The following is a 60,948-nucleotide window of genomic DNA, read 5'->3' as shown; positions in this document are numbered from 1 at the left end:
TTGAGCGAGGGCTGGGCACAGAAGCCAGGCCTGCCCCGGGTCACGGGGGCTCCCCAGAGCCAGAAGGCGGCCGGCTGAAACAGCGAACCGGCCCCCAGGGCTTTCCGCCTTCCCGCCGGATCCATGCCCCACCCTCTGTCCCCGGCCAGCCGGGCTGGATATAAGCAGCCTGCGGCCCCGCCGGAGGCTCAGACGCTCGGCTCTCCAGCCTGCCCCAGCAGCAGCGAAAGCAGCAGGTAAGGCCGAGGAAGGCGGGTGAAATCCAGGGCGGGGGGCTGGTCCGTAGAGTCGGGGGGCGGGAATGCAGGCGAGCAGAGAGACACCGGCCCAGAGGGACAGACGCCCGCAGAGACGGACTGACGGCGTCCAGCAAGACGCTCACACACGCAGACGGCCAGGCCAGGTTTAGACTCGTTCGAAAAACACCAATTAGTTGTTCATGGGGAACTTCGCATTTACCTTTTTTATCCCCAGGAAAATGCGGCCGGACGGTTCTCTGGGTCCTGAGGGCAGCTGGGCTCCATCCCGAGCTGGGAGGGGAGCGGGGTCCAGTGGTTAGAGCAGGGCGTGTGTGCGCTGGGAGCCAGGACTCCTGGGTTCTCTGCCCGGCTCTGGGAGGGCAGTGGGATCTAGCGGTTAGAGCAGGGCGTTCTGGGAGCCAGGACTCCTGGGTTCTATCCCCGGCTCTGGGAAGGGAGTGGGGTGTAGCGGTTGGAGCAGGGCGGCTGGAAGCCAGGACTCCTGGGTTCTCTGCCCGGCTCTGGGAGGGCAGTGGGGTGTAGCGGAAGCTTTAGCAATCTCAGGCTTTCCGTGCCTCAGTTTCCCGTCTGCTCTATGGCCACATGGCTCCTTCCCCCGCTTGCAGGGTCAACCCGGGGGGGGGGGGGGCTTGCGACTCGCGGCCGTGGTGGGGGGGGGGGCGGCTGGCCCGTCCCCAGCCCGACGGCCCTGCGTGCTGTTGCAGGTGGCGATGGGCGCTCTGACGGGCAGCGGCTCCCTCTTCCTGGCGCTGCTGGCGGCCTGCCTGCTGCCGGGCGCCTCGCCCCACGGCCCGCGCTACCAGAAGTTCCTGCGGCAGCACCACGACAACCCGCGGACCCCGGCCGGGCGGGATTACTGCGGGGCCATGATGCAGCGCCGGGGCCTGGCCCGGCCCTGCAAAGACATCAACACCTTCATCCACGCCTCCCGGGCCCAGCTGCGGGCCGTCTGTGGGGCCGGGGGCACGCCCTACCAGGGCATGCGGCGCAGCCGGCGCCCGCTGGCCGTCACCACCTGCGAGCTGAGGCGGACCCAGGGGGCCCGCTGCATCTACCGCAGCCACGCGGCCTCCCGCTACATCGTCATCGGCTGCGACCACGGCACGTGGCCGGCCCAGTACAACGAGAAAGCCTGAGCCGTCCGGGGGGGCGCCCCGCTGAGCCGAGCCGGCCCCACCTGCGGGGGTGGGAATAAAACACGTTGAACCGGAAGGGACGTGGCTGAGACTCCGTGCGAGGGTCTGCACAGGGGGAATCGGGAAGGAGGGGGGCGCTCTCCCCCGGCAGTCCCTGCCAGCCCCATTGCGGCGCTACGGGGGGCTGTGGGCCTCACTCAGTGCTGGCCCCGTTGCGGCGCAGGGGGGCGTGCAGTGGGGCTGGGAGTGGAGTGGGGGACTCGGTCAGTGCTGGCCCCAGTGTAGCACGAGGGGGCGCAGTGGGGCTGGCCCTGAAACCCGGCGAGGGGGTGGGGGGGAGGATTCAGGGGTCGGCGCCTCCGTCGCTCTGGGGCAGCTGGGGCCCGGCTGTGTCTGCGTTTCCCGAGGTCGGAGGACGCGGCCTCCCGGACGTGAAAAGAGCCGCCTGCCGGTGCCACGGAGATTTCTCGCGGGTGGATTAGCTTTGCCCGTCGAGGTGTGCAGCCCTCCCAGGAGAGCGGCCCCGGGTCTAACCCCTTGGAAAGTTCACCTGCCTCTTTCTAATAAACGAGGCGCGCCTCACACGCACCCTTCTCCTGCGAGCGGGTCGGGTACCGTATTCCCGCCCTCCCACTCTGCCACGCGCCCCGTGGGGCCAGCTAGCCACTCCGTCCCCAGCCTGCCACTCCGCCCCCGCTTCAGAACCACGCACCTCACGTCCGAAAAATAACCCCAGAGCCCTGATTCGCTCGTCTGCAGCCCCACCAGGGCTGGCCTCGGTTCACTTGGCCCTGCCGTGTTAGTAAAGCTCTTCAGGAAGGGGGGGCGGGGAAGAGACGAAATGTTTAAATCAGCAGAGGTAGAGAAGATGCACCCAAGAGTTTTAAAAGAGCTGGCCAAGGAGCTCACTAATGAAGTGTTTCAATCACTGATGGTGCAGTGTGGATGGTCCAGAAGAAAACTAATGGGGTGACAATTTTTAAAAAGGGTAAATGGGGTGATGTTGCTAATTATAGATCTGTCAGCCTGACATCGATCCCGGGCAAGACCATGGAGCAGCCGATACGAGACTTGATTAATAACTAACGAAAACGACTCTAATTAATAGAAATCAATATGGGGTTACAGAAACTAGTTCCTGCTAGATGAACGTGAGAGCTTTGTTTTTTGCTGAGATGACAGGTTTGGCTGATAAAGGTAATGGCGTCGACGTGACACACTTGGCGTCCTGCACGGTGTTTGACTTGGCACCGCACGACATTCTGATTAAGAGCAGCCCCCGGGCGGGATCTGAAGCTAGACAAATTCACCCCGGCAGCACAATGTACATTTTTCACGGTGCGAGTTATTAACCATTGGAAACACTGAGCAAGGGTCGTGGTGCCTTTTCCATCACGGGCATTTTAAAATTGAGACTGGCTGGGGGGTTTTTCTAAAGCATCGGCTCCGGGTATTATTTTGGGGATGTCCTCTGGGCTGGGTGACACCGGAGTTCAGACGGGGTGGTCACCACGGGCCTTCCGGTCTCAGAATCTGTGAAATGGCCTCTATCGATCCCAGTTTGACTTCGGGCTAAGTAGGGGTCACAGAGCTGCTATTTTGGGGGAGAAAATGAGACGGGGAGTGAGCCCTGCGCACCACCCCGTGTCCCGCTCGCCTGCAGGCGTCCCGCGCAGCCCGCCTCTCGCCAGCTACCACTTAAGGAAACAAAAGCAAGAGGGACCAAGGCTGACAGCCTCGATGCTACTTAGGGGATTTAGGCGCACGCCTGCCGCTAAAATGAATGGACGATCTAGCTGAGAGTATCACAGTCTCCTAGGGGATTTGGACGCTGAAGTCCGGCTAATTTTAAACAGGGTCTGGAGCAGCCAAATGCTGTAGCTGGCTGGGGAAAATCTCAGCCGTCCGAAGTCCTGCCGCTGCCTTTCCACTACAAGCGTTTACCGGCTGCTCTGAATTTGCACCCGCTGAGACTCTGGCCTCTCTGCATTCGGCCAGGAAGCTTGGGTCAGATTCCCCCCGAGACCCACAAGGTCACTCCAGGGAAAGGACCCTGTGGCATTTCCACCCCTCCATGCGATGAAGCCCAGAGATTCACCCCGGCCCCCGGCCCATCTCAGCGGGGTCCCAGTAGAAAGCCCTTCATGGGGGATTTTTCAAAGGGGCCTAAGGGAATGAGGATCCCGGTTCGAGCCTGGCTTCCTTTGGAAATTCCCGCACCAGGGGCCGGATGCTTAGCGGGGTCTTCTGTCGCTCTCCAGGTCTCCCTGTTGCTCTGCTCCGCTTCCCCCCCCCTGCTCAGATCAAGACCGAGATGCCTCCGTTTAAACCCTCCCATCCACCCGCCCCCGACTTAATTCTTGCTTAAAGATAAAACCCGCTTAGACCAGTCTTTGCAAAAAGTCCCCAGGTAAACTGCAGGGCCACGGGGGCCAGCAGGCCCGGGGGGGGGGGGGGGGCAGCTGCCCCCCGACTTTCCAAGGGTCCATAGCCCCCCTCCCCCCGCCAGCTGTTGCAGAATGTAATATACGCCCAGGCAGCTTTCGGACACGAAACCCCTGCTACACTAGTGCCGGCCAGGAACAGGGCCCCCTCCCCGCATGGTGCAAACCGGTTCCGCCACCTCCTTGTGCAATGGAAACGGAGCCGGAGCCGGAGCCAGCCCGTGTCCACCAGGGCCCAGGGGCTCGCCCCGGTTTGCAAAGCCGGTGCGCAGGGAACAGCCCCGCTGAACAGGCTGCACACGCACGCCGCCCCCTTGTCTGGAGTTAATCCGGATTAACCCGCCCGGCGCGTGCCCCGACACCAGATGCCGCGCCCCCCCCACCGCGGGGGGGGGGAACGGAGGGAGCGGGCCACCGTGGTGTCCAATGGTGGGCCAGTATGCAAATGAGCCGTGGAACGCCAGGGCAGCGGCGGCGGCGGCGAGCGCGCGTCTCGGGCGCCCACCTACGTGGGGCGGGTCCAATCGCCGTATTTACATAGCCGCCCGCCATTGGTCCCGGCGCGGCCCGCGCGCCTGATTTAAGTTCTGATTGGCTAACCGCTCCGTTGAAGGGGGCGGGGCGTTTTTCCAAGATGGCGGCCCCCGTGGCAGCAGCGGCCCGGCGCTGGCGGAGGTTTTGGGGACCTCGCGGGGGCCCGTCCCCGCTCCGGGTGAGTGACCCCGCCCCCCTCCTCGCGGCCCGAGCCCTCATGCATAGTTCTGAGGGGACTGCGTCATCGGCGCGTGCAGCCTCTCTCTGGGGCGGCCTGGGAGAGCAGAGCACGTGACCAGCTCCGAGCGAGCGCCTGCCCGCCCCGCCCCCCGGGCCATATAGCCCCATATGTGCCCCCCCCCACCCGCCTGGGGCCCATGACAGAGCCCTGTGTGCGCTAGACCCCCCCAGCCATGTGAGCCAGTAAGGGCTGCACCCCCCTCCCCCCGGGCCATACAGCCTTGTATGGACCAGCTCGCCAGGCCTTATATCTCCCCCCACTGTCATAGAACCCTGTACAGACCGGCCACCCCGTGCCATATAACCCCATATGGACCACCTTCCACTCTGCCATATAACCCTGTCTGGACCAACCCCCTCCTGGGCCATACAGCCTTGTATGGACTAGCTCGCCAGGCCTTATACCTCCCCCCACTGTCATATAACCCTGTACAGACCCGACACCCCAGGCCATATAACCCCATATGGACCAATCCCCTCGGGCCATGTAACTGCCCATGTCTGCCAGAAGCTGGGAGTGAGTGACCGGGGATGGGTCTCTTGATCGAGTGCCCAGGTCTGTCCATCCCCTCTGAAAGCCACCGGTGCTGGCCCCTGTCGGACAGACGGGATACGGGCCCGGGGTGGTGGGGGACCATTGATCTGACTCAGTACGGCTGCTTGGCCATTACCGTGGCAATGTAGCCAGGCGTGGACCGGCCCTCTCCCAGCCGTAACCTCCCGAGGCCATATAGCCCCATGTGGACCAGACGCCCCGGTTGCATTAAGTCGTATGGACCAGACTCTTTTTTTGCTTTGGGCTGCGTTAACCCTGTATGGACCAGCTTCCCCGCCCCTAACCGCGTATTCCCTGGCAGAACAAAAGCAACGCGGGGTGGCCAGGGAGGGATGGACCCCGGGCAGGTTATTTCCGTGGGCCGACTCTCCGGTTCCAGCGGGCGTTGGGGAGCCGCTCAGCATGGGCGGGATTAAAACCCGGAGCGGGCCGGAAGTGCCGGAGGCTGCTTCGAAGGCAGAGCCAGCTTCCGCCGGGGGTTTGGGGGCTGGAGGCGGGCAAGCAGACGGGCGGGCGGCCCTGGCCTCGCCCTTTGGCGGCGGGTGAAAGGATGAGCGTGACCATGGACTTGGGAATCAGCCGCCCCGCGGGGACCAGAAACGGGGAGCGGGGCAGGCCTGGCTTGGCGTGGGCGATTAGACGGGGCGCCCGGGTGGACGTTGGCCTCATTTGGAGCGGTCCGGCGGCTGGGAGCAGAGTCTGGGAGCTGGCGGAGATAAGGGGGGAGCGCCGGTTAGTGCCGGTAAGATAAGATAAGCCCGGGACGTCACCCGAGGTGAGGAGTAAGCGGTGCGTGGACAGCGCCGGCCGGGCAGGGGTCGCTGGGTCCCTCCAGCGTGCCCCGCTGACCACTGCCGGTCCCCAGACCCTCCCTTCCCCACCTGGGCAGCACCGCCTTATATGGACCAGCGTCTCTCCACCCAGCCATGCAGCAGCCCCATGGGCCCTGTGACCCTGTCGACTGGCTCCGCGCCCCACGGCCTCGTGTGGACGAGCACCGCTCTAATACGGACCATACGGGCGCTTTGCCTGTTCGACTGTGTCGCCTCTTGGGCTTTATAACCCGGTTAGGACCTGATCAGATCACTCACCCGTTTGGGCTTCGGCCGTGTAACTCTGATCAGGCCTGTCCCGGACCGTGCTGTCCTGTGTAGATGAGGCAGCAGAACCCCCTCTGCTCCCCTTCCGCACCCCCGCCACGTAACCCTGTATGTCCCATCCCACACCGTGCCATATGCCTCGATAAAGACTGGTCTTCTTCCTTTATCTCCCCACTCGAAATGTGACTATCACTGTGTAAAACCATTACAGACCGTGCCACTGACCCAGACGCATTAGAGCCTGACCCTGGTCCTGCCTGGGCCATATAACTCCATATGGACTGTCCTGCTAGGCTATAACCATCTAGAGTCTGTTGCTGTGCATCCGGCCTAGGCAATGTGCACTGCCACCCTTGCTGACCGCTGCCTGGGTCGTATAGTCCCATACGGACCATCACAGGCAGGCCATATAGGGCTGCGTGGACTGGTCCTTTCTGCCCTGTGCGACTGACGGGTTTCTCCTCACGCAGGCCTTCGTCACCGTCATCCCCAAGGTCTCCCAGGTGGACAACTCCTCCGACTTCCTGGGCCACGTGCCCCACCGCCGTCACCCGGGGGTGCTGCATCTCAAGAGCGTACAGCTCCCGGCCGAGCTGGTGAAGGCTGCCCAACTGCTGGTGCAGCGTAAGTAGCCGCTGGGCGCTACGGGGGGCTGTGCTGTAGGGAGCAGGCTGAGGGGCTCTCCCCTGGCAGTACAGTTATTCAGCTGCACTGCCCCAGAGCTGGCTGCATGTCCGCTCCAGGCAAGCCATCTTCATATGGTGTTATGTGCGGCTGTTACCCAGCTGCCGTGCCCCAGAGCTGGCTGCATCCCCACTCGGGGTGAGCCATCCCCATGTGACATTATGTGCGGCTGTTACCCAGCTGCTGTGCTCCAGAGCTGGCTGCATCTCCGCTCGGGGTGAGCCATCCCCATGTGGCATTATGTGCGGCTGTTACCCAGTTGCTGCGCCCCAGAGCTGGCTGCATCTCCGCTCCAGATGATCCCTGCTCTACGCAGCCTGACAAGCTTCTCCCTGGGCCCATCACATCTCATGTCCCCCTCCCCGCCAGAGTCCATGGTGCCTGGGCTGAAAGAGCAGGTGGTGGCCCTGACCAACTACCTCTGGAGCCGGAAGCGCCCCCCGGAGGCCAGTGAGCTGCAGAGGCAAGGGCAGGAGCTGATGTCTGAGCTGCGGGAGAGAGTCCAGCCCCGCACGGCGGGTGAGCGCAGACCGCGGGGACGGGGGGGCAGTTGGTGCTGGCAGGGAGTGGGGCGGGGACCCGGCGGGGGGCACTCTCTGCCCTGCTCACCCCCCAGCCTAGCAGCTGACCCTGTTTCTCTCGGTCAGACGCGCCCAACGTCCTGACCAACGCCGAGGAGGAGAAGCTGCAGACCAGGGTGTTGACCAGGCTCCGAAAAACCACCTACCACTGGGAGGCGCTGAGGTGAGTCTCTCGGGAGATGCAGCCAGCTCTGGGGTGGGGTGGAGCAGCTGTTTACCCGCCCTGGATTTTGGCAGGCGGTGAAGGAGGTCACACGGCAGTGCCTCGCCTGGCGTTGAGATGCAGCCAGCTCTGGGGTGGGGCAGCTGGGTCACAGCCGCACCGCGACGCCACGCGGAGATGACTCAGCGGAGCCAAAGTGCAGCCAGCTCTGGGGTGGGGCGAGGCAGCCCCGGGTTCTTGGCAGGCAGTAAAGCAGGTCAGTGCTGGCCCCGGGGGGGTGTGAGCGCCCCCGACTGACGCGCTGCGTGTGTGCTTCCCGCCCCAGGTACACCGACGAGCTGGGTCTGGTGTACGTGGCCGCTCGGCTGGACGGGGGCTTCGCGGCCGTGTCCAGAGCCTTCCACGAGGTGAGACGCTGTGCCAAGCACTACACCCCCCACCCCCCAAGCTACACAGGGAACCCAGGAGTCCTGGCTCCCAGCCCCCCCTGCTCTAACCACTAGACCCCACTCTCCGAAGGGCAGAAGCCCCGCCCCCCCCATGGTCTGTGGGGCCGGGCTGATGGGGTTTTCTCTTCGCTCTGCCCCATAGATCCGGAAGCGGGTTCCGGCCTTCGCCCCGTGCACCCTGCTGGATTTCGGCTCCGGGACGGGCTCCGTGAGCTGGTGAGCCTCCGCCCCGGGGGGGACGGTTCCCTCTGGCGCTGGGGGCGCCGCTGGGGGCTGCGTGGCTCAGGCTCTCCCCTCTCTCGGCAGGGCGGCCCACGGCTTCTGGGGCGAGACCCTGCGCGAGTACCTGTGTGTGGACAGCGCGGCCCCCATGCTGGCCCTCGCCGAGCGACTGCTGCGCGGTGAGGCCCCCAGCCCTGCCCGCCACACCCCTGTGCTAGCCCGCAGCGGGGAGGGAACCCGGGCGTCCTGACTGCCAGCCTCCCCCCGCTCCAACCACTAGTCCCCGCTGCCCTCCCAGAGCCGGGGAGAGAACCCAGGCGTCCTAGCTCCCCCCCCTCCCTCCCCCCCGCTCCAACCACTAGACCCCACTGCCCTCCCAGAGCCGGGGAGGGAACCCAGGAGTCCTGTCTGCCAGCCACTCTGCTTCAACCACTAGCCCCCGCTGCCCTCCCAGGGGAGTTTCCCCCTTGCGGAAGCCCGCCCTGACGTCTGTCTGTCTGTCCATCCCTGCCCGCGCCAGGTGGCTCGGAGTCCCAGGCCCCGCTCTTCCCGGGCGTCTATTTCCGGCAGTTCCTCCCCGTCTCGCCCAAGGTAACAGACCGTCTCCGCGGCTGGGTCGAGCGGGTGGTGCTGTGGGGGGGGGGGGGTCCGGTGCTTTGCTTGGCAGCCTGGGGGGCGGGGAGCTTTGCAGCTGGCTCTGGGGAGGGGGACGGCAGCGGCCGGACGCCGGGGTTCTCTGCCCCCCTGAGCAGCCTCCCGCGGGGGAGGGAGGCCCCCAGGGATTCTGCCCCACCCGAGCCAGGGGGGCCCTTGTCTGACGCCTCCCACCCCCGCAGGTGAAGTTTGACCTGGTGGTCTCGGCCTACTCCCTGAACGAGCTGCCCAGCCTGGCCGAGCGCAGGGAGACCGTACGGACGCTGTGGAGAAAGACGGACGGCTTCCTGGTGAGTGACCTCCCCCCCTTCGGCCCCAGGCCCCCCCTCAGCCTTCCCCACCTCGGCCCGTCTCACCCTCTCTCCCCCCAGGTGCTGGTGGAGAACGGGACCAAAGAGGGGCACCAGATGCTGATGGAAGCGCGAGACACCGTCCTCGGGGTGAGGGGACCCTGTGTCTCCCTTGGGCCAGGGCCGGGGCCCCCCTGCTCCTCCGCACCCCCCGCAGCTTTGGGAGGGCTCCCAGCCCCCGAGGGAGGGGAGAACGGGGAGACAATGGGACCCAGGTGTCCGGGGCAGTCACACAAGGCGCTGGAAGGGCCCTGGGGAAGGAGCAGGAGGGGAATTGGGACCCAGGCGTCCGGGCCAGCGGTGCAGAGCTCTGACCCCCAGCGGGAGGGAATGGGACCCAGGCGTCCGGGCCGGCGGAGCAGGCGGGGGCAGCCAGCTGCCTTTGGACTCTAACCCTGCTCCCCTCGGCCCCCAGGGGTGCGACAAGGTGACTCACGACCCACGGGAGGCTCACGTCTTCGCCCCAGTGAGTATCGGGGGGGGGGGCTGGCAGGGGGGGGCGGGCCGTGGGCCGCTCTAACACCCGTCTCTGTCCCCCCAGTGCCCGCATCACCTGCCCTGCCCGCGGCTGAGCCCCGAGCGGCCCCTGCCCTGCAATTTCCCGCAGACCTACCACCCCCTGCCCTTCCCCTGGGTGAGTGTCCCTCCCACCGGGCAGCGGGGCGTATGGGGACTGGCTGGGGGGGAATGGGACAGGGGGCCAGCCCCAGGGCGGAGGACCTGGGGGAGGTGGGCGTGGGGGGGGCTTTGTGTGGGACCCCCTCCCCCCCGGCTCAGCCCCTGCCCGCGTCTCCTTGCAGAACCCACCGCAGAAGGAGGAGAAATTCTCGTACCTGATCCTGCGCCGGGGGCCGGGGGCGGGCGAGGAGCCCTGGCCCCGCATCACCCAGCCCGTCCTGGGCCGCCCCCGCCACGTCCACTGCCACCTGTGCTGTGCCGACGGGAGCCTGCAGCACGCCGTCGTCAGCCCGCGCCGGCACGGCAGGTACCGCCCTGCTCTGCCGCCGGGCCGGGCAATGGGGCCGGGGAGTGGGGCGTGGGGCCCTAGTGGGGAGGGGACACCGGCCATGGGGCCTTAGGGGGGCCAGGAAATGGGACACGGGGTTTTAATTGGGCCTGGGGCCTTAGGGGGGCCGGGCAATGGGACACAGGGCCTTAGCAGGTATGGGGCCTTAGCGGGCGGGGGGGCTGGAGCTTGGGGGCTTAGCGGGGCTGGGGAGCGGGGCCTGGGGCCCATCCTGTCCCAGGCTGGCTGGGTTCGGGGCTGGCCCGCTCACCATGCCCTCTCCCCGCAGGGATCTGTATCGCTGCGCCCGGCTGAGCCACTGGGGAGACCGGCTGCCCGTGAGGACGCCCCCCGGCGAGGCCCCCCCGGGGGACGACGGAGAGGCCCCCGCTGGGATCGGGGCCGAGTCAGCGGTCCCGGAGCGATGATCCCCCGGCCCGGCCTGGGGGGGGAGGGCGAACGCTGAGCCCCCGAGGTCCTGTGGCCGTCCATCGCCCGGCCCTCCTGGGCATTGACGTGGGGCCGGCGGCTGGGACAGCCCGAGTGGGATGGGGGCGGGGGTTGTCTGATTGGCTCCCCCACGCCTGCGGCACTGCGGGGGGGTAGGGGGAGCCAGCCGGACGCCTGGGTTCCCTTCTGCAGCTCGTGGCTCCCCACGCGGGGGGCTGCGTCCAATAAAGAGCCTGAAAAGTCCACCAGCACCAGTGTCAATCACCGGGCAGCCAGGACGCCTGGGTTCTCTGCCGGGGAGGGCTGGGACCCAGGATGGGGGGTTCTCTCCCTGGCTGTGGGAGGAGAGTGGGGGCTAGTGGTTAGAGCGGGGGGGCTGGGAGCCAGGACTCCTGGGTTCTGTTTGGTCTGTGTCCCTTCCCTGCCTGTGCCTCGGTTTCCCCCTGCAGGCGCCTGGCCAGCCCTCCCTCTCCCCAGCGTGCCCACGCTCGCCTTGCAATCGCTGAGCTGGGGGAACGGGCTGGGCTGGTTCCGGGGAGCCCCGGGCCTGCTTGTGCGCCTGATCTGCGTGGGCCCTGCCGCCTGCGGGCCCCCCACCCCTCCCCGCCCAGCCCAGCGCCCTCCAGATCCCATTGGGTTTAGCTCTGGCCTAGCTGGCGCCAGGCCGCCCGCTTGCTTCTCCACCTGCCCTGCCCTGGACCCGACCCTGGATTCACTGAGGGGTGCCTAGATCCGGGGCGGGGGCTGCTGCGGAAACGCTCCAAGGAGGGTGGGCGGCTGCCCCGGTTTCCTAGGGACCGTCCTGATATTCGGGGCTTTGTCTTACACACCCCGTCCCCGTTTTTCACCCTCGCACCCGGCCAGCCGAGGGGCAGAGAGGCAGCCAGCCCGCCCGCCGCACGCTCGGCTCTTCCCCACTGACCTCAGCCCGGGTCGCGGGCGAGTAACGGACGGCGGCTGCCGGTCCCCGAGGCGGGACAGGCTCTGCCCAGGGCCCCGCCGGCGGGGGAGAAACCGGTGCTGGAGTCCGGCCAGCTGCCCTGGGCGCGTAAGGAGAGGAGCGTGGCCCGAGGGGCGGCGTGGCACCCCTGTAAGCTCGCCCTCGCTCGGGGCCAAGGAGAGGCCGGTCTGGTACCGTCCTGCTCGGCAGCTGGGACATCCGCCCTCTCTCCGGGCGCTGGGCCGGGGCGCTGCATGCCAGCTTATCAGCGCGGCGAGGCGAGGCGTGCGGGGAGCGCGGCGGGCGGGGAAAGGAATGCCTGGGCAATTAGCTAATGGCGCTGCGATTAAGGGGGAAGGCAAGGGGCAGGGACGCGCAGAGGGCGAGGGCGTGGAGCTCGGGTGCCTGGGCGGCTCGGCTTCATTACAGGGCTGGGAGGTGCCGGAGCAGGAGGGAGCCATGGCCTGACAGCTGGCGGGCAGGGAGAAGGGGTTTAGGCACCGAGGGGCAGGTGGAGTGAGGCTGAGGAGAGGACAGGGATGGCCGGGGAAGCAAGGACGGATTGAGCCGGCTGGGGCTACCTAGGGTTAGGGTCCTCCGGGGCTGGGGTCTCCCTCGCCCGCTCTTGGCCAGGACAGGAGAAGGCAGGGCCTCTGGGGCTCAGGGGGGCAGCCCCGGAGCAGGACACCCGCGCAGATGGAGCCGCTCCTGGCGGTGAAGGTCGGCTGCCTGGTGTCTCTGCTCTTCCTCACCCTCGTCTGCGGCCTCGTCCCGGCCCAGGTCCAGTGGTTCCAGATCAAAGCAGCCACAGGTGATGGGGGGAGGAGGTGGACTCTCGGTCTGTCTGTCTGTCTGTCCATCCCTCTGGACTCTCGGTCTGTCTGTCCATCCCCGTACACACCCACCATCTATCTAATCTGCCCGTCTGTTTCCCGGTTTCTCCACTCCTGCCTCTCAGCCCCTCACTCTCTGCCCTGCCCCAGCCCCATCAGTGCCTCCCTGTGGGCCAAAGGACACAGCCCCACGCCGAGGGGACCGTGGCAGGGAAACTGAGGCTGTAATCTGTCCAGCTCCGTCCCCGCTGCTCATCTTCGTTGCCTCCTTCCTTTTTCCTTTCCTTGCTTTCACCTCGGTTGTCTTTTCCAGCAGCGTGTCTATGGAAAACGGTCCTGCTGCACGGGGAAATGCCATTCTGACGCGATGGAAACTCCCCGCGGGGGTTGGTGTCCAAACTGGGGTCTGATTTTCTTTTCTTTTTTCAGTGGAATGGAAGCGTTTTGTCCGGAGTGGAGCGTTTTTTGCTTTTTCATTTCAAAGCGACTTTTCCTTTCAAAGGGGCGGGGTTCTTTGGTTTCGAAAATGCTCTGTTCTCGTAGGAAAGGAAATTGAAATCGAAGCCAAAGCGTTGGAGTCTCTAGAACTGCTTTAAAAAACAAACCTGTTGCGTGAGAAGTTTTGGGAATAAAAACAGATTGGGAAACAGCCGAGTTTCCCATGCAACAGAAGTTCCGGTGTGCACAGCTTGACTTTTCTTTCTTCTCATCCGTTCCGTCGCCTCCTTTTTCCTTCCTGTCTTTCCCCAGCTGTTCATCCCCGTGGAGCTGTCCCCCTTTCGCTCCCTGCTCTTGTCAGTTCATTCACCGGCCTCCCTAGATCTTTCTACCAGTCGATCTCAAAGCACATTACTGAGGTGGTGGGTGTCATTAGCCCCATTGTACAGATGGGAAAACTGAGGCGCGGGGGGACGGCAAAGCGACTTACCAGCTCACCCAGCAGGCCAGTGACTGGGTCAGATTTGGAGCCCAGCTGCCAGTCCAGGGTTCTCTGCCCCCTGCCTCTGCTCTGTGCAGTTCTCCCATCCCAGCCCCACTGGCCAGGCCGGGACCCCTGGCGCCACCCTGCCCCTGGCCTCACTCAGGCCCTCTTGTCCCGCAGGGCGGCACCGGCGCATCCTGAGCTTCATCAGCTGCTTCGCGGCGGGGGTTTTCCTGGGCGCCTGCCTCATGCACATGGTGGCTGACGCGCTGACGGACATCCAGGGGGAGCTGGGCAAGCAGCTGCGGCAGGTGAGATGGGGCCGGGAGGGCGGCGCTGGGGCGGCGCCCGCCCCCAGGGCAGTGTCTAACTTCCCTTGCCTCCCCGCAGGCTGGCGCTGGGTGGAACCTGACGGGCAGCCACAATGACTCGTCCGGGGCTGGTGCCTGTGGGGCTGAGGTGAGCACCTGCCACTTCCCAACACCCCTCCCCTCCGCGGAGAGCCAGGGAGAGGGCAGCTGTGGGCGTGACTCGCCCTTGTCGAACCTCCCCTCCCTGAGCCGGGGATCGAACCCAGGAGTCCGGGCTGCCGGTTCCCCCTGCTCTGACCACTAGCCCCCTCTGTCCTTTGGTATCCGTTCCCTCGGCTGGGGGTGGAGGTGGGGAAGGTCCTGTCTTGACGGGGGTGCGTGGAAGGGTGTGAGTCCCTCTGTGACAAACGCCGTCTCTCTGTCTCTCCCCAGCTGGATTACCCCTTCGCCGAGCTCATCATCTCCTGCGGCTTCTTCCTCGTCTTCCTCACCGAGAGCCTGGTGCTGCACTGCTGCCGCTCGGCCTCCCCTTCCCACGGGGACCCGGCCGCCGGCAAGGAACCCGGCGCCCCCTCCGTCCTGCACTCCCACGGGGCCCCAGGGCCCGGCGGCCCCTCGCCCGGCTCCTTCCGGGCCCTGGTGCTCTTCGTCTCGCTGTCCCTGCACTCGGTCTTCGAGGGGCTGGCGGTGGGGGTGCAGCAGGGCGAGGCGGGGGCCCTGCAGCTCTGCCTGGCCGTGCTGGCCCACAAGGGCGTGATCGCCTTCAGCCTGGGCCTGCAGCTGGTGCAGGGCGGCACCCCGCCCCGCTGGAGGCTGCTCTACCTGGGCCTCTTCGCCCTCATGTCCCCCGCCGGCATGGCCATGGGCATCGGGCTCTCGCTCTCGGGGGGAGCGGCCGGCGGGCTGGCCATGGCCCTGCTGGAGGGGGTGGCGGCCGGCACCTTCCTCTACATCACCTTCCTGGAGATCCTGCCCCAGGAGCTCAGCTCCCCCGAGCCGCCCCTGGCCAAGTTCTCCTTCGTCGCCCTGGGCTTCGCCCTCATGGCCGTCATCGCCGTCTGGGCCTGAGGGGAGAGGGGCCGGCTCCTGGGGGGGGTGCAGGAGCCTTTCCCCTCCAGGGAGCGCTGGCCCCAGGGCGGGCACCGCCCGGCTCCGGGAAGGGGCTACCTCCCGGCTGCTTGGGGGCGTGTGTGCAAACGAGCGGGCAGGGCCTCGGTGTCACCCGCCCAAGCCAGCCGGTTCCCTGGAGGGCCAGGAGCAAAGGAAGCTGCCCCGCCCCGGGCTGGGCTCTGCCCCTCTCTCCTGGTGTCTGGGCCAGGCTGGGGATCCTGCCATTGGCTGGGATGCTGGAGCAGGGGCCTTGAGCTCAGATTGGGAGTTTCCTGCGTCAGTTCCCCGGCACTCGCCGTGGAGCGGGTTGTGCGCAAAGCTGGACTCCTTTCCCCTCTCCAGGGCTACGGCTCGCTGGGGGCGCCCCTCCGCTCACCCCCTTCCTCCAAAGCTGCCTTGGGGTGCTGGGTGTCTGCGCCTTCTTCCTGTCAATGGGTATCCAAATCCCTTCGGCCGCTTGCAAAGGTCCAGCCGGGGTGTTCCCAGCAGCACAGAGGCTGGCGAGGGCCGGGCGCCGGTGAGACGAAGCCCCGATCTCTGCGTGGTGGGGGACCCTGAGTTCCTCGTCTCTTGCAGAGAGTCCCGGGACCCACCGAGAACCCACATTAAAACTGGGACCGAGGCTGTCTATGTTCATAATGACTAACCCAAATAACAAACCAACGTGATTTCCCCAGCCCTGCCTGTCACCCTACCCCGGCGCAGCCCTGCCGGGAAGATGCTTCAACTAAGCCAACGTTCCCGGGCTCGGTGCAGCGGGAACTGGGGGGAATTTAAGGACCTGGGCCGGACAGGAGGTCAGAGCACATGATCGGATCTGCCGTCCGACGAGCGCCCGGCTCGGGGGTGCCTGTGTCTCTGAGCTCGGCGGGGGAATGGGCGTTGCCTCTGCAATAAATCATGGTGCTTGTTTTGCGTGCGGGTGTTTGCTTGTGGTTCCTTCATGTCCCTCTGAGTGGCACTGTGGCCTCGGACAAGGGAGCCATACCCCCCCTTGCAGGGACGTTGCAGCCGAGACCCGACCCCGCTAAGTGCTGGGAAAGCCTTGAGCGGCTTTCATAGAATCACAGAAGATGAGGGATGGAAGGGACGTCAAGAGGTCATTTAGTCCAGCCCCCTGCTCAAAGCAGAACCAACCCCACCTAAACCATCCCAACCAGGGCTTTGTCAAGCCGGGCCTTAAAAACCTCTAAGGATGGAGATTCCACCACCTCCCCAGGTAACTCATTCCAGTGCTTCACCACCCACCTAGGGGAAAACTTTTTCCTAATGTCCAACCTAGACCTCCCCAACTGCAACTTGAGACCGTTGTTCCTTGTTCTGTCATCTGCCACCACCGAGAACATCCTAGCTCCTTCCTCCCTGGAACCCCCTTTCAGTTGTGAGATGTCATGGGGTGGGAAGCGGAGCAGGGCCAGAGCTTCGCCGGCCCACCACGGGAGGACACAGCACACCCGTTACCCTAGGCAGTTATGGGGCAGTGCACCGGCCCGCCTGGGTTGGCAACGCTGCTCGGGGCAGGATCTGGCTTTTCTCGCCCGCGGTAGCCGGCTGGTTCTAGCCTGAAGGTCCGCACGTGTTGACTTTGTGGGAGGTGGGACCCTCCTGTTCCCAGGGGCCTTGTCACGCTGGCTGGATTGGTGGGGGGGGAAATGGTGTTTAGTATATGGTTAAAATATATGGGGTCAGATGATAATCCTTGTGTTCATGTGTGATGGATATATTTAATATACCTGTATTTCGAATGGTGCTGCCTGGGACACACCCTGGACAGGAGGCAGCAGGATGAGAGCCTGCTTAATGGCCCATGAAGACTCTCACAGACGCCAGGAGCCCAGGGGCAGAAACCAGAGATATGCCTGATAAGCCACCAGAACTGGCTCATGTGACTCTGGACTCCAGTTTGGTTCAGGTAAAACCCCACTAACTGCATGGCTGGTGCCACAGGGTTTATAAGGCGGAGGCCTGGGAAACCAGGTTGTCTTCAGTCGTCAAACCTGTTTAGCTTTCAGCACCTATCTACCTCTGGATCAAGCCATCTGCAGCTGAAGCTGTGAACAAAGGGCTGAGACCCATCCAGGTACTGGATACTTTCCAGAGGGACTGTACAAACCTGCAAACCCCACACTTCTTCCAGAAACCTGCTGTACCTGGACTTCCAATCACTTGTATGTGTCTGATTTGCTTTGACCCTGTAACATTTCTCTCGTGGTTTATTTCTTTCCTTTTACAATAAACCTTCAGTGTCAGTTACTGAAGGATTGGCTGGCAGCGTGGGATTCTGGGTAAGATCCAAACTCACATTGCTCTGGTGCTGTGGCTGACCCCGTGGGGTCAGAGGGAACCTTTGTAGTAAAGAGCAGAGAGTTTAAAGAACTGGTCTCTCTACTGGACCTGGTGCTGATTTGGGAGCCTGGAGCTGGAATGCAGTGAAGGGGCTGTGTGTGTTTGTGGACTGGCTTCTGTGGGGATTCAGAAGCCCTATTTGTGGCTGGTTGGGAAGTCTGGCTGCGAGAATCTGCTCTCCTTTTGCGACAGCGGCCGGGGTTCGGGCTCCCCCACATGCCTGCTGGGTCAGTGTCTCCAGCCGGCGCTGTCCCGGCTCGCTTCATTCACTCACTGTGGATTGGCTGGAAAGACGGACCGCAGCCTGGTGGTGAGGGCACCAAATCAGAGCGAGGAGAACCTGGAACGTGGGGTCCCGTCTCCTCCGTCCGAGCCCTGGCCGCCAGGGCGGTGGGCAGTTCTCAGGCGGGTGCTTCTCTTTCACGGAGGAGCGCGCAAGGTCTTGGTTCTCGGCCAGCCCCGGGCAGCTTTGGGAGCCCTCAGCTGGCTTGTTTGGTTCGGCGGGGCAGGTGTCTCTAACCAGAGCTGATGTGGCGCTGGGGGGAACCGTCCTCGGGAGGCTCACTCCCAGGAGCGGGTGGCTGTGTCTGAAAAGCACCAGACATTCATTGCCGGGGTTAATAAAGGAGGGGTTGAGTCTTCTCCACCGAGGCTGGAGTCATTCCACTGCAGTGAAGCTTTTAGCCAGGGAGATACGCCAGCGGGACTCTCTGTTCTGCCCATAGGTTCTCGGACAGAAATCTTGGGTCCCGGTCCTTTAGGTGAGGATCCTTTCAGTAGTGCTATCCATCTGTCTATCTGTCCATCCATCCATCCCCATACACCCCTTCTATCTATCTATCTATCTATCTATCTATCTATCTATCCCCATACACACCCACCATCTATCTATCTATCTATCTACCTATCTATCTAACTATCCCACCAATCTCTGAAGCTTCTGCTCACCATCTGGGGGGGTTTAGCTGGTGCAGGTTTTCGATAGAGCAAAGCTGCGGTTTGCTTTCGAGGCGAGAAGGGCTGGCCTGGCAGCCCTGAAGACCAAATCCATCGAGTTAGCTTCCCGCCGCACACGCTGCCCCTCCGGGTGCATCCGAGGCCTGCCCCAGCGAGCCGGTCGTTTGTGGTGCACTTGCAGCTGAATGGAGACCCATCCGCTCAGAAAATAACACGGTTCAGAGACACGGAGGCTGATCCGAGGTGCCGAGCTGATGGGTGGACAGATAGATCCAACATACATGCAGGCGGCAGTGGATTGTCCCAGCTGTGACCAGCACTTGCTGTCTGCCTGGAAGATCCTGACAGCCATGTCCTGCCTCAGAGTTTTTCTATCCCGCTGAGCTGCCGCGCTGTAAGTAACCCCTGCATTGCAGTTTTCTGTCTCGCTTCTGAGCCCCGGGTGTGTTGCAGATAAACGTAGGACCCAGCAATCGTGTTGAACCCCGGCTGACTTCCGCAGGATTTCTCTGCACCGAGCAGCTGCAGGATCCGGCCCTCGGGGTTTATTTTCAGTGAGTTGAAATGAAAGTGCTAGAAAAGAAATTCCCATCCCAGTAACTGATTGGACTGGGAGGACGGGCGACTCTGTGGCCAGAAGGGCTAATGAAATCCTTGGGGGTATAAACAGGGGACACTCGAGTCGGAGTGGGGAAGTTATTTTATCTCAGTATTTGGCACTGCTGAGACCGCTGTGGAAATACGGTGTCCGCAATTTAAGGATGCTGATAAATTGGGGAGCGTTCAGAGAAAAGCCATGAGAAAGGCTTAGAAAACCTGCCTTACAGTGATAGACTCAAGAAGCTCAATATATGTAGCTTCATGAAGAGAAGGTAAAGGGCTAACGTGATCACAGTCTATGAATTCCTTCGTGGGGAACAAATATTTAATCACACACTCTTCGATTTAGCATAGAAAGGTCCAACACGATCCAATGGCTGGAAGTTAAAGATAGATAGATAGATAGATAGATAGATAGATAGTGGGTGTGTATGGGGATAGATAGATACATGGATACATAGATAGATAGATAGATATAGATTTTTGTTTCGTCAGAATATTTCTATAAAGAATTTCAGGTTTTCATCAGTATTTTGATGTCCCCACAGCCCCTCCAAAACAAATTGACCATAATTTTCTTTTTCATTTTGTCAAAATCTGGCATAGGAAATGTTCAGATTCCGTAGCCAAAACCAGAACACAATCAGGTTAGTTGTTTCTTGAAAATAAACAGAAAATTTTGACATGTATTTCCTGGTTTTGTAAAAGTTTTACTCTTGGAAAATTTTCAGATTTTAATTTAAATTTGTTTGTCTTTTTACAAACCCTCCCCCCCCCCAAACTTGACGAAAACAGAATTTTTCCCCCAAAATTTCCATTTAATTTAAAAATCCATTTTCCAGCAAAAGTCATATCAACAGAATATGTTCAGCCACCTCTGATCATTGCCTTCAGTTTTTGAACCAGAAGGTAATCTTGGGGATAAGAAAAGCTCAGGTATTAATGGCTGTTCTTGCAGATTTTTGGGCAGGGTTTTCAAGGGAGACTAAGACAATTAAATGCCCAACTTCCATTGACTTTCGATGGGATTTAGGTGCATTCTGGAAACCCAAGCCAAAATCCTTAGATGACTAGAAAGAAAGAAAGAAAGAAAGTCCACAAATCTCTAAGCTTGCCCCGCAAAATAACTGAGGATTACACAGCCAAGTTCAGAGTTAAGGTTAAATTTACAAGAAATCTCAAACTTTTAAAACTGTGCTCAGCTGTGTGTCATAGGCTCTGTACTGCCAATAGCTAATGAAGAGTCTTCTATAGTTCAAATGTCACGGGCACTGGTGCTCAGATACTACAGTGATGGGGGCAGTAGAAGAACCTAAATAGAATTGAATAGAATATCGCCGAGCACCTGCTTGAAGAACAGACTTGCTGGGTAGGACAACTGTGCTGGCACCTTACGTCTAAAGAAAATGTCTGTGGGTGGATGTGTTCACATCCAGGGGGAACTTTGCATTATTAACGACACAGGGTTACTGGCAACTGCACAAGGGCTGGTCACACAGCGCTGTTCATCATCCAGGGTGAGCGTCGAAGAGGAGACCTGGCCGGGTGTATTACGCCAACCCAGGGTAGCATGAAAAATGCAGGTTCGAGTGAGGGACAATGAAGGTGGTTGCTGTGGATTTCTCTCCACATTTCACCCAGTAACCCCTCTGTTTACCCAGATAACTTATATTTGGCTAAAGCACTTTCCACAAATGCACCCAGTCCGGCTGGACAGCACAAAAAGGAGCATCCATCACTTCCCTTTGGAGTTTGTTTCGGAGGTGAAAGCTGTGTGCTTTATTTCCAAGGTGAATTTGTCTGGCTTTAACCCAGCCACTGGTTCTTCTTATTCCTTTCTCAGCTAGATTAGGAGCCCTTTGGAACCCATTTATTTCTCCCCATAAAGGAATTTATACATCTTAATCAAGTCACCTTTCAATCTTATTTTGGATAAACTCAGCAGATTGAGTTCTTTAAGTTTCTCACTGAAATGCATCTTTTGCCTCCCGTGAGCCATTTTTGGGGCCCTTTCCTGCACCCTCTCCTGTGTCCTGTCATCCCTTCTGAATTTCCCACCTTCCGAGTTCATTGAATGTCCCGTGGAGCGCGGGTTTGTTGCTGGGAAGTCCGTTGTCTACGTTTGGGTTGTCGTTTTTCGTTGATGGGAGAGGCACCGGGCTGGGCAGGTGCTTATAGATGTATTTAAAATTTGAATAAATAAGTAAATAATACCCCAAATTTACCAATGGAACTGATCAATGACAAACACAAATCTGTGCTGGAAGCGAAATCACTTTTGTTGGTTTGTTTTGTCACCAAAATATATGGGGGAAAAAGAAAAGAAAAGACGGCAAACTGCCAATCAATCCCCCTTCCTGGGAAACAAAGAGAAAACAAAACTGAAATGTTGTTGCAAACATTTCTTTACAAGAAGAAAAAGAAGAAAGGCCGATTCTGGCTACAATATTTTCACCAGCTGACGTCAACACTGTAAGACTGGGACCTGCAGCCCCAGAGAACGAGATTAAGGGAAGAAGGTGCCAAATCCCCTTGAATTTCTTGCTCCTGAGGTTGTAGGTTTCAGCGGGGGTAGGCCCATGGGACATAGGACTGGTCCCGGAGACCAGCCTCCGGCTATCACTGGCAACCCCAGCTTTTATTCCAGGTCAGACATTTCTCAAGCTCCATCTTCAAACGCGTTAGGGTGTTTGCCCTGCACTGCTCCTGTTGGAGGCTGTTCCTGAAACCATCTCATACCAGCCTAAGCTGATCCACGGCCAGTTTATCCTCCCCTATGCTGGTGCCAGCCTTCCCCTTTAGCTCAGTAGTATTGGAAAATCCCAGTCAGTCCCTTTGATAATGTGTCCCGGAGGTACGTGCTTGGCTGATCCAGGGCCTGATTTATAGGCAGTTTGCCAAAGCTCTCACCCAAGCGGTAATAAGGAAGTGACCCGTCCAAGGTCGTAGGGTAAATTAACATCGGGGCAGAAGGAGCCCCTAAGACAGGAAGAATGGTCGTGTGGTTAGTGGGGGAGCTGGGGTCAAGGGCTCCCGACCATCTGCGAAAGATGGCAAAGGTGAAACACAAACATCAGGGGAAGAAAAATCAGAAAGTCAAATGAGCAAGGTCCATAGCATTTAACGGACCGCCTTCAGTGGCAAACAAAGAAACGGGGGAAAAAAGCAGGGAGAAGGGGGGGGGGGAAAGAACCGCAATTCTGGAATTTCTGCGTTTAACAAAAAGGCAGATAACGTTGGGGGGGTAGGGAAAGACGTTTTTAGTTTTGAAAAATGATTAATGCCCCCCTGTCCCGGCTCCGTGGTGTGGATTCAAACCCCCCACGCAGCAGCCGTGTAGCGTGCGGACTGCCGCTCGGCCCGCTGATTTCCCTCCCGGAGGAGTGACTGCCAGTCCTTTGCTTCTCACTTCCAGGCTGAATGGACTCCGCTCGGAGGACCCCAGGGAATCAGTCGTCAGCTGCCATCACCGAAGTGGTCCTGCTTGGTTTCTCCAGCCTCGGCCGGGGGCAGCTGCCTCTCTTCCTCCTCTTCCTCGTGATGTACGTGCTGACCCTGGTGGGGAACTTCCTGGTCGTCTTCATGGTCCGGCTGGACCGCCGCCTCCACACGCCCATGTACTACTTCCTCGGCCACCTCTCGCTGCTGGAGCTGCTCATCACCACCACCGTCACGCCCAGGATGCTCCTTCTCCTCCTTTCCCAGCGCAAGACCATCTCCTTCCCGGCCTGCGCCCTCCAGGGCTACGTCTACTTCGTGGCGGGCTCGGCCGAGGTCCTGCTGCTGGCAGCCATGTCCGTGGACCGCTACGTGGCCATCTGCAACCCGCTGCAGGGTCTGCCTGGCCATGGTGCTGTCCTGCTGGGCCGGCAGCTTCCTCTCCATCTCGACCGCCACGGTGCTCAAGGCCGGGCTGCCCTTCTGCGGGCCCAACGTCCTCGACCACTTCTTCTGCGACAGCGGCCCCTTGCTCCAGCTGGTCTGCGCCAACACTCGCCTCCTCCGGGCCCTGGACTTGGCCCTCTCCTCCTTCCTCCTCCTGAGCTCCGTCTCCGTGACGACCGTGTCCTACCTTCGCATTGTCGCCACGGTGATGAGGATGCCCTCGGCCCGGGGCAGGCGGAAGGCCTTCAGCACCTGCGCCTCCCACGTCACGGTGGCCTGGCTCTACTACGGCAGCTCCATCTTCATCTATGTCAAGCCGACCGGCAGCTCCTCCGGGGGCTTCAACAAGGCGGCCACGGTGCTAAACACGGTGGTGACGCCCCTCCTCAACCCCATCATCTACAGCTTCAGGAACAAGACGGTGAAGGAGGTGCTGAGGGATGGGATGGGCCGGATGGGCGCTGCCCTGCCGACGAGCGCTTGAAAGCCCGGCTCCCCCACTCAGTGCAACGGGACGGACTCATTCCCAGCCCCCCTCATGCAGGACACACAGGAAAGAGGGTGGAGAGGAAGCCAGAGGGCGATAAAGGAGTTGCTTGAGAATGCAAGAGCGTTGAGAAGGAGAAGTGAAGTGAAGTGAAGCGAAGTGAAGTGAAGAGAACTGTCTAGCGTTTTCTAGTGGCCTAGGGCCCGGGGGACTAGGAGTTTTTGAAGGACTCTAAGGCAATTAGGTGCTCAAATCCCATTGAAGGCCAATGGGAGTTGGGAGCCTAGGGCGCTTAGGGAAGTTAGGCGCCCACCTTCCATTGAAAGTCAATGGGAATTGGTCCCTGAGCACCCTTTGGAAATATCCCTGCCTTGGGGACTCGCTGATGCCTTGTAGAAGGCCGAGATTTAGCATCATATGGGTCCATATCGCAGTCCCAGCCCTGTTTCCCCAGGACCCTACCCCCGCCTGTCCTCACACCAAGCAAACGAAGATCAGATAAACAAGTTCCTCGTTCTGTTCCCGGGTTCTGACCCACATGGCATGTGAGAGGGAGAAGACACGGGCCCTGGCCCTCGCCTTTTCCCTTCACCTCGGCAGAGACGATTAAAGTGACTATTTTGTTTTGCTAACCTTTTGGGATGGGAAATAGGCTTGTAACCGCCTCTAAATCCACTCTTAAAACCTACCTTTGTCGTGATGCCCCCCAGTCCCTCCCATCTGACACGGGCGAGGCCAGCGTCCAAATGACGTTCCTTTCTCTTCTAAATTCTCTTGATTTTGATATGGCCCCTCGAGACACTGCCCCGTGCTGGTTTGCCCGTCACATCTGCCCGCTGTGTCCTGTTCAACACCAGCTTAGCACGTTTAAACGGGTCTAAGGGAGTTAGGCACCCAAATCCCAATGAAACGGAGTGCCCTTGGATAATCCCAGCTCTTGGAGACAGAGACTGACCTTCTTTGTTACCTTGTAACCCATTAGTTCATTTGATGAGTGTGCAGTGTCACGCTATGACCAACTTGTGTGATGTGTCGTGTGTGATTGCTGTGGGCTGAGTAGACGTCAGCTGTAGGTTTATGGACATCAATAGATCAAACAGATCAGTAAGTATCTGGGAGTAATGAATATGCATTAGGTATACACATAAAGCCCGGCTGAAATTCAAAGCCCACTGGCTGAGCCCTGCAAGATTTCGGTTTAGCCAGACTAGGCCGTGCCTTTAAGAAGGTTTGACGTGAGCACGTGACCGAAGAATAATCCTGCGCCAGTAAAGATCACAAGACTTCTGCAAAAAGGTGCCCGTAGCTGATGCTGCGGAAAATCAACCTCAGTGCGTTGTTCTAGCCTACGGAGTGCCTTATTGTAACATCTTTAAAGGCCTGTCCTGACCACAGGGTACGTGCTGTTGTGTAAATGCCACAAAGACACGAGGAACTACGAACGGCCTATGAAAAGCAGGGCACCCCAATCTTCACGGCGTGTGGAAGCAGAGAAAAGGGGTGACACCTTCATGGACGTGCAGAGGGTGTTAGGTGGCGTGAGTCAGAATTAAAGTATAAAAAAGGGTTCCCTGTCTGGGAAAAAGTGGGAACAGCCACGGGAACAACCCCTCCAGGAATTATCCCCGAATGATGGTCAGCTGGTGAGAAATCCATCAGAATATCTCCCAGGACAGGAGCGTGACTCTATTTATAACTTGTGCATGGGTATTGGTAGGAGTTATATGGGCCTGGGTACTCATAACCTTATTTGTTCCGCTAATAAAATGTATAGTACAGACTAGACTTTGTTCTCGTGACTGCATCTGTGGCCTCTACTCTTCCTAGTCTCTAAATCTGAGACAAACAGCAGAGGTGATTTTCACTCTGTTGATCTTGAAGCTATAGTAACCAGAGCTAACTCCATGGTGGTGTGACCTATCCTAAGATATTTGGAGTATAATGAATGGGAACTGAGTGTTCAAATCCCCTTAGGTGAAGAGCTCCGTCTTTTTGGTTTTTTTAATAGCTGCAAAATGTATGTTCAGGCTGAATTGCTGAAGTGAGTGGAATTTTCCCTGAGTGTATTGGGAAGAAAGTCCAGTGGAACGAGCGCTCAGCGTGAGGAATTTGGGTTGGAGTGAAGACATGAGGGCAGATGCTACCAGAGTGGTTCTTCTGCTGCGAGTGAGAAGGAATGTCACTTGTGCAGAGTTTCTGGGTAAACTCATTCACAGCAATGAGGCTGTGATTTTCAAAGGAACCCAAGAGATCTAGGCACCCGGCTTCCACTGAACCCGTGGGGATTTGGGTGCCTGACTCTGAAAATCCCAGCATAAATAAATACAGGAATATAGTACAGAGCTTTCTATTTACAAGGTGTTAACATAGTACAGAGTGAGCATCATTACAAGTCCTATGTCATTTCTGGTGAGGGTATTAAATTGAGTGAGATCTCTATGTACACATATTTAACATGTCTATTAAATGTTCATATTCAAAACAAGTGGACAGGTGTGCCCGTGTTTTTTTGGTTAATTTGTTTTGTTTTTCTGGAGGTGACTGTAGGTTGCATACTGAAAAAGAGGTACCCAAATATCTATCTGCCTTCTCTCTATTTTGCTGAACATGTTATTGATGTGTTAATTTTTCCATAACCACAACCTGCCGTGTTGTTTTGAACCGTTCCTCAGTGGTTGGACTATTTTTCTTTGGAGAGGCTGCAGTTACGAGCAGATAATTGGTTATTTTTTCATTTCCTTTTGTGTGACCATTTCTATGGGGAAGTCCCAGGAGGATCTCCAAATGATTATTGATCAGAAATATCCACCCATCTGTGATATTTCCTGATACCCTCTAATGACTGGACATGTCCACCATGCATGCAGCAGATCTCCACTTCCACCACATTTTCTCCAACATTGATCCCCATTTAGTCTCTGTGTATATCTATAGCCATATCTCATGCCCAAGTGTTTTAACTGGTCCTCGGAGGTTGGGTTTTCTAAATCTTTGATCGGTTTGTTCACATCTTTCTTCAAGCGAGGCACCCAGAACCAGACACAGTACTCCAGCTGGGTCCTCGCCAGTGCTGAGTAGACCAGGAGACTGTCTTACATACAACGCTGCTGTTAATACACCCCAGAATGATTCTAGTCTTTTTCGCAGCTGCATCACATGGCTGACTCTTATTCAATTTGTGGTCCACTCTCACCCCCAGATCCTTCTCAGCAGTACGACCGCCTAGCCAGTTATTCCCTGTTTTGTAGCTGGGGGGTTTATTCAAGAATTATCCTCTATGGGGCATCTTAGATTTTCCTCTGAAACAGCTGGTGCTGGTCAGTGTCAGGGACAGGATACGGGCTGGGACGGTCCAAAAGTCTGACCCAGGTACAGTTCCTAGACAAACGGACCTTGTCAAATAACATTGCAATGAATGTTGCACCCAGATCAACTCAAATGCATTTAATTTAGTTTTAATTACTCATTGTCAAAGCTAATAAAAAATGAAAACGATCATTTTGTGCAAAATATCATGGTTCTGTTTTCATAGAGACATTCCATAATGTTGGGTTTCGGATGGGGGAGTGGGCAAAAATATGAATCCGGAGACTGAAAAGTGTCTGGTTTTCAGAGAATCGTAGGGCTGGAAGGGCCCTCGAGACGTCATCGAGTCCAGTCCCCTGCCCTCATGGCAGGACTAAGTAATATCTAGACCATCCCTGACAGGGGTTTGTCTAAGTTGTTCTTAAAAATCTCCAGTGATGGAGATTCCACAACTCCCCCGGGTGATTTATTCCAGCACTTAGCTAACCTGACAGTCAGGAAGTTTTTCCTAATGTCCGACCTAAACCTCCCTTGCTGCTGTTTAAGCCCATTGCATCTTGTCCTGTCCTCAGAGGTTAAGAAGAACCATTTTTCTCCCTTCTCCTTGTCACAACCTCTTATATCCTTGAAAGTTGTTATGTCCCCTCTCACCCGTCTTCTTTCCCAGGCTTTAACTTTTCAGTAAATTCTCTAGTAAAAATCCCATGTGATGGTAAATATGTTCTAGTTTGGGGAAAAGATTCCTGATATTGAAAACTTTGCCCCAAACACCTGAAAAAAGGGTTTCCATTTCCAGTTTTCATAAACCTAAAATCAAAGCCAAAACCAAACCCCCCCCCCCTCCCAGCACCAAAAAAAACCCATAGAAAATTGAGTCCAAAATGGAATTTTTTCCACACCAAAATTATTTTCAAGGACAAGTCACTTTTCATCAAAAAGCCGTTTCGACAGGAAGATCTGTTTGAGCATCTCCACTCATCAGGACTTGTCTTCCAGGTGTAATGATTATCCCCACTCGGCAGCCGATAAGCTGAAGACGGGAGCGGTGAAGTGATGAACAAAGCCAGAGGAATATTCGGGTCAGAGCTCAGGACACACTGGCTCTTGGCTTTTTAATAATAATAAATAAACACATTAGTTATATGGTAGTTGCACCAGAGTCCCACTGTATTGGGTAAGAGACAGTCTCTGCCCCAAGGTGCTTACAATTTAAACAGAAAGGACAGACAAACTGCCAGAGGGGGAGACAGCCCCATGGAATGACTTTCCCAAGGTAACACAGCAGGTCACAGCCCGATGTCTGGAGCACAGGCCTGTCTCCCCAGTGTTTCCTCTAGACCCTGCCGCCTCGTAACTGTGATTATTGTCATTTCTGGAAACTAAATTAACTGTTGCTCTGGGCCGCTGCTTCTGGGCTGTGCGGGGCTCCAGGGAGTGAATCCCACAAGCGTTTAGAAAACAGCCATGGATAAATCACCTTCCCGCAGCACCGGAGTTTTTGACACACGGCTCATCTGCAGAGAGCACAGATCTCAGTGCATTTCCCGCAGCTCAGCCTCTGTGTGAGGGGAAATGGCCTCTCCTAATACAGCGACAGGGGCATTAAATAGGGAGACGGATGGATGGAGGGCTAGAGAGAGAGAGATAACCAGGAGCTGTCTGTAGCCGGAGGAGAGAAGCCATCTCACTCGGGGAGGATGCCACCCAGGCCAGCCCCGTGAGTTTGCTCTTCCAGTGAAATCTATCGGGGGCTGCAGAGTGGCATTTTACAGACAAGACTGTAAACGCCGAGCTGTATTTTTCCAGAGTTTCACTCTCAGCTGAGTTTGGGCCATGGGACTGTGAGGGAGCCGAAAGCAGTTACCTTTGGAATGAGAGGGCAGAATATCCGTGCCTCAGTTTCCTCCTATGGGGAATGGGGGAACTGCTCAGCTTGCTGTTACTTTTCCGTCTGTGTACATTAGTTTGTTGTTATTTCTGTGTGTCTGTCTATCGGTTTGTTTTTACTTCTCTCTCTACCTGTTAGTTCTGTGTTTCTGTGTGCTGTTCTTACCTGTTGGTTTGTTGTTAGCTCATCCGTCTAGCTATCTCGTATCGTCATCATCTGCTTGTGTCTGGTCCTCGCTCTCCGTATCTCTATGTCTGCCGTTAGCGCAGTCTGTCAGATTTCTGTGCAGGGCGTGGGGTCTGGTGGGTGAGAGCAGGGGTCCGGGGCCCAGGACTCCTGGGTTCCGTGTGCAGCTCTGGGAGGACGTTTAGTCCAGTGTGGAGAGGACCCAGAACTGGTGGGTCTGTTTCTCATATGGACCGTGGACCAGCCCCCTCCCCTCTTTGCCCCCTCCCACATAACTGGAAGCTGAGGGGCTAGGGCACTCGGCTGGCATGTGACAGCCCCAGGTTCAATTCCTCCCTCGCACTGAGCATGAGAAGGGATTTGAGCATGGCTCCCCTCCCACTCGCTGGCCGAGGATGCTCTGCTGTCGCTCTCAGCCGGCAGTGCCGATGGCCCTGGAGCGTCACGGGGCAGAGAGGGGCTGCGAGGCAGCCTGGGGTAGTGGTTACAGGAGGGCTCTGGGGGTGGAAAACCCCTCACTTGTGTTCCCAGCTCGGGGAGGGGAGTGGGGGCTAGTGGTTAGAGCAGGGGGGATGGGGACGGGCAGTCAGGACTCCTGGTTCTCTGCCAAGCTCGGGGAGGGGGTTTAGGTGAGAGGTTAGAGACGCAGGAGGGGCCGGAACGAGTCTCTTGCAGTGAGTGTGGAACCACGGCCAGAGCGGGGGACGGGGACGAGTTCACTGCGTAATGGCGACTGGGTTCAGTCACCTCCGTGCTAGACGCTGCCCCCGTTTACACCAGTATAAATGCGGAGTCATTCCCTGGCTTCCAGTGAAATTAGCCCGGATTCACAGCAGGGCCCCGGCAGCAGATGTGGGCAGCCGGGCCCCAGATTCTCCTCAGGAAACCCAGGCTAGAAAGATTTAGACGCCGGTATCCAGAGCTCCCTGCCTCTGGGTGGCAGTCGTTCCTAATTACCCTCTCCCTCACCGTGGTGTAACCCAGGAGTAACCCCACGGGAGTCCATGGGGCTGCTTCTGCTGTCCCTCACCCCCGTGTAAAGAAGGAATAGCTCTGGTGGAGACAGTGGGGTTTTCCCCACCCCCGTTCCCATTTTACACCGACCTGCAGAAGCGAAAGGTCTGACTCAAGGAAGGGGAGGTGCTTTTAGACAAAAGGAGAGTTATTTTACTGATCTCAGCCTGGCCTCGCTTGTGTCTTTCCCTCCACAGCCCTCACCCGGGGTCCTGAGGAAGGAAATGTCCAACCGAACCACCGTGACCGAGTTCCTCCTCCTGGGATTCTCTGAGGTGCGGGAGCTGCAGGTTTTGCACTTCGTGGGGTTTCTAGTGATTTACCTGGCAGCGCTGCTGGGGAACCTTCTCATCATCCTGGCCATAGCCTTCGACCCCCACCTCCACACCCCCATGTACTTCTTCCTGCTGAATCTGTCTGTCCTGGACCTCGGCTCCGTCTCTGTCACCCTCCCCAAATCCATGCTCAGCTCCCTCATGAACACCAGGTCCATTTCCTATGCTGGGTGTGTTGCCCAGGTCTTTTTCCTCCTCTCCCTCCTGACAGCAGATTTATACCTTCTCACCGTCATGGCCTACGACCGGTACGTCGCCATCTGCCAGCCCCTGCACTACGAGAGGGTGATGAACAGGAGCGCTTGTGTCCGGATGGCCGCCGGGGCCTGGATCAGTGGGATTCTCTGCGCCGCGCTGCACACCAGGAGCACGTTTGCATTGCCCTTCTGTGGAGACAACCTGGTGGACCAGTTCTTCTGTGATATCCCCCAGCTCCTCAAGCTGGTCTGCTCCCACATGTACCAGAGCGAAACAGGTGCTACTGCCGTTAGCGCCCTTTTAGACCTAGGCTGCTTTGTTTTCATTGTTGTGTCGTATGTTCAGATCTTCAGAGCAGTGCTGAGAATCCCCACAGAGCAGGGCCGGCACAAAGCCTTCTCCACCTGCCTGCCTCACCTCTCTGTGGTCACCTTGTTTATTTGCACTGGCGTCTTTGCCTACCTGAAGCCCACCTCCAGCTCTCCGTCTGCTCTGGATCTTGCCGTGGCTGTTCTCTATTCCCTGGTGCCCCCCCTGATAAATCCTGTCATCTACAGCATGAGGAACAAGGAAATCAAAGATGCCCTGAGGAGGCTGCCTGGGTGGAGGTTATTCACCCAGAATTAATTGTCCACCTTTCTCCAATAGACATTTCCCGTCCGTTAAAGTCCATGACATGCATGACAGCTCACACTCAGACAGGGCTGATTCCCAGCTCACTTGTACTAACGCAAACCCAGACGAACCCCACAGACGTGAAGGTAGCTGGGCTCATTTACACAAGCAGAAGATCTGGCCCGGCTGCAGAGCGTCACTGGTGTAAATTGTGCAGGAGAGGAGAATCAGACGTTCAGTCTCTGCCGGAGCAGTACCTGGCGCACGGCTTGGCCACTTCTACCTGTTTCATGGTCCTCAAAGACAAGGCTGGAGATTTCTCGCCTTGTGTGTGTAAATCCGAAGCAGCTTAGCTGGACTCAGAGGAGTCAGGCTGCTGCTACACTGGTGTGTGTGAGAGCAGCTCTTCAGTAGAGCAGGGCTGACTCTCAGGGGGTGTGTCGCCATTTGGGGATCTGGACTATTGGCGTTAATGGAGCTGGGTCAGTTCAGACCAGCTGAGCTCCGACATGTGCCTTTCTTGCTCAGTGGCCACATTTCTCCACGTTGCTGCAGGCTTCTCACTTTGCAGATGAACCTTTAGAGCCGTGTTCTGATCTCAGTTACCCTGGAGCCGCTCCGGACCCTGCACTGTTTGTGTATACGTGGGGCAGTTGTGTGTGTGAGGAGGGAGGGGGCAGCACGCTCCTTTGTGTGCTTCTATGTGTAACTCTATCACAACCGTCTGCCACAGGTAGGTTGCAGGGATTTGAACCCAGGGATTTGCACCCAGGGATCCATTGCAGGGATTTGCACCCAGGGTTTTAGATTTTCAAGCCCGAGCCTGTGTACTGAAGAATGAAGCCTTCTCGGCTCATAAGCTGCCATTTGTGGTTTAAGCACTGGATGGGCAGGAAGCCGCGCAGTGTGAGCCTGCATTCCGTGTCCCTTTGGGAGTGTGAGAGATCCAGAGACTGGCTAGAAATCACAGGGAGGTTTCCAACCACCAGAGCGTGCGGTTCTGGAGTAGTCTCCCAACAGGTGTTGTGGGGGGGAAAACGACTTAATTAATTTTAAGAGAGAGAGAGAGAGAGAGACGGACAAATTTATGAATGCGATTGTAGGTCAGGGTGACTTCTGATGGTGAGGGGCGGGACTCACGTCTGCTTTATGTCTTATGTTCCTAATGCTCATGCTTCAGGGTTTATTCTGGCCACTGAGAGGGGTCAGGAAGGGGATTCCCCCTTCAATGCATTCTGGGCGGGCTTTTTATCTCCTTCCTCTGAAGTCTCCGAGTACCAGGGCAGGAGATGGGACATCGGGTGGGGTGGGCCCATGCTCTGAGGTGGCTCTGAACCATTCTCTCTCCCAGGTGCGTGGCTGGCTGGTTCTTGCCCACATGCTCAAGGTCTAACCCATCACCACATGTGGGGTCGGGAAGGAATTTCCCCCTAGCTCAGGTTGGCAGGGAGCTTGGGAGGGTTTTCAGCTTCCTCTGCAGCATGGGGCGCGGGTCACTTGCCAGGATTTTCTGGGTGTGTGTCACTTAATGATTTCCCTGCCATCGTGGGGGCTCAGACACTTGGGCACCTCGGCCCCTCCTGTTCTCTGTCTCTGGCACGTACCAGTCTGCTCTGCCGCGGGGCTCACCTGCTCTGCTCTGTGTGCAGACTGGATGATCTGCTGCTCCCTTCTGGCCCTGAACTCTCTGACGCTGGCTCCATGAACGGGTGGCTGCAGATGCAAAGCTGTGGGACTTTCTAAAACGGCTAATATCCATCGGTCGCCAGTGCGAGGGGGAGATCGAATCAAAAGGAAAGGCCAGTTTCCCAGCTGGTTCAATTCAGCGTCATTCCACCGGGGTCCCTGTGTCAGATCCCCAGCTACTGTAAACTGGCTGAGCTCCCTTTTACTCAACGGGGGCACGTTCTCCGCTGGTCTCAATCAGTCACAGCACCATTGAAATCCACGGGGACAGATCCCCAGCTGGTGGGAACTGGCCTAGCTCACGGAGCGATGCCAGTCAGCACGCGCGGAAGGTCCGTGACGCCTCGTTTTCTGGCTGTTCCTGTGTTGGAAGGTCTCCGCCCTCCCGTTTTCTTGGCCATGGAAGACTCTAGACATAAGGCCCTGCTCATAAGGACATCCATGGCCCTTTCCCTGAGGTCGATTTCCTGTTCTGCATGCATTGCCCAAATCGTTCTCCTCTTCTTCAGCAGATTCTACCTCCCTGACGGCCTCAATCAGTTAGAAATCTGTCTGCATGACAAATGGAGATTGCTGTTAGCTCAAGAACGGTCCCTGGCCCTTCTCAGCTGGGACTTACCCTGGGTGGGATGCGAACGTCAGCTCAGCACATGGAATGGGTCTGTCCCACTTACACCACGGTCACAACCAGGTGCGGGAGAAGCTGAGTTTTATTCTTTTATAATCACAGCGGAGGAGATCAATGTTTATTTCTCAGCGTTCTTTTCCAAGTTTGTATCCATTTAAATGTCCACAGTTGCAGAATATTATGTGCTTTAAGAATTTCTTTGTCAAGTTTTATCCATTCTTATGGATCAGTTGCAGGGAATTATGCGGAGGGTGGGAGGGGGGTCAGATAATAGTTATTTAATGACAGTGAAAGTTGATATTCAACGAGCTGAAGCTTTATAACCATTAAAAAAAATTAACAGCCTCACATGTCAAAACGTACAAAGTAAACAGCCTTAAGTCAAATGCTAACGAATTATCGAGCAGCCTTTTTCTTACTTTGCATAGCTGTAAATTTTGGTTATTATCGATGGAAATAGTTTTTGTCAGTGTGTCTGTGCGTGATGCACTCTAAGTTTATCGACATTTACCAATAAATATCTAACCCTTCCAAATCGAACCACAACATAACATAACCGCAGACAAGTCATTTACACCAGTGTTCATGTCACGACTGAGTTTAGACCAGAGTCTCGGGCCAGAGCCTCATCAGCATTACACTGGTGAAGCAAATGGAGCTATTCTACATAGAACCATAGAAGATGAGGGTTGGAAGGGACCTCAGGAGGTATCTAGTCCCACCCCCTGCTCAAAGCAGGACTAACCTCAGCTTAATCATCCCAGCCAGGGCTTTGTCAAGATGGGCCTTAAAAACCTCCTAAGGATGGAGATTCCACCACCTCCCTAGGTAACCCATTCCAGTGCTTCACCACCCTCCTAGGGAAAAACTTTTTCCTAATGTCCAACCTAGACCTCCCCCACTGCAACTTGAGACCATTGCTCCTTGTTCTGTCGTCTGCCATCACTGAGAACAGCCTAGCTCCATCCTCCCTGGAACCCCCTTTCAGGTAGTTAAAGGCTGCTATCAAATCCCCCCTCATTCTTCTCTTTTGCAGACTAAACAAGCCCAGTTCCCTCAGCCTCTCCTCATAAGTCTTTTGCTCCAGCCCCCTCATCATTTTGGTTGCCCTCCGCTGGACTCTCTCCAACTTGTTCACATCCTTTTTGTAGTGGGGGGCCCAAAACTGGACACAATACTCCAAATGCGGCCTCACCAAAGCCGAATAGAGGGGAATAATCACTGCCCTCCATCTGCTGGCAATGCTCCTACTAATGCAGCCCAATATGCTATTAGCCTTCTTGACAACCAGGGCACACTGCTGACTCATATCCAGCTTCTTATCCACTGTTACCCCCAGGTCCTTTTCTGCAGAACTGCTGCCTAGCTCGTCGGTCCCCAGTCTGCAGCTGTGCATGGGATTCTTCCTTCCTAAGTGGAGGACTCTGCACTTATCCTTGTTGAACCTCATCAGATTTCTTTTGGCCCAATTCTCCAATTTGTCTAGGTCCTTCTATATCCTATCCCTACCTTGCAGGGTATCTACCACTCCCCCCAGCTTAGTGTCATCTGCAAACTTGCTGAGGGTGCAATCTACCCCATCCTCCAGATCATTAATGAAGATGTTGAACAAAACCGGCCCCAGGACCGACCCCTGGGGCACTTCGCTTGTGACCGGCTGCCAGCTAGACATGGAGCCATTGATCACTACTCGTTGACCTCAATGATCTAGCCAGCTTTCTATCCACCTTATAGTCCTTTCATCCAACACCAAGAATACTAGGGGAAATCGTATGAAAAGTGTAGGAGAGTAAAAAGTTAAAAGCTGGACAAACGGCCAGGCGTAAATGACAGGAAACAGAGTCAAGGCAAGGGCAAACTTTGCTTCTGTGAATTCTAGTTAGAGTCTGTTATCTCCTTTCTTCTCCTCCCTCCCTGGCCATCTGTGCAGGGGATGAGTCTATCACCATTCCTGTGCAAGGCCTCTGGTGGGAAGGAAGCATTATCTTCCTTCTCCCCCCGGCATGCCTTTACTGCAACGAATGTTAGTGTAAAATGTAGAGGTTTTAGGGTGAAGTGTCTGCCCTCGGTATGGTAATCCTGTGAACAACAAACAGGGGTGGGTATAATTGTATTCATCATGTAGTTGTTAATATTCATTGTATAGGGGTCAGTGTAACCAAATCAGGGTCTATGGGGCGTTGCTGGAAATGTACACATTTACATTCCGGTATGGATAAAAGAATTGTAAAGTAACCCCCTCGTGACTCACTCCCGGCGTGGAGGTGGAACAAGCAGGCAATAAAGGGTTCTGTCTGCCCAATCCACCCCTGGGACAACCTGTTTGGCTCTGTGGATGTGGGGGAAGCAGTGGACATGATATACCTTGACTTTAGCGAAGGTTTTTGTTAAAAATAACCAGTCACCTCATCACGGAAAGCAATCAGGCTGGTGAGGCAGGATATGGCCTTGGTGAATCCGTGTTGACTGTTCCTGATCACCTTCCTCTCTTCTAAGTGCTTCAAAATGGATTCCCTGAGGACCTGCTCTGCGATTTTTCCAGGGACTGAGGTGAGGCTGACCGGTCTGTAGTTCCCCGCATCCTCTTTCTTCCCTTTTTTGAAGATGGGCACTAGATTTGCCTTTTTTCAATCATCAGGGACCTCCCCTGATCGCCACGAAGTTTTCAAAGATAATAGCCAATGACTCTGAAATCACCTCAGCCAACTCCCTCAGCACCCTCGGGTGCATTGCATCCGGCCCCATGGACTTGGCATGTCCAGCCTTTCTAAATAGTCCTGGACCTGTTCTTTCACCACTGTGGGACGTTCACCTCCTTCCCATTCTGCGCTGCCCAGTGTAGTGGTCTGGGAGCTGACCTTGTCCGTGAAGACAGAAAAAGCTTTGAGTACCTCAGCTTTTCCCACATCCTCTGTTGCTAGGTTGCCTGCCCCGTTCTATAAGGGGCCCCCACTTTCCCTGACCTTCCTCTTGTTGCTAACATTGGCGCTGGTCTAGGAGAGCTGAGAAATCTGACCCTCACATCTCTGCCCCACTGACTTGTTAGCTAAATCTGGAACTTTAGTTTCGTTTGGTGGATGTGTTGGGCTACTGACTTTGGCGGGCGCGCCGTTCTAGTGTAGACATTTACAGGGTCAGGGCGAGTGAAGCTGCCTTTCGTCATCCTCACTGCGTAATGCAGACGGGGCCTGACTCTGCAGAGTGCCTGGGATGGCGGTGGTGAGCAACGAGGTTCTCAGATACAAGGACGAGGACAAACGGAGCATCCGGGTGAAGACACTCAGCCCATGGAAACTGGTCTAGCTTTCTAGTCCTCTGCCAATTTATGCTGGCTGGGGACCAGGCCCCATTGGTTCCAGCGAAATTACAGATGATTGACACACCAGATGGAGAGCTGCCCCATCGACTCCAGTGGCGTCACAGCGGCTTATACCGGCTGGGGGCTGGCCCTTCATATCTCACTGACAGGCACACAACCAAAGTGAATTAAAGATGTTTAAAAACATCACACGGCTCCGGACCTGCCCCCGTGGGAAGGACTGGCTCCGTCCCTGTTAGCTGCTACGCTGGTCGCTAGTCCCACAGGACAAAGAGCGAAGGACGTGCAGCGTGGGGAGGAACTTTGGTCTTGTCCTCAGTTTACATTCGCATGCCAAGGATCCGGATTTGACCCTGTCACAGGCCGGAGACCCAGCTGCTGGAAATAGCCCTGGCCTATCAACGGAACGGTATCCGTTTACACCGGTTCAGGACCTGGCCCTGAGTTTCCAGTCTTTGCCTCTGAGCGACCCGCTTCGAGCAGCTGGGGCGTCCTGAGCTGTGGGTTCCTCCGGTGGCTGCATCCCAAGAGCTGCTGACGCAACGCAGGAGAAAATCATCTCTGCTCCCCCCGAGGGAATGACGTGCCATTAATGAAGGAACAGACCGCTCCGGGCTGGCTGCGGTTCTGGTGCCACTAGGCCCTTAGCTACTGTGGGTCCCGTGGGCGTGCTACCAACATATATTTTATTCTGCAAACACCCTTTGTGCCTCTGCCCTGCCTCTGCTGAGCCAAGGGTGCCTCCCGGGATGCTGGAATGGTGTGAGATCCAGGGCAGATGCTGTTCCCCTCTGTGGGGTTAGGGGGTCTTCTAGCGCAGGCTGTCCGGCTGCTTTGCTGCAGATGTGAGATCAGAGCTGGGCTCGCAGCCCTGAAGTCTGGATCGAGCTATTTAGCCCCAGAGCAGGGGCAGCCTGGGCTGTGCCCGTGTCTGAAGCCTGCACCAGCCGGGATCAGCTCTGCAGCTGGGAGGGGCCATCAGTCCCTGAGCCCGTGTGGTTCTGCACCTCTCAGCTGAGCCTGCACAAGGAGGGCAGCAGCATCTGTGGAGTGGGTCCCTGTGTGCTGGGAACGGCAGAGACCCAGCAACTCAGGACATCCAGAGAAGGGACACAGCAACGGTTGCTGGATAATACAGTGATGGGATCATGAGAGAGAGAGAGAACAAAGCCGTCCTGGTAGTGCATGGATGAACAGGCAGATAGATAGACAGACAGACAGCTAGACAGACAGACAGATAGATAGATAGATAGATAGATAGGTAATGACCAGTGATTTCTAATACCAGAGGCTCGAATGCATCACAAGCTGGGAAAAATTCCACAAAGGCTACTACGGTAAGTTTGCTATGTTGATTAAATATATTAGAGTGTTCATACAGAGGGCAAATTTAAGAACAAACATGTAAATTACTTTTGTAACTCTTTAAAACTTTCCAGCAGGGGAGCCGTGTTAGTCTGTATACAGCAAAAACAACGGGAGTCCTGTAGCACTTAAAAGACTAACGCATTTTATTTCTGCAGACATCAGCTTTCGTGGGCTGCAACCCACTTGGTCAGATGCAATGAATAGAAATCAGAGAGGGGGTGTATATATATAGCCAAGGGTAGGTAACAATGGGGCGGGTAGGTGTTAGCAAAGTCCATTCAGGTAGGGTAGATGAGGCCTGTTCACAGCCGTTGATCAGAAAGTAAGAATGTGTGAGCAGTGACAATTACTTCTTGTAATGAGAGAACCATTCCAAGTCTCTCTTCAGACCCTGTTTGATTGTGTCGAGTTTGCAGATCAGTGCCAGCTCTGCAGTTTCTCGCTGAAGTCTGTTCGTGAAGGTTTTTTGTTGAAGTATGGCAACTTTCAAGTCAGCTGCAGAGTGTCCTGGGAGATTGAAGTGCTCTCCGACTGGTTTATGGAGATTACCATGTTTTATGTCTGATTTGTGTCCATTTATTGTTTTGCGCAGTGACAGTCCGGTCTGGCCGATGTACATGGCAGAGGGGCATTGCTGGCACAGGATGGCGTATATCACATTAGTAGATGTGCAGGTGAATGAGCTCCTGATGGTGTGGCTGATGTGGTTAGGACTTGTGATGGTGTCGCTAGCGTCGATGTGCGGGCAGAGCCATCCTGTGCCTCTCTGATTTCTATTCCTTGCATCGGACCAAGTGGGTTACAACCCACGAAAGTTGATGTCTACAGAAATTAAATGTGTTAGTCTTTTAAGTGCTACAGGACTCTCGTTTTTAAAACTTTTGCTATCAATTCAATCATGCATCAAGAACCTGTCAGAAGTTTTTTTTGTTAATCAGAAAAAAAAAGTGGCTTTTCATAGAAGTCCAAAAAATCTCCAATTGGCCATGTTTTGGCAACTGGAAAACAAACATTTTCAGCATTGCTGACAACTGAATTTCTTTCAGCCTAAAGCCACCCCAAAACCAGTGGGGTTTCACGTATGTGTGAAGTATATATTATATGTATATGACGTATCAGTGAAATATATTTGAGGATAGCTGAGACTTCCTATGAAAATCTGATTAATTGAAAACACGTTTTCCTTTGAAAACAATTTAAGCAGGAAACGTTGGACCACCCTTAATTGGAAACGGAGCTTTAAGAAATACTGGGGAATGCTAATACTGTGGAATAAAACTGCAATTTCAAACCCATTCATTCTGTTGCTTCCCTTCTTGTTTCTGTTTCGGGGGGGTGGCTGCAAGACGGTAAAAGCTGATAGCACACAGAATGTGTTTTATACAAACCAGTGCCTTTACATTTGGGGTGAGCGCAGCCAAAATCTTTCTCTCCTGAGATGCGCGATGGCTGGACTGGGAGGAGATCAGGAGCACCAGCACCCAGAGCTCACTGCTGTCAGAATCAGCAGACCTCGCTGTTTTTCATAGGGACCAGAGGCTCAGTTCTCAGCCAGGTTTAGGATCAGCAAAGCCTGTGACACAGTCACTATAGCTGGATGCTGATGCAGTGATGGCCCTCCTATAATTCCCTCTCTCAAACATGGCCACGGACAAGTGACATATCCCATTTCCCTGTTCTCCGGTACCGGGTCCCTGCTAGGTCAATCAGAACAGCATCCTGTCATCTGCTCTGCATCTTTCCCGGGGCCGGCCGTTCCCGCACAGCCTCTGGGGGATTTGTTTCCATGGTTATCTGAGAGATCAGTGGGTTTCGTACCATCCTATCTGCTCAGGGACGTGCTCAGTTAGTTAGCCAAAAGCTGATGTGTGACTATGTTGCCAAGGCTGGGGCTACATCGGTTTGTAGCCTTTGGTTCACTCTGGGGCTCTCCTGACCGCTGGCCTTCTCCTTCCCTTCCACAGCCATCACACCACGTGCTGAGGACGAAAATGTCCAACCGAACCACCGTGACCACGTTCCTTCTCCTGGGATTCTCTGACGTGTGGGAGCTGCAGCTGTTGCACTTTGTGGGGTTTTTAGTGCTTTACTTGGCAGCGCTGACGGGGAATCTCCTCATCGTCACAGCCGTAGTCCTCAACCACCACCTCCACACGCCCATGTACTTCTTCCTGATGAACCTGTCCCTCCTAGACCTCGGCTCTGTCTCCGTCATTGTCCCCAAGTCCATGGCCAACTCCCTCACGTGCACCAAGTCCATTTCCTATTACGGATGCGTCGCCCAAGTCTTTCTCTTCCTTTGCTTCGCTACCACTGAGCTTCCCTTACTGACCGTCATGGCCTACGACCGGTACGTTGCCATCTGCCAGCCGCTGCACTACGAGAGAGTGATGAACAGGAGAGCTTGTGTCCAGATGGCCACCGGTACCTGGATCAGCGGGGTTCTCAATTCTGCTCTGCACACCGGGAACACCTTCGCAATAATCTTCTGTAGAAACAATGAGTTGGGTCAATTCTTCTGTGAAATCCCCCAGATCCTGAAGCTTGCCTGCTATGACTCGTATCTCGGTGAGACGGGGGCTATTGCCTTCAGTGTGTGCTTTGCTTTAAGCTGCTTTGTTTTAATAATTGTGTCGTATGTTCTGATCTTCAAAACCGTGCTGAGAATCCCCACGGAGCAGGGCCGGTATAAAGCCTTCTCCACCTGCATCCCTCACCTCTCTGTGGTCTGCTTGTTTGTCTGCACTGCTAGTTTTGCCTACATTAAACCCACCTCTAGTTCCGTCTCAGGGCTGGATCTCATGGTGGCTGTTTTCTACTCCGTGCTGCCTCCCGTGATGAATCCCATCATCTACAGCATGAGGAACAAGGAGATCAAAGCTGCTCTATGGAAAATGATTGGCTCAAGACTCTTTTCCAAAAAATAAAGTGGCCGTCTTTGTCCCATGCCCTGCATCTCCTTCTGTGTCTCGTTATCCAGAGAATCAAGTGATGACATTATTGTCTCCTTGCGAACAGCATGGGCAATCCATTTATGCACACCGAGGTATCTATCTATCTATCTATCTATCGCATATAAAAATGCCACACTGGATCAGGCCAATGGTCCATCTAGTCCATTATCCTGGCTTCACACAGCAGCCAATGCCAGGTGCTTCAACAGAATGAACAGTACAGGGTGATTAGCAAGTGTCCCCATTCTCTGTTGTCCAGTGCCAACATGTGGGGATCGGAGGCTTCAGGACACGTAAAGCACGGGGCTGCATACCTGATCTTGGTAACAGCCATTGCTGGACCTGTCCTCCAGCAGCTTATCACTGTCTAGCTATCCATTCATCTCCCTACCTTCCCCTCCGTCATTCCATCCATCCATGGGTCTGAGACTTTGGTACTGCCACCCATCCCCATGGCACCAGCACACTTCCCCATGAAGTCAGCACTCACATCGAAGTCACAGGTGCACTTCATGGGGTCTCTGGCTCGTCTGCCTTTTTTGGAGTAGGGAGTAAATATTCCCCCTCGGAGATGGGAGTTCTTGTTTCTGTGTCGGATTGTCGCTCTTTGGGGGGATTTCTACTGCTTTGTTAATGTTATTGCTTGGTTGGGAGGACGGGCAGGTGGTCACTTGGCTAATTCGTTTCTTTGTTCCAGATGTTTCTGGTTTTTGGTGGTGGCGTGTGGGAGGGCAAGCCATGTTTGACTAGATGTCATCAGGTACCGGGGACTACCATATCTGCCCTGGACAGAGCACCTGACATGGGCGAAGGAGCGCCTATCGTCCCCCGGTTTGTGGCTCGCCGGCAGATAAAGGGCTCTCCCTGACCGGACCTTTGACCTGTCACACATTCCTCTCCTCGGCCCTCTCCCATCAGGTGGCTTAGGCGCGCTGGCTTGTGTAGATCCCATTCTTAGGCGTCTCTCTCCCCATTTGTCCTACAGGGAGCCTGGGGGGCCCGAGTCAGGCTGTGTGAGGCCCTATTATGGTCCCAGTGATTTTCTTGGTACCTAAAAGTTAGGTGTTGCAGGTCGTCACTGCCAGGTCTCTCTCGGATTCAGGGCCCAGGGGGTATTTAGGCACCCAGTGCATTTTTCAAAGCCTCTAGGCATCTAACACCCGTTCAAATCAATGACTGTTAGACACCTCGGAGCTTTAGAAAAACCTACCAGGCACCTCAATTCCTTTGAAAACCTGGCCTGAGGTGGTGCAGTGTAGGTGTCTATAGTGGGCAATGGAAGCAGGGTATGTAGCGGTGGGTCCATTGACACATGCTCCTTGATAGCCACCGGAGACCATTGCATTGTAGAAATGTAGGGTGGAAAGGAACTGAAATGCAAGGGGCAATGGGTGTTTGACTTTTTGAAAAGCCCAGTGTAAATTCCTGGGGAGAACAAAAATCCTCCTGTTTGAAGAACAGGCCCAGATCTCTGTTGATTCCATAGCTGGCACCAGCCCACCTTGAAGAGAAAAGTGACCTGCTGTCCTTTGTAGATATATTATAGAATCATAGAAACGGAGAAATGTGGGGCTGGAAGGGACCTCAAGAGATCATGTTCAGCCTCCTCTGCTGGGGCAGGTAAACATAGACCATCCTTGGCCGGTGCTGGTCCAATCTGATCTTAAAAACCTCCAATGACCAGGACTTCACAATCTCCCTTGGACGTCTATTCCAGAGCTGAACTACCCTGAGAGTCAGAAAGCTTTTCCTAATGTCTTACCTAAATCCCCCTTGCTGCGGATTAAGTCCATTACCATCAGCGGACAGGGAGAACAATTCATCCCAGTCCTCTTTATAACAGCCCTTAACATCTCTGAAGACGGGTCGTCAGGTCCCCTCTCAGCCTTCTTGTCGCAAGAGGAAACCATTTCTCTTCACCGTGCAGCAACTACCATTGAGGATATGGCCAAAGGGCAGCAAAATCCTTTGTGTCATCTGACAAGCCAGATGACGGGACGCAAATACAATTAAGGCTCCGAACTTCACATCTACCAAACTTCCTAAGTAGCTTTGAAAATGTCCTTCAGCAGGGACTGCGCATCCTCCTGAAGGATGGGTTAGTCAAACATGCTATTGGACAGGAGACTCAGACTGGAGAATGGTCTCTTCTGGCCTGGAATGTGATGGCCATTCTGGGGAAATTTCCACTGAAGGGACCTCGGGGCCAAATCCCCTGGGAAGCTTTGAAAATCCCAGCCTAAAGCCTGTTTCCAAGCTCTTGTGTCTATGGTCCTTAATGGAGAGTCCTGGCGAACGAAATCCTTCTTTTCCCCTGCAAAGCCAGTGCTAGTCGTCCAAGACGAGGTGTCTCAGACCGAACTGGAGACACCAGGTTAGGGAGAAGCTGGGAGGCGGGTGCAGGACCAGGGCTGGGATTTTCAAAGAGGCCTGGGGTGTTCTGCCCAAATTTCCCAGGACTCCTGTAACGGACCCGCCACGTGCATCTCTGGGGCAGGCTGCGGGAGCTAGAAGCTGCTGCAGAGTGAGCCGAGCACCCGGGCCTCCTGACAGCCACCGGGACAGCCACGTACCCTCTAGATTGGGCACAGAGGGGCCCCGCAGACCATGGTTGGCGTGGATACGGCTGCATGGGGCCAGGGCTTCCTCTGGCTGGGAGTGACCTCCTTCAGCCAGAACAGGGTGTCACAGACTCCTACGCTCCTCCTATGCCACGGACTCTAATGGAATTTACTCTCGCTTCCCCCGACCCAGGCCCAGCCATACAGTCACCGAGTCAGGGAGTTCAAAGCCAGGAGGGACCCCGGAGCACCCGCAGCATGCCAACACCCCCCCACCCCCGGCACCTGCACACCCAACCCAGCAACTGAGATTGGACCAGAGTGCTACGGCCCCGGGAGATGAGACGGCTCCGTGCCGCAGCCTGGGACTGGAGCAGCACCAGTTCCCGTCGGCACCCCGCAGTAGGAGGGAAAGGATGCAGAGACGCCCAGAAAACCCCGGCGAGTGACTGCACCACATGCTGCAGGGGAAAACGCAATTCCTTCCCCGCCCCGTCCCAGCCAGGCACACGCCCCAAGGAGAGACGCTGGCTCGGCGCCGCCTAGGAGCCCAGGCCCAGCCAGCGCCGGGTCCCATCTCCCGCCATGGCCAGCCATGGTGTAGAGATGACCCCCCACGGCCCCTGTAATAGAAAGTGGGACCCTGAGACAGGAGGCCTGGCATAACGGGCCAGGCCTGAGGACGCAGCGAAAGTAGCCGTCGAGTCCTGCCATTAGAAAGCAAAGTGAGCAGGAATCGGGCTGGGAGCCTGCCTGTCAGGCATAGAGACTGGGAAACACACGTCCCTGCACAGAGCACTCCCGCAAGCACGCCCTGACACCCCACAGATAACGAGGGCTCCTGACCCCTCCGAATGACAATATGCTGGAGGGAGATGTTTTGACCCAAGCATCCAGTACAAAGTAAAGGGTGGCGTCTTTGTTGAGCTGGTCCATTGCCCCGGACGCACACGTATTCAGTGTACCTGCAGCACGTATAGGGCGCTTTTTACCATGCCCCATCAGCAATAAATCCGGCCTGGTGCCTTCGTTTCTGAAACGGATCTCTGCTCTTGTTGGATAAGCCCGTCGTGGTTTGGTGTCTTGGCCACCTGTGCAGAGCTGGGACAGCACACATGGGGAGAACAAACACGCAGGCAACTCCTGACCACGCCCCTGAGAATACACTGGGTGGGGTGAGGTGGGGGCGTCCCTTCCTGACTGCTGCCCATGGCCAGATGAAACACTGAAGCATTGGTCCTGCTCTCTCTTACAACTATTAAAGTCATTTGCCCCCCCCGTCCCCTTCCCCAAACTCTTATTGGGAGGCTGCTCCAGAGCTTGCCCCTCTGATGGCGAGAAACCTCCCTGTGATTTCTAGGCAGGTTCTCCCGCTGCTAATGTCCACGTGAACCAGGCTAACACGGCACGGCTCCTTGTCCCTGGCTAGTGGTGGTCTGTGAACCTGGGGGCCCAGGCTCCGGCTGGTGGACACACCTCGATTGGAGGCAACCGGCCAGATCTGCTGCAGATCACTTTAGCTCACCAAAGTCCATGAAACTACATCGATGTGTTGAGGATCTACCCCGGAAATCTTCCCACTCCTCTCCCCAAAACAGTCTTTTCTTCTGTTTTTTTATCACAAATGGTTTTTAAAACCAAACATTTTAACCAAAAACGGAAGCATTTTACCCAAATCGGTTTTTGAAACTGACGCTTTTTAACAAACACTGGCTGTTTTTATTCATGGCTGAACATGACTACAAAGAACTGGTTTTGAATACATGAGTTTTTGGGGGTTCGTTATTGTTGCAAACACCAAACAACCCTAAAAGATTCTTGTGGGAAAATACAAAACAAAGCTTTTATTTATTTACGTATTTCCTTATTTATTTATTGCCTGTGAAAATAATTGTCATTTTCCAGCCAGTTCTGAAATTGCTGCAGTTAGCAAAACAGCTTCGTAACAAGAGGTGAGACACATTGACCACGGATACAGCACAACGGGGTCCTTGGCAAGCAACTTGCTTTAAGGTTTCCCAGGTAGAAATATCAGCAACCGAGGCAGGAACGAGCGGGAGTGTGTCCCATGCCTCTGAGTTCCTCATTCTTCCTCCCGGTGGCAAAATGACGCCTCAGAAATTGACTTTTTGTCTAAAAGCTGAAAATGGACTTTCCCGCACCGCCCCCACCCATTTTTTTAAGGTTTCCAGCAAAGAGAAAAAAACCATTTTTTCCCCTAAACCCAAAAAGGTTACGGCTGATATGGCTGAAAACTGAAAAATGCCCAGAAAAAAACTTTCAGATTTGGCAAGTGGAGAAATCATCCCTTGTATATGCACCCGCGTTCGCGCACACGCCCGTACGAAAGAGTGTGGAACCCAGGCGTCCGGACGGCCACACGTCTCTGCTTTACCAGCTCGACTCCATGCCCCACCCAGAGTCCTGGCCCCCTTGATCTTACCCACTAGCCCCCACTCCCCTCCCAGAACCAGAGACAGAACCCAGGAGTCTGGGCTCTCCAGCCAGTGCATCTCCCCTTCACCTGCCTAGTTCCTCGCCAGGGCTTTTCGGAGCGCCCCCTGCACCTCCTTGTTCCTCAGGCTGTAGATGATGGGGTTGAGCATGGGGGTGACGATGCCATAGAGGACAGGGAGCACCCGATCCTGCTCCTGCGAGTAGGTGGAGTTGGGGCGGATGTAGGTGAAGATAATGGTCCCAAAATAGAGGCTGACCACAGCCAGGTGGGAGGCGCAGGTGGAGAAGGCCTTGAGGCGCCCTTCCCTTGTGCGGATCTGGAGGACGGCCAGCCCAATGTAGGCGTAGGACACCATGGTCCCCAGAAAGGAGCCCAGGATCACGGCCCCGCCCACGGCGAAGGTGACAGCCTGGTTGGGCCGGGTGTCAGAGCAGGAGAGCTGGAAGAGTGGGGGGATGTCACAGAAGAAGTGGCGCAGGACGTTGCCCCGGCAGAAGGACAGGACGGCCATCAGGGACGTGTGCACGGCCGAGTTGGCCAAGCCCACGGCCCAGGCGGCCCCAGCCAGCAGGGCGCACACCCGCCGGCTCATGAGGGCCCCGTAGTGCAGCGGGTGGCAGATGGCCACGTAGCGGTCGTAGGCCATGACCCCCAGCAGCAGGCACTCGATCCCCCCAAAGGAGATGAAGAAGAACATCTGGGAGAGGCAGCCGGCCCAGGGGATGGACTTGTCCCGCGCCAGGTAATTGGCCAGCATCTTGGGCACGGTGGAGCTGGTGTAGCCAATGTCCACCACGGAGAGGTTGCCCAGGAAGAAGTACATGGGCGTGTGGAGCCGGGAGTCCAGGCCGATGAGCAGGACGATGAGCACGTTGCCCATCAGGGCCATGAGGTAGATGGCTGTGAAGACTCCAAAGAGGATGAGCTGCTGCTCCGGGTCGCTGGAGAGCCCTAGGAGGATGAACTCAGTCACCGAGGTGCTGTTTGCCCGCCCCTTCGGCTCCCGGACGTCCATCCCCTGCAAGCAGAGGAAGGGCAGGGGTGGGAATACGTGGGCTGACGCATTTACCGCCATCAGGAGCTGAGCTGTGACAAGTGAGGGAAGGTTCCTGAGAGCCGACGCCAGCCAAGGGTGGGGAAAGGGAGCCAGAAAGCCCCTGACTTAGCCCAAACAAAACAAAACAAAAGCCTCCTGGTCTCCCTCCTGGCGAACCAAAATTGTGCGTTGGCAACTAGGCTGGATGGGTGGACAAAGTAGCCAGGGAACGGGCCATCCTGCCCAGCCCTCCCTTGAGACTCCAGGGGAAATGAGGAAGAGCAGACAACAGCTGGTGGAGCAAGATTCACCACCAGGACCTCCCTCAACCCTGTCCCTGGGACCCCGGGTCTTGGTCATCCTGCTCCTGAGATGTCCTGGGCCAGGGATGTTGTCCACCTCACCTCCTCTGCGCCTGAATCCCCCACACCGCCAACCACGAAATGGGATCAGCTACGACGGCGGCAGCTCCAGCCCATCTCAGCCCCACGGACGGTCATTGCTATCTCCGACACTGACAGGCAGGACAAGGGTTTTCCCTTGTAAAACTCTCCCCTCGCCGGGGCTGCTTTTCCTCCCTTTCTGCACCTTTAATGAAAGGTCCCCTGGGTGGTGCCTTTGCCGTGGGCCGAGGTCTCTGGATGCCAGAGCCTCATTTAACACTGTCTTGTGTTGGAGGGTGACTGGGCTCTGTTACCGGCCCGGTTATTCCACCTACGTTCCCGCCGCGTGGTCCAGCAGCGAGGAAGCCAGCGGGGTGCTTAGGAGACCCAGCCTGCGCTCCCTGCTCTGCCGCAGAGCGACTCAGGACCAGGCTTTCAGAGCTGTTTCAGGGAGAGATTTCAAAGGGACCTGGTGGGATTGTCAAAACCGCCAACACCCGCTGAAAGCACAGGGAACCGGGCACCTCGACGTGCTTGAAAATCTCCGCAGGCACCTAAATACTGTCCCAAACCTGGCCCCAGGTGCCCAGTTACAGCTGGTCCAAACAAAATTAAAAAAGGTCAACACTTTTCCCCGTGAACCTGGCCGTCATTTTGTCCAGACCAAAGTGTCTCCTGGCCGTGGGATGGTTCCCGCGCCAAATGTCACGGGGCAGGTTGCTCTGCTCCAGCGATGAGTTTCCGGCAACAAGGAGATGCCAGATCAGGTAGTTGGGGCACGTTCCTGGGGTAGAGGCAACCCAGCTGCTCTGTCTCAGGGTGGAACTTGGGAGCCTTGATTTCCAGCCCGCTGCTTTATTCCTCTAGTCCCCACACCCCTCCTAAACCTGGGCATGGAACCCCGGAGTCCAGGCTCACAGCCCCCCCCCCCTAACCACTAGACCCTACTCCTCTCCTGGATCCAGGGACCCTGCACTGCCCTAGACCCCACACGCCTCTGACTGCAATCTTTGTTCTGGGCATTATACCAGAGTACAGCAGAGACACCAGCTCTTCCTGGTCTCAGCGCTTGCCCCCTTTGTTCTGCTGTTTGTTCGTGCCCCATAAATGGCTCGTCAGTACCTGCGTCTTTCGCATCTCCTCGCTTTGGCGACAGCTCCAATGTTGAACCACTGCTCAGCTGCCGACCCGGGGCAGGGAAAAAGGACGAGTGTTTTTTCATTTGCAGTCTCCCTCTTAGTGTGAGGTTCCCAGAGCAGCTCTGGGAAGGGAGTGGGGTCTAGTGGTTAGAGCAGGGGGCTGGGAGCCAGGACTCCTGGGTTCTCTCCCCGGATCTGGGAGTGGAGTGGGGTCTAGTGGTTAGAGCAGGGGGCTGGGAGCCAGGACTCCTGGGTTCTCTCCCCGGCTGTGGGAGGGAAGGTGTGACAAGGACCAGCGGCCTCCATCCTTCCTCCTCAAGGATTCTTGGGCACTGGACAAGCCGTGGGGATGGATCCTGAGGACGGGATAACACAGGCCATGAGTCCTGGGGATCCCCCCACCCACAGCTTGGCCGGTGCCCCTCACTCCAGACTCGCAGCCCCACCTGACTCTCCATGGCAGGAGTTGTGAAACTCCCTTCGTGGACATGTTGCCTAACCCAGCCAGGACATGGGCCCAATAGGTGGCTGTGGGATCCGGACCAGGGGTCTGTTCTGGTGCAGCCGATCCCGGGGGGTTACCGGACCAGCCAGGGTTAGCAGGCCCAGGGGTCTGATCTGGGGTGGAAGAGAAATGTGGGGTGGGACCAGGCTCGATGGAGCCAGGGCAGGGAATACCGGGCTAGTGGGGTGCTGGGCCGGCCTGGTACCTACTTTCCGATGGAAGGGAATCGATCTGAGAGACGAGCCTGAAATCCTCGGCCCATGCGCTGCAGGAATTACCTTCTCGTTACCTGCTGCCTGCCTGGCTGTCTCCCTCCAGAGCTCTTCTGCCGCTCCGTCCTGAGGAGAGCCCTGGGAAGCCAGCATCTGACTGCCCCGCCTCACCCTCCAACTCCCCCTGGTCCCCTGCTCTGTGCCCAGCTGGGGGGCGCCGGGCTCGGCAGATATTGCAGAGCCATCTGCCGGGGGAATCGTCCTCTGTGCTTTACAGACGTCATCGGAGGCCAGCCCCATGGGTACCAATTTCCCTCTCACAACCAGCATCCTTGGCGTAGGAGGAGAGACACATAGAACCAATGCCCACCTGAAACCAAGGCAGGAGACCAAAGAGCCTCAGCTGTTTAATATTTTAACCTAAACGACTGTGTAAAAGCTGAGTCATTCTTGCTATGGTGGAAGAGAAACTTTCCCCCAGTGTTTCTTAAAGAAAATCTGACACGGGACGTCACCAGTTTAATACCAATGAACACCCAGTAGTGACAGACACTGGTGTAAATTACTTGTCTGGAGTCATTCTGGTATAACCTTGGTGTAAGGGGAAAAGCGCCATCACCCAGAATCATATAGTAGGGTTGGAAGAGAGCTCAGGAAGTCTTTAATGCCTGGTTTGGCAAAGCCCCGGCTGGGATGATTTAGCTGCGGTTGGTCCTGCTTTGAGCAGGGGGTTGGACTAGATGACCACATGCACTGATCTGGTGTTGCATACCCTGTTCTGTGGAAATCTAGTCACTTCCAAGCTGAGAAAGGATCTCACAAGTTGGCCTGTTCTTAGCATTTGAAGACTGCCTTTGTGCACCTTTGTGTACACTGCACATATGACAGACGAAGACAGATGGGACCATTCCTGGTCCTAACACACCACCTCATTGAGTCAGAATGATAGATTTCTATTGGATGGTGAATTATGTTATAGATAGATATATAGATATATAGATAGATAGATAGATAGAGGGGGTGTATGGGGATAGATAGATAGATAGACAGCCAAATAGACAGATAGATAGTGGGTGTGAATGGGGATAGATAGATAGATAGATAGATAGATAGATACTTTATTTAAACTATTGTGCTTCTTTTCCTGTTAATGGCTGTCTATGTCCAGATCATGATTTTCTTAGAAGTGCTCCTCATTAAACATTATTTAGCAATGGTGTTCTACGTTTATCTCTCATTCCAGCGCTCATTTACAAACAGCTCATCGTACGTCCTCGGGCTTTGACCTCTTTTGACTGGAGATGTTTCGAACACACACGGTTTCGTCTCTCTGACTGGATAACCTGAGATATTAGAAAGCTGAAGAGGAATGTACACCTGACCGGGTGTAAGTTGTCACAGCTCCATTAAAGTCAGCACTGCTCTGAGAATTTGTATCACGAGGGAATCCACCCTGAACGCTCATAACTGAGAATTAAAACATCCCCTCTGTTGAATATTCTGTACGCAGGCCCTGATCCGGGAAAGCACTTCATCACGTGCTTAGCTTTAACCAGGTGACTAGTCCCAGCGAAGATGAGATGTTAAACTCATGCTTAAGTGCTTTGCTGGATTAGGAGCGGGGGCAGGCTCTGGGTTAGAACCGAAGGCTGCATGGGACAGGGTCTTACCCAAACTGCTGTCACTGCCTCCATTCCTCTCTTTCCCACTTCAACCGGGGCACTGGGATCACTCTCCCCTCTGGGGTTTGGTTCATTAACAGAGAATAACGGTTGAAAGCCAGAATCTCCAGGCTGACTACTCTAGGATCACCAGGCTATTATGCCCATCCTGGGCTCCTAATTCCCTTGGACAGTTTCTATCACTGCCCGGCAGTGCAGGTCCCTCCAGCCAGACCTCCCCTTTTTCTGCAGTGGAGAGCTTCTTCCGAGTCCTCCCTGACCCTGGGTCCCCTCTGGATCCCCTGCAGGAGTCTCCTGAGCCCTGAAATTCTTCTACTCTTTACCCTTGGATCGTAGCATCAGGCCCAGCTTCAGATCTCTCTGAGCAGTGGAGCGCTCCCACGCCACCCCGGACGCTGGGCATTTCCAGAGAGAAGATCCCTAGGTCTGACATACCCACTGGTCCCCCTGGCCAGGATGGACCAGCCTCCCTCCCGCGATGCTTGGTCACCTGACCCAACCACAGACTTAAACCCAAACTTTTAACTGAGATGAGATGGCAGGGCACAGGTGTGAGTGAGTCCATCTCCCCTTACGGGGCCAGAGCACCCCGAGGCACTAGGAACGTCAAATGTGCCTAAGATACTTAAGCACCCAACTCCCATACCAACTGCGTAAAGGTCTCTATTTCCATGGCCTTTTCTATCTGCGTCACTGGGGGAGTCACACAGGGGCCACGCACTCGGCTGGATGAAACTCCTAGGAAAAGTAACATTGCTCTTCACTCGGGGTGGTTTCGTGGTAGTCACTCAGTTCTTCAAATGACACAGAGAGGGCGCTCACGCCAGCTTCTGGCAGAGATAAATAACTAGGTGGCTCAGAAGGGAAGCTGGATGCAGAGCTCCTGATGAAAGTTTTGGCCAGAAATGTGGATGGATAGAAGCTGAAATGATTCACAAAATCTTTCCCTATCACTGGCACTAGCAAATTAATGTTATTTAAAAAAAAATGGCCCATTCGAGTTCACGTGACTCCTGGAGCTGAGGCCCTGCACCCTGATGTATAACACTTACACCGCAATCCAGCCCCAAATGTTTTCCTACTATCATGTTGCCGTAGGCACAATTGCTGTCGCCTTTGCCGGGATGTCATGGGAAGTCGAATGGGAACGGGCCAGGGACAATGGGTCCTATAACTGTGCTATGGAGACGCAGTTGGTGTGATCACAAATGAGACCGAAAGTATCCACAAGACAACATCTCTAATGAAGTGGTCTGTGATCAGACAAATCATACCTGGTCTAACAGTATCCATGTGGACATAAAAGTTTCTCTAGGTGGGTTATATTTCAGGATTGGAACTTGAGAGTGAACGAAGAAATTAAAGTCAGTGGGTTGAACATGAACTCTTTAAGAGAACTTACTGAACGTTTTCCATCTACATGTTTTGTTGATCAGAAAATGCTGTTTCACTGACAGAGAAACTGTCCGCAGGAAAGGGTCAGTTTCGATGAATCTTCTGATTTCATTGTTTTGGTAAAGGCACAAAATGGTTGAAATGTCCGGTGCTGACAAACAGTGATGCACAGTGAGAAACCAATTCATGTTAGGTATGTTCTCAAAGATGCCCACAGGAATGTAAAAAACTCACTTGCATGTTGATTTACACCGGGGAGCACACCGTACACTGACAAAAACACACGGACAGTGTTCATGAGTAGCAAACACACAGTAAAAAGCAAGAGTTTAAATCACACACTTATAATGTAATCGCACAAAGAAACACATAGCCCAGATATACAGTGAAAACTTGGCCATCATAGTAATGTCTGTTAGGGGCTGTGATTTAACGAGACATTTCTGTACCAGGAAAAGACCTGGTGTAAACGTGGTCATAATGGCACAAAAGTGCTTTTGGTGGCATAGGTTGTTCTCTCAGAGAACTGAGTCTACGAGGGTCATATCTGTAAAGGCATTTAGACATTTAGTGGGTGTTATGGGTCTAAAGCTAAGGGTGTTAGGTGCCTAGAGGCTTTTAAAAGTCAGACTAGGTGCCTAAATACCTCTAAAAATCTGGCCTGATTGACTAAAACCCATTGGCTTCTAAGTCACTTAGTTGATTCTGAAAATGTTATCTCTCATTCTTTACACAGTTTCCCCTTTTAGAAACCAGCTGGGGTTTCTTGAAGGAATACAGCTTCCTCTTGAGGGTGTCTCTCAAGGCCTCCTTGACCTTTTTGTTTCTCAGGCTGTATATGAAGGGGTTCAACAGTGGCGTCACCACTGTGTTCATGATGCTGGCCACTTTGTTGAGGTCCAACGAGTGGCTTTTCCTGGGTCGGACATAGATGAAGATGGAGCTCCCGTAAAAGAGCATCACTACGACAATGTGTGAGGTGCAGGTGGAGAAGGCCTTCTGCCGGCCTTTGGGAGAGGGGATCCTGAGCACTGTAGTGATGATGAAGGCGTAGGACACCACTGTCACGAGGAGTGAGCCCAGAAGAAGCAGGGATGACATGGCGAATTCCACCACCTCGATGGTCCACGTGTTGGAGCAGGAGAGCTTGAGCAGCGGTGTCACGTCACAGAAGAAATGGTCGATGACGTTGGGGCCACAATACGGCAGTCGGACCACCAGGATGGTGGGCACGATCAAGGCCAGGAACCCCCACATCCATGAGGCAGCCACCAGCCGTAAGCAGGCTTGAGTAGTCATGATGTTGGCGTATTGCAGTGGATAGCAGATGGCCACGTAGCGGTCACTGGACATGACAGCCAGGAGGAAAAACTCTGTGGAGCCCACCAGGAAGTAGAAATATGCCTGGACGATACAGCTGGTGAAGGAAATGGTGTTCCTCTTGTTCACCATGTTAACCAACATCTTGGGCATGACCGTGCTAGTGAGCAGGACCTCCAGAAGGGAGAGGTTGGCAATGAAGAGGTACATGGGGGTACGGAGGCGATAGTCAGCCCAGACCAGTGCCATGATGAGGATATTGCCCATCAGGGTCACCAAGTAGGAGCTGAGGAAGGCTATGAAGAGGAGAACTTGGAACCTGTGGGTGCCAGGGAATCCCAGGAGGATGAATTCAGTCACGGATGTATTCTGCTTCCCCATCGTTAACTCTCCAGGATGTGATCACCTGGGGAGAGAGGGTGAAAGGGAGAAAGATAGCAAAATGATAGATAGATAGGTAGATAGATAGATGATGCCTCCTGTTTGTTTGTTCTTTTTTTTTTTTTTTTTTTGGGTGTCCTCAAATCCCATTTGAGTCAATGGAAGAAGAAGTAATTCATCATCCTGACCTGATCAGACTCTGTTGGGCCCGATATCGGATATTGAAGAGTACAGGTGATCAGGAATTCCGAATGAAACAAATTCATTTGTCCCAATGGAAATTGCAAACAGATTTGAACTGAACATGCTTGTTTCGAATAGTCATTTAAAAGCAAAATGAAAATTTCCATTTTATTTTGACTGAAAAGTGCCGGATAATTGGTTTTCATTTTCACTTTTTTAAGAAAGACCTTCTAAGTCTTAAGGGCTCAACAAGTAGTCATCAATGGCTCTAGCTGGCAATTGGTCTCAAGCGGAGTGCCCCAGGGGTCGGTCCTGGGGCTGGTTTTGTTCAACATCTTCATTAATGATCTGGAAGATGGGGTAGATTGCACCCTCAGCAAGTTTGCAGATGACACTAAGATGGGGGGAGTGGTAGATACCCTGCAAGGTAGGGATAGGAAACAGAAGGACTTAAACAATTCTTTTCCATCACCACACCAGACGTTGGTCCAATAACAGATATTACCTCACTCACTTTGTCTCTTAGCTAGATAGATAGGTGTGCATGGAGAAAGACAGATAGATATTTCAAATTATTTATTATATTCAGCATGCATTTCCCAATTTCACCCCACTACTTCCGTTTATCACCCTAAATAATTATCCCCCATCTTAGGTGTAGACAAAGTTCAGCTCTTTCAATAAACAGGTATAAAATCATATCAGATTTAAGGCAGTAGAACTCACATTCCTGAAGATACAAAGGAATCAAGTGTTATTCTTATGGGGCTACTTTTTTCCTCCTTTTCAAAAGAGAGCTGCAAACAGACAAACACACAAATACATATCTAGCCTCCCAACTGATACAAGAAACAACATCTTTATCTTCAATGACAAAAATATTTGAGCCAAATCTTAGAATCATAGAGTTGGAAGGGATCCCAGGAGGTCACACCTAGTCCAACCCCCTGCTCAAAGCAGGACTAACCTCAGTTATATCATCCCAGCCAGGGCTTTGTCAAACCTCAGCTTAAAACCGTCTAAGGATGGAGATTCCACCACCTCCCTCGGTAACCCATTCCAGTGCTTCACCACCCTCCTAGTGAAAAACTTTTTCCTAATGTCCAACCTAGATCTCCCGCCCTGCAACTTGAGACCGTTGCTCCTAGTTCTGTCATCTGCCACCACTGAGAACAGCCTAGCCCCATCCTCCCTGGAACCCCCTTTCAGGTATTTAAAGGCCGCTATCAAATCCCCCCTCATTCTTCTCTTCTGCAGACTAAACAAGCCCAGTTCCCTCAGCCTCTCCTCATAAGTCCTGTGCTCCAGCCCCCTCATCATTTTTGTTGCCCTCCACTGGACTCTCTCCAACTTCTCCACATCCTTTTTGTAGTGGGGATCCCAAAACTGGACACAATATTCTAAATGCGGCCTCACCAATGCCGAATAGAGAGGAATAATCACTTCCCGTGATCTGCTGGCAATGCTCCTACTAATGCAGCCCAATATGCCATTAGCCTTCTTGACAACCAGGGCACACTGCTGACTCATATCCAGCTTCTTATCCACTGTTAGCACCAGGTCCTTTTCTGCAGAACTGCTGCCTAGTTCGTCGGTCCCAAGTCTGTAGCTGTACATGGGATTCTTCCGTCCTAATTGGAGGACTCTGCACTTTTCTTTGTTGAACCTCATTAGATTTCTTTTGGCCCAATCCTCCAGCTTGTTTAGGTCCTTCTGTATCCTACCCTAACTTCCAGGATATCTACCACTCCCCCCAGCTTAGTGCCATCTGCAAACTTGCAGAGGGTGCAATCTACCCCATCCTCCAGATCATGAATAAAGATGGTGAACAAAACTGGCCCCAGGACTGACCCCTGGGGCACTCTGCTTGAGACTGGTTGCCAGCTAGACATGGAGCCATTGATCACTACTCGTTGAGCCCTATGCTCTAGCCAGTTCTCTATCCATTTTATAGTCCATTCATCCAATCCATACTTCTTTAACTTGCTGATAAGAATACTGTGAGAGACAGTATCAAAAGCTTTGCTAAAGTCAAGGTATATCACATCCACCGCCTTCCCTACATCCACAGAGCCAGTCACCTCATTATAGAAAGCAATCAGGTTGGTCAGGCATGACTTTCCCTTGGTGAATCCGTGTTGACTGTTCCTGATCACCTTCCTCTCTTCCAAGTACTTGAAGTACTTAGTTTTAGTCAGACAAAGCTCGCAGAGATGGTCGTGGGAGTTTTGATAGAAAAAAAGATGACTGACGAGATAAAGAAAAAGCTCTTATATTTGAGGAATGAACTGTAATAACATATAGAGTTTAGCTACCACGCTGATAGATTATAGATACAGAGAAGAATATGCATGCTGCTGATGGGAGAGATAGGTAGATAGATGGACAGGCAGACATGTATAGGGATAGATAGATAGATAGATAGATAGATAGATAGATAATGTATCTCCTACCATCCTCCTGTATTAAGAAGCCACCAACTTAGCTCAGCTAATTCTGATCAGCTCCTGACTGAGGGTAAATAATTAATGAGTATGTTTATGTACCACGGTTTCTGTAGACTGTGATCAAACAGAATTCTAAAAGGACTGATATGTGTATCTCCTGGGAGAAATTATTTCACACTCACAGGATCTTGGCTTAAGGCAGTTACAAGGGACCACTCCAGATAGGTAAGCTAAAGAGTTTCAGATGGGGGCAAAGAAAGTCTTCACAAACTATGTGTTGATTCTGGACCCTTTGTGATCAGTGCGGATACCAGTGAGATCTGGGACGCCTGATTTGCAGATCAGTAAGGGTTAATGTGCAAGGTTTTCTATCAATGTACTAGTTAGATACAAAGCCTAAAGTTAACTCCAATATCTCACACTCACTAAGCCTGGAGAGCTAAGCAGTCACTCAGAAGGCTGTAGACAGGCACGGCTTTCTTCAAGGACCCCGCCAGAGAGTCAGTGGATCCTCTGGTCAGACCGGCAGCACCTCCCCCGGACTCAGGTATTGATGGCGTGCCCCCCCTTTGTCTAAATGTGACTACTTACACCCTTCCATAAACAACCTTCACCTAATTATCTCTCTCATTATCATATATGCTAATTACCTACATTGGGTTTCCACCCTTAACTACATTCCATTCTCAGCATGATAATTGGGGTCATCAAAACAACATCTGGTGATAGGAGAGGCGCAGTAAAAGTATGCCCCTTCGCAATGAAACAGTGTACCCCAGGCATTCCAGGATAACTTCTTGTTCCCATCACCGTTATCTATGTGCAGCTGCAAGCAATAGAGTATCTGTATTTGGTCTTGTTATGTGCCGTGCTGTGCAGAAACTGAGACAGTGATGAGGTTATTCAGTCTCTGCCTGCTGGAGTATGTCATGCTACAGGGATTGGAATAGCCAAGCAAGCAACTGAAGCTGTGCTCGGCCCGTAGGACAGTGGTCAAGCAACTCACATTGTACTGGGCCTCCAACACTACGGAGCAAACACAGGGAGGAAGGGTTGTAAAGGTATTTAAATCAGTGGGTGTTCGGTGCCCATCTGCTTTTGAAAATCCCACTAGATGCTTAAATAGCTTTTAAAATCTGGGTCTTAGATCCAGGTTCTCCTCTCACTCACTGCAGAGTAAACCAGGCGTAAATCCACTGAAGTGAAAGGAATTTGATGGGTATGAAACCAGTTGGATTGTGAGGAAAGTCACAACCTCTATTGTCCCATGTCCTTTTGCTGCTAGGCCTAGCAGCAAATCTTGGATTGGGGAAGTTGCCTTCATGGAGTTTCTGATGGGAATGTAGTATATGAAAGACGTGAGGTCACTTTGTGGTCTGTAGCAAGGCGCTGTGGCCTTCCTCGGAGCCTGGGCCCGAGGAAGGGTCGCTCTGCCCCGGCTGGACAGAACCGGCCCCTGCAGGCCCAGCCACCCGGAAGCAGAGGGGTGGAGCCAGGCCCAGGGCGGGCAGTATAAAAGACAGGCCCAGCAGCTCAGTGGGGGGAGAGCTGCCGCCGGAGGCAGACATGCCATTCTGCCGGCTGCAACCAAGGCCTGAACCGGGCCGGGCCGCTGCCCCAAGCGAACGGCCCCGGAACAGAGGCCCTGGGAACGGCCCAAGTGGCTAAGGGCTGGATAGGGCCTCCGGGTCCCCTAGACTGGCTGAGGCCTACAGGCCCCAAAGACAGGGCCAGACCTCTGGGGCCCCGAGAGTGGGCCGAGCCCCCTGAGGCTGCAGGCTGGGAAATTTCCCCCGAGACCGGCCCCGACCTGGAGGAGCTGCCGGACGCCGACCCCCTAGAGATGGGGCAGAACCTGGAGGAGCTGCCTGAGGCCGAACCGAACCCCCAAACCCTGTGACCTGGAGGAGCTGCCCCTCACAGAGGAGCTCCCCGCGCTACCGCCGGTGGACGAGGAGGGACTGGCGGGCCTATCCCGGACAGAGTGCCACAGCGACCCTGAGGAGTCAGGTACTGGGGGATACAGGGAGGAAGTAGCCCAGGGACAGCCAGAGTCAGTGGCTGAGACAGGGGCCAGACCCCGTCGGCGTGTTGCAGCGGGAGCCCCGCCGACTGAGTGGCAAACGCCTTTGCCACTGCTAGGGCCCTGGGCTGGGACGCAGTGGAGACGGGTGGATCTGCATCCCCCTTCCCCTTCCAGAACCACCCCGGGAAAGCCTCTTTCTCCTTACTGCCCCGAAAGTGAACCCCCTGCCTGCTCGCCTGCCCTGCCTGAGGGCCGGGGCAATAGATCGCTAACCGCCTGCCCTGCCTGAGGGCCGGGGCAATAGACTGCGTAAGCAGCCCGCCTGTGGGAAGGCCAGGGCTATCGACTCCTCAACCGGCGGCTAATTCCCCTCAGCAGAAGCGCTGTGGCCTTCCTTGGAGCCTGGGACCGAGGAAGGGTCGCGACGCCCCAGCCGGACCGTGCTGACCGCTTCTACAGGTCTTAATAACTCCTTTCTATACTTTCAAATGCTTGGATTCCTTTTCATGTAACCCTTTGCTCTAAAATGCATCACTGAGATACTTTAATAACCACACACAACACTTGTAGACCACCAGTCACTAGCAATTGGCCAGTGGAACTCACAGCCACAAGGTCACCTGGAAGCAAGGAGATTAGTAGGAGATCCCCTGGGTCCGAGTTCAGGTGGACAGCCCGAGACTGTGCTGCTGCTGCTTCAAAGTCCACACAGCTATTTGAAGTGCCTCTGGCACAAAGCCTGTCTACACGGGCTGAGAGGCTCACTCTGAGCTGCACCGTCGATCCCTTGGGACTAGCGCGATGAGGATAATAATGTAGATGAAATTTGTGACACAGCCAACACCTGGTGAAATGGCACCTCTGCTCAGCCATCCTTCGTGGCTGCTGAGCACAAAGCAGCTCCGGACTGAACCGTGCTTACAGTATATCCCCAGTGGCCCTGGCCAACTCCAGGGGCAGAGTTAAGGTTATGGGGCTGTATTTCCTGATTCTCAGAGGTGTACGTCTAGGGGCTTTTGACCTTCTATCTGCTTACGAGGTGCTGCCAATCAGCTTGAACTTTGTGCTAACAAAATTTTCAGGCAGCGAGTAGTCTAACACTTGTATGGTAAGCTCTCAGGGTGGAGATTTTCTATCAGATACAGCACAGTGGGGCCCTGGGCTCTAGACACCCCCCTACAAAAATTAAGCACTACTTCCACTGCACTGATTGATGTCAGAGCTCAAATATGGTCTTCAAGCAGCTCACCCTGGATAAGGCGATCAGTCACTTACACTGTAATCGCCCCGACGTTGAATCGGGTAATCAACATGCGGAGAAACGCGAAGATGAAAGAGGGTATCAGGAAACCGATAAGCAGGATGCTCTTCTCAGGGAGGGGAACGGCGACATCATTTGCCTTCCGGTGTCCCTTTGTGTTAAAAACCTGCTCTCAGTGACGTATCAGAGAGCAGATGGATGAGGCACGCGAAATGAGTGTGAGGTCAAAGGGGATCAAACACTGCACACTCAGGAGACTCTGTGTTCAGACCTGTGTAACAGACTGAGGACCATATAAAAAGCAGTCGGTAGAAAGATGGGCCAGAACTGCACCTGGAGGAAACGGGGGCATCTCACTAAATGGCTTCCACCAGCTGGGGGTTTGACCCGGAGAACTGCGGACTCAGATTCTTCTCAGCAAGCAATGAGGACGCTTCTGCTCTGTTAACTGTTTAATTGTTTATAAAAAACCCCAAGTTGAACATGGGTGGTGAACGCCCTGACCCGATGGGGAAGGCGTCTGAGGCAGTGCCCTACCATTACCACCATGGGGTTCGCCATCTGTGGCTTTGGAAATATTTTCCTTTGCTTTTGGCAAAATGCCTGGAAGTCTAAGCAACGTTTTTCAGGCCGCTACAGAATGAAACACGCCGCTGGGACGTGACCAAGGCATGGCTTTGTTTGGAGGCATCACTTCTTCGACTTTTAAATCACCAAAACATTTTTTAAAATGTTATTTTCGGTTTGACCTGAAAAGAAATGTTAGAACTGAGAAGCTGAAGTTTTTAGCGCTACCTCCTTGCTTAGCTCCATCCATTGCAGTGCCAGGAACCAAACCCAGCCGTCAAGCCATGGCCTCTGCTTTGGAGGCCGGTCAAACGCCCAGTTCTGCCACTGCACAAAACAGCCTGCTTGTGCCAGCTCATCACCCGGAGGGAATTTAACGCCTCTTGTGTTCGCACGGCTGGAATAACCTAGTGAAGAGACTGAGGCGCGCCATGAAGTTATTAATGATTCCTCTTGTGCACGAATCCCCGAATCTCAGAAGCAGCAACTTGACTGCACCTAATAAAACTCAAGAGGATTTCAGAGACTCTTTGCTTCTACCACCAGCCTTTGTGAGGGTCGATAAGGTATAAAGGGAAGATTTCTGGGGCTATCTCCTCCTTGGAACCAGGTCTTTGGCCAGGACCGCAATGATCAGCTCTGGGGTTTGACTTCCCCAGGCCATCCTCGGTCGTT

General features: G+C 55.0%; 7 protein-coding genes and 1 pseudogene across 8 annotated transcripts; 6 read left to right on the top strand and 2 right to left on the bottom strand.

Moving 5' to 3' along the window:
• Window positions 1-207: 207 nt before the first annotated feature.
• On the top strand, window positions 208-1,470 carry LOC137142787 (ribonuclease-like). The gene is made up of 2 exons (XM_067532248.1): window positions 208-236; window positions 965-1,470. Exon 2 carries the CDS (start codon window positions 971-973, stop codon window positions 1,394-1,396), a length of 426 nt encoding a protein of 141 aa, XP_067388349.1. The 5' UTR covers window positions 208-236; window positions 965-970; the 3' UTR covers window positions 1,397-1,470.
• Window positions 1,471-4,455: 2,985 nt separating this feature from the next.
• On the top strand, window positions 4,456-11,072 carry METTL17 (methyltransferase like 17). Of its 2 annotated transcripts, XM_067532198.1 has the most exons (14): window positions 4,456-4,552; window positions 6,741-6,894; window positions 7,324-7,473; window positions 7,602-7,698; window positions 8,024-8,105; window positions 8,290-8,363; window positions 8,454-8,548; window positions 8,890-8,960; window positions 9,206-9,313; window positions 9,395-9,463; window positions 9,789-9,839; window positions 9,915-10,007; window positions 10,174-10,358; window positions 10,669-11,072. In XM_067532198.1, exons 1-14 carry the CDS (start codon window positions 4,475-4,477, stop codon window positions 10,805-10,807), a joined length of 1,446 nt encoding a protein of 481 aa, XP_067388299.1. In that variant the 5' UTR covers window positions 4,456-4,474; the 3' UTR covers window positions 10,808-11,072. The 2 variants fall into 2 exon arrangements, with proteins under 2 accessions (XP_067388299.1, XP_067388300.1); XM_067532199.1 differs by lacking the exon at window positions 9,915-10,007.
• A 731-nt stretch (window positions 11,073-11,803) lies between these two features.
• On the top strand, window positions 11,804-15,862 carry SLC39A2 (solute carrier family 39 member 2). The gene is made up of 4 exons (XM_067532200.1): window positions 11,804-12,580; window positions 13,705-13,835; window positions 13,915-13,983; window positions 14,268-15,862. Exons 1-4 carry the CDS (start codon window positions 12,466-12,468, stop codon window positions 14,901-14,903), a joined length of 951 nt encoding a protein of 316 aa, XP_067388301.1. The 5' UTR covers window positions 11,804-12,465; the 3' UTR covers window positions 14,904-15,862.
• A 6,317-nt stretch (window positions 15,863-22,179) lies between these two features.
• LOC137142823 (olfactory receptor 6M1-like) lies at window positions 22,180-23,217 on the top strand (annotated as a pseudogene).
• A 6,621-nt stretch (window positions 23,218-29,838) lies between these two features.
• Window positions 29,839-30,774, top strand: LOC137142768 (olfactory receptor 14A16-like). The gene has a single exon (XM_067532223.1). It carries the CDS (start codon window positions 29,839-29,841, stop codon window positions 30,772-30,774), a length of 936 nt encoding a protein of 311 aa, XP_067388324.1.
• An 8,980-nt stretch (window positions 30,775-39,754) lies between these two features.
• Window positions 39,755-40,690, top strand: LOC137142822 (olfactory receptor 14I1-like). The gene has a single exon (XM_067532289.1). It carries the CDS (start codon window positions 39,755-39,757, stop codon window positions 40,688-40,690), a length of 936 nt encoding a protein of 311 aa, XP_067388390.1.
• A 5,116-nt stretch (window positions 40,691-45,806) lies between these two features.
• LOC137142742 (olfactory receptor 5AR1-like) lies at window positions 45,807-46,751 on the bottom strand. Its single transcript, XM_067532193.1, has one exon. It carries the CDS (start codon window positions 46,749-46,751, stop codon window positions 45,807-45,809), a length of 945 nt encoding a protein of 314 aa, XP_067388294.1.
• A 6,051-nt stretch (window positions 46,752-52,802) lies between these two features.
• Window positions 52,803-53,789, bottom strand: LOC137142821 (olfactory receptor 6M1-like). The gene has a single exon (XM_067532287.1). The coding sequence runs from the start codon at window positions 53,787-53,789 to the stop codon at window positions 52,803-52,805; it is 987 nt and encodes a 328-aa protein (XP_067388388.1).
• Between the last annotated feature and the right edge of the window lie 7,159 nt (window positions 53,790-60,948).

The sequence above is a fragment of the Emydura macquarii genome, unplaced genomic scaffold (assembly GCF_026122565.2).
Source record: "Emydura macquarii macquarii isolate MOO-44397 ecotype Brisbane River unplaced genomic scaffold, CSIRO-AGI_Emac_v2 contig_3249, whole genome shotgun sequence".
NCBI lineage: Eukaryota > Metazoa > Chordata > Testudines > Chelidae > Emydura > Emydura macquarii.
Note: the sequence above shows the minus strand (reverse complement) of the source record. Positions and strands in the feature narration are given on the sequence as shown.

What these genes read in the sequence shown, in the direction of transcription:
- LOC137142787 (XM_067532248.1), top strand. Translation starts at nt 971, where the DNA reads ATGGGCGCTCTGACGGGCAGCGGCTCCCTCTTCCTGGCGCTGCTGGCG.
- METTL17 (XM_067532198.1), top strand. Translation starts at nt 4,475, where the DNA reads ATGGCGGCCCCCGTGGCAGCAGCGGCCCGGCGCTGGCGGAGGTTTTGG. An exon ending in AGTCCAGCCCCGCACGGCGG is followed by an intron (nt 7,474 to 7,601) that starts GTGAGCGCAGAC and finishes TCTCTCGGTCAG; the next exon opens with ACGCGCCCAACGTCCTGACC. An exon ending in AGGCTCACGTCTTCGCCCCA is followed by an intron (nt 9,840 to 9,914) that starts GTGAGTATCGGG and finishes CTGTCCCCCCAG; the next exon opens with TGCCCGCATCACCTGCCCTG.
- SLC39A2 (XM_067532200.1), top strand. Translation starts at nt 12,466, where the DNA reads ATGGAGCCGCTCCTGGCGGTGAAGGTCGGCTGCCTGGTGTCTCTGCTC. An exon ending in TGGGCAAGCAGCTGCGGCAG is followed by an intron (nt 13,836 to 13,914) that starts GTGAGATGGGGC and finishes GCCTCCCCGCAG; the next exon opens with GCTGGCGCTGGGTGGAACCT. An exon ending in CTGGTGCCTGTGGGGCTGAG is followed by an intron (nt 13,984 to 14,267) that starts GTGAGCACCTGC and finishes GTCTCTCCCCAG; the next exon opens with CTGGATTACCCCTTCGCCGA.
- LOC137142768 (XM_067532223.1), top strand. Translation starts at nt 29,839, where the DNA reads ATGTCCAACCGAACCACCGTGACCGAGTTCCTCCTCCTGGGATTCTCT.
- LOC137142822 (XM_067532289.1), top strand. Translation starts at nt 39,755, where the DNA reads ATGTCCAACCGAACCACCGTGACCACGTTCCTTCTCCTGGGATTCTCT.
- LOC137142742 (XM_067532193.1), bottom strand. Translation starts at nt 46,751, where the DNA reads ATGGACGTCCGGGAGCCGAAGGGGCGGGCAAACAGCACCTCGGTGACT.
- LOC137142821 (XM_067532287.1), bottom strand. Translation starts at nt 53,789, where the DNA reads ATGGGGAAGCAGAATACATCCGTGACTGAATTCATCCTCCTGGGATTC.